Source organism: Hevea brasiliensis, chromosome 3 (assembly GCF_030052815.1).
Source record: "Hevea brasiliensis isolate MT/VB/25A 57/8 chromosome 3, ASM3005281v1, whole genome shotgun sequence".
Classification (NCBI taxonomy): domain Eukaryota; kingdom Viridiplantae; phylum Streptophyta; class Magnoliopsida; order Malpighiales; family Euphorbiaceae; genus Hevea; species Hevea brasiliensis.
In genome coordinates, this window is record NC_079495.1 from 100,700,672 (window position 1) to 100,772,760 (window position 72,089).

At 34.3% G+C, this 72,089-nt stretch overlaps 3 long non-coding RNA genes and 1 other non-coding gene across 4 annotated transcripts; 2 read left to right on the forward strand and 2 right to left on the reverse strand.

The window, feature by feature from the left end:
• Window positions 1-18,123: 18,123 nt before the first annotated feature.
• Window positions 18,124-20,014, reverse strand: LOC110633739 (uncharacterized). Its single transcript, XR_002490882.2, has 3 exons — window positions 19,835-20,014; window positions 19,551-19,595; window positions 18,124-18,576 (listed from the first exon to the last, which is right to left on the reverse strand). It is a non-coding gene; the product is annotated as an uncharacterized LOC110633739 (long non-coding RNA).
• Window positions 20,015-22,533: 2,519 nt separating this feature from the next.
• On the forward strand, window positions 22,534-23,895 carry LOC110633741 (uncharacterized). The gene is made up of 2 exons (XR_002490883.2): window positions 22,534-23,042; window positions 23,391-23,895. It is a non-coding gene; the product is annotated as an uncharacterized LOC110633741 (long non-coding RNA).
• A 20,077-nt stretch (window positions 23,896-43,972) lies between these two features.
• On the forward strand, window positions 43,973-46,448 carry LOC110633711 (uncharacterized). The gene is made up of 2 exons (XR_002490877.2): window positions 43,973-44,634; window positions 45,995-46,448. It is a non-coding gene; the product is annotated as an uncharacterized LOC110633711 (long non-coding RNA).
• Window positions 46,449-55,782: 9,334 nt separating this feature from the next.
• LOC131178902 (small nucleolar RNA R71) lies at window positions 55,783-55,890 on the reverse strand. Its single transcript, XR_009147910.1, has one exon. It is a non-coding gene; the product is annotated as a small nucleolar RNA R71 (small nucleolar RNA).
• Window positions 55,891-72,089: the final 16,199 nt, after the last annotated feature.

Genomic DNA, 72,089 nt, shown 5'->3' on the forward strand with positions numbered 1-72,089 from the left:
CAAATTACTGAGCAAAGTTGGATCACTGAATCTACAGACTACAGATTTATCATATGAATAGTAAAGTTTCAATGGCTATAACTCTCTCTAGAAAACTTCGATTTAGGTGATTCTTGAACTGATGGAAACCTAAGGCATAGTAGAACATTTCATATGAAGAAAATTAGATCAAATTATGGACCTAACTTGATCAAATTGCTGAACAAAATTGGAATCAATAATCTGCCAGAACAAAATTCTGCAGCATGAACAGTAAACGTAATTTGCATATAACTTGAGCTACAAAACTCCAATAGGAGTGATTCAAAAAGGAGAATAAACTTAAGACAATAAGGAACATTTTCTATGAAGGAAGTTTTGCCAAATTCTAACAGTAAGATGACCAATGGAATAGTGCAACTTAAACACCAAAAACTGAAAATTGACAATTTTGCCTAAAAGACTTAAGTGTTGAGAAAATGACCAAAACTAACTTAGTGACCAAAATGTGGTATGTGGGTGAAGTTGGAATTCCCATACCTATTAAGCCTTAGAAAGTAAAAAATTTAACTTGAATAGTGTAGTGAATAGTAACCCAAAACACAAAAATTTCAAGAACGTCGAGTTTAGCGTATTAGAGCTAGGTAAAAGTGAAATTAAATTTATTTTTGGATTTATGCTAAGTTATGGTACTGAAACACTGTGAAACTGTGTGTTTCAGCTGAAAAAGACTTGGAAGCTCTGAGAGACTGAGTCAAGGCCTAGAGGTGACTCACGTCAGGTCTGTGCATAGTAATTTTTATTTAAATATATGATTCTTGAAAATTTGATTTTTTTTGAGTTAATTATGAATTGTGTTGCCATTTATGATTATGAATATGACTTTGAAAATTGACCAGATTTCTCATAAATTATTTGAATAAATTGTTTTGAATTGATTTTGTGTTTACACTTAGCATGACAGTATCACATTATTCCTCCTTCATTTATGGGTTGAGATCGTTCATTTTCCTCCCTCTCTGGTTTACTAGTTGAGGTTGTAGATCGGATGAGTACTCATTAGCTAGCTAGCCATCTCCCTCATTGATTTCGATTAGTGGGGTTGTAGATTGCTTTGTCGTGATGTACAACACGGTATTGATCGGAAATTTTGTGTCATGGCTTAAGTTGTGTATGAATTGGCAACACTGTGTTTCTTAAATTATTTGACTAAATTGTGTTATTATGAGCTTTGATAATTTGTGAAATGTGATTGAGAAATATTTAAACTATGTTTTGATAATGAATGATTTATGTATTGTATTTTAAATTTTTATTGTGCACCACTGAGTATTTCTATACTCAGCAATAACTTATTTTGCTGTCGCAGATAAGAGCAAGGAGAAAGCAGCAGAGTGAGCTGCTATCGATATTGAAGACTTCATTGACCCTTTTTGTACGGGTATTGTTTTATACCCTTGTAATTATTTTGATGTAAATACTTTAATATCATAAGTATCAATGTATAGTGAGCAGTTGTATAATAAATTGTAATAATATTATTTTTGGATTTTATATCTGTAAATTTAATTTATGCATACAATGTTGATGGAATTATTTGAAATGGTTTGTTTTCAAAATTTTGAGTTGACTTAAAATTATTTGGTGGTTGGGAGTTGTGTAAAATTATTGGAAGTGTTTTTCACAGGTATTTGAAGAACTGTTTTCTCAAAATACAAACAGAACTCTGTCAAAATTTTTATAAAATTTGCGGTAGAATTAAAATGGATAAAAGTTTTTACTAGTTTATAAGCTTTGAATAAATGATTTTAATTCCTATCAAAATGCTCACCACTTTCAAAATGCAAGAAAATAGTTTTAAAATCCCTTGTAGTGTACTTAATGAATTATTGGTAGGTGAAGTTCGGTAGTTCATTAGGTATTCTACGGGATCATGTTATGCTTTACAGAGGGGTAAGGTGTGACACATAAGCCACAATAGTTTGCATTCATACTTTTAGAACATAAGCATACATCCATTTTCAAAATATAAACACACATCCATTCTCCAAAACAAAAGCACACAAAGCACACATCCATTCTCCCCCTTTTTGTCATCATCCAAAAAGAAAACAGGAGATATTAATCCAAAAAGAATCAAGCACAAACTGAAAAACAGTAAGGTAAACAGTAGCAAACTGAAAAACCATTCAACAATAGTAGTAAACAGATTAGTAAACTAAAAAAGTAGATCATTATCTAAACATTAAGTCTTTTGCTCCTTCGAATAGCTTTGGAAGGCACTATCTTTTTCTTGGAGGGTTTGGTAGCAGGTGGCTGAGAAACTTGGTCAGCAAAAAAATCATGCTCCTATGATTCATCCTCATCAGATGGGCTTTGAAGAGTAGCAGCCAGAGTCTGATATGGATTGGACACTGTAGGCTTAACTCTTTTCTTGCTTTTCTTAGCCTAAGAAGCTTTAGCTGCAGAAGGTTTAGGTGGAGCACTCTCCTGCTGATCCTTTAAATAATCTTCCTTCTTCTGTGTAGACTCAACTACTGGTTCTACAATTTGTTCACTCTCAAGTTCAACAGTAGTCTCAATTATAGGTTCTACAAATTTTTCATTATCATGCTCAACAATAGGTTCAACTGCAGGTTTTGTAACCTGTTCACTTTCATGCTCTACAGCAATAGCAAACTCACCAAGTCCAATACCTCCACACTCAACATTACCATGATCAAATGCACTACCATCATGAGTAGAAGGATCACCTGCATGTGCATCAGTCTCAACTCTGGTTGCAAAATTAGTTCCCTGTGCCTGCTTAAGATCTGCAATCTGTTTCTTTAATTCCTCATTTTGAGTAAGTAAATGACTTACTTTGTAATCAACAATGTCCACAAATTTCCTCAGAAGTTCAATAGACTGATTTGATGAATTGAACTTCTCATTAATAAATGTTTTTAGCCCTTGGAGCTCACTCATAATCTCACTTTTGGAATCTGAATCAACTTTAGCTTTAGAAGATCCACCTTTTTCAAAACGTTTCTTTCTGCCATCAATATCAGAATGAATATCTCTAAGCACAATTAAATCTGCCCTAGAACTCTCCTTAGAGACATTTATATCCAATTCTCTAAACAAGACAGTTAAGAGGTGTGCATAGGGTAATTTACCAATCCTATAAGCTTTACACATATTCTTGAAAATCAGATATGCCAAATTCATTCTCACTTTATTAACAATATGCCACATGATGCACATATCCAAATAACTCAAATATCCATAGCTGCCAGATTTAGGACAAAAGATATAATTGACCATATTGTAAATAATCTTAATGTGCTGAAGGGCTTTAGCGCTAGTGGATTTTTCACTAGTGGCAGTGTTGGCAGAAAAAATTTCACTTTCAAATTCAGTCAAATTAAAACCAGGAACTCTAGCAACATCTCTATGAGCAGAGATTCTATTTCCATCATTCGGTAATTTTAAGGCTTTAACAATCAACTCAACAAAAACCATATATAATTTGTCATTCAAAGAAACCTTAAATCTGTCTTCTTCATTGATAACTTTTAAAGTTCTATAAAATTCTTGGACTAGTCTAGGATAATAAACATTAGTGCATTCACACACAGTCAGCCATTCTTGAAATTCAAAGAGTTCCTTAAATTGAAAATCAACCTGATCAAAATTGTCCCATTTTATGAACTTACAGTCTAGAAGCGCTTTGTCAACAAGAGAGCCCAATGATTTTGAAGCACTCTTTTCACGTTGAAAGTCAATCCCATGCACTTTCCTTCCCTTTTTCTTTTCTGGTGCCATCACCGCAGGTTCGACTTCCTTAGATGGATCAAAGGATACACTATGGACTCAGTTACTGGTGTTTTCCTCTTTTCTTTCAATTAATTCTTTAAGGCAGCAACAGAGAGTTCTTCAAATGAAGAAGAGCATGGTGAGGTTATAGTTGGGGCTTTTCTTTTGGTGTGAGCCATGAATGTCGAATTAGAAACAGTGAGGTATCAGGAAAGATGGGTTCCAACGCAATGAGAAATGAGTGAGGAACTAGAGAGTGAGAGAGGCGCTCGAAGTAGATGGGTCGGTATAATGAAGGAAAATTTGATAAAAAAATGGGTAAGATTAGTACCGAGAACCGATAAGAAGGTGAGAGAGGAGTCGGGTATGGCGAGAGAAAGAAAAAAAAAAAGAAACTGAAGGGCTGAGGTTTCGTGTAGCAGTGGATGAAAAATTGATTTTTTTTTTTAGTCCCGCACTTTCCCTCTTCTAGTGTAATTTATTTAAATTTTATTTTTATTTTAATGTATATATATATATAGCAAAAAAAAATGTAAATGAGTAAGTACACTGATTGGCACGCAGAAAGTTCAAAGCACAGACACTTTTTGGCTTAAAATTTGAACAGTACATGGTACAGCAAACTAATTTTAGGCACGCAACAGTAGCATACAACTTAGTAAACTAATTTTTACGAATACAAAAATAAGTTAGCTACTGTTATATAGAGTTTTCTTAGAAATTAATATTACATTAAATTACTCACACATTAGATAATATACAAATATATTGAATCTACATGAATTGAATTTTAAGTAAGTGGTTCACTCATGCCAATTTCCCTTCTAATTTTACAAAAAGTTTCCTCATTGAGTGGTTTTGTAAAAATATCTGCAAGTTGATTTTCAGAAGCAACAAATTCAATTTTGATATCTCCATTTTGAACATAATCTCTAATAAAATGATGTCTGATATCAATATGTTTTATTCTTGAATGTTGGACTGGATTTTTGATCAAGTTTATGGCACTTGCGTTGTCACACCTAATTGTAACAAGATTATATTTTAAATCAAAATCTTCTAATTTTTGTTTCATCCATAAAATTTGAGCAATACAACTACCAGCAGCTATATATTCAGCCTTAGCTGTAGACAGAGCTACTGAACTTTGTTTCTTATTGTGCCAAGAAACTAGTGCAAAACCAAGAAATTGACAAGTACCTGAAGTACTTTTTCTATCCAATCTACTTCCAGCAAAATCTGAATCACTATAACCAACAAGATCGAATGATTCACATTTTGGATACCATAAACCAATTGAGTGTGTGCCAATGAGGTATTTGAAGATTCTTTTAACTGCACTTAGATGGGATTCTTTTGGACATGATTGAAATCTTGCACACAAGCAAACACTAAAATGTATGTCTGGTCTAGATGCAGTAAGATACAAAAGAGAGCCAATCATACCTCTATAAAGCTTTGTATCCACTCCTTTACCTTTTTCATCATTGTCCATTTTAATTGTTGAACTCATAGGAGTGCCCATGCTCTTCAAATCTTCTATTTAAATTTCTTCAACATATCCTTGATGTACTTTGATTGATTTATGAAGATGACATCTTTCATTTGCTTAATTTGAAGTCCAAGGAAGAATGTGAGCTCCCCCATCATGCTTATCTCAAATTCATTCTGCATAATCTTAGAAAATTTCTTGCAAAGAGATTCTTTAGTAACCCTAAAAATTATATCATCAACATATATTTGTACAATAAGCATATCATGATAATGCTTTTGACAAAAAGTGTTGTGTCCACTTTGCCTCTTTGGAAATCATTTTGTAAAAGGAATTTACTAAGTCTCTCATACCATGCTCTAGGAGCTTGTTTTAAACCATATAAAGTTTTAGTAAGTTTATAAACATGATTTGGATGCTCATGATTTTCAAAACCCAGAGGTTGTGCAACATACACTTTCTCATCAATATAACCATTTAAAAATGCACTTTTGACATCTATTTTATAAAGCATAAAATCCTTGTAACATGCAAAGGCATACAGCATTCTAATAGCTTCAATTCTAGCAACCGAAGCAAAGGTTTCATCAAAATTAATACCTTCGTCTTGGTTGTAGCCTTGAGCCACTAGTCTAGCTTTGTTTCTAACAATATTGCCTTTTTCATCTATTTTGTTTCTGAAAAGTACCAATAATTGAATGATTTTTTAGTTTAGGCACCAAATTTCAAACTTTGTTTCTCTCAAATTGATTGAGTTCTTCTTGCATGGAAAGAATCCAACTTTCATCATCTTGAGCTTCTTCAAAACATTTAGGTTCAATTTGTGAAACAAAGGCAGCATTACCAAAATATTTTCTCAATTGTGCTCTAGTCATCATCCTTTGAGATGGATCATCAATGATGTCTTATTGGGGGTGATTTCTATGGAATCTCCATTCTTTAGGTAAATCTTCATGTTGGGATTCATTCACTTGTAATTCTTCCAAATTTGGCATTTCTTCATTGATTTGATCATTATTGGTATTATGGACATCTATTATGGTATCTCCTTGAGTTTCTTCATCTTTGTCATCAATTTGTTCCATTTCCTGACTTGATTTTACATTTTCTTTTCCAAACACCTGCTTATTATTATCATCAAAAACATCTTTCCTTCTAATAGAAGGGTTAGCCTCGTCAAACAAAACATGAATAGTTTCCTCCATAACTAATGTTCTTCTATTAAACACCCTATATGCTTTACTCTTTGTTGAATACCCAAGAAATATTCCTTCATCGGATTTAGCATCAAATTTCTTCAAGTTATCCTTATTGTTGTTTAAGATATAACACTTACATCCAAATGCTCTGAAATATGAAATATTTGGTTTTCTTCATTTCCAAAGCTCATAGGGTGTCTTTTTCAAAATTGATCTAATCAAAATTCTATTCAACACATAGCAAGAAGTATTAATAGCTTCAGCCCAAAAATACTTTGGCAAATTATTTTCATTTAACATGATTCTAGTCATTTCTTATGAAGTCCTATTTTTCCTTTCTACAACCCCATTTTGTTGTGGAGTTCTAGGAGCTGAAAAATTATGGTTGATTCCATGTTTATCACAATATTTCTCAAATAAATGATTTTCAAATTCAGTTCCATGATCACTCCTTATAGATGTGATGCAAAAGCCTTTTTCATTTTGAACCATTTTACTAAAATAGGTAAATTTCTCAAAAGTTTCATCTTTGTGAGCAAGAAAGAATGTCCATGTATATCTTGAATAATTATCAACAACAACTAAAGCATATGTCTTCCACCAAGACAAGCAGGAGACACGAGTCCAAACAAATCAAGATGAAGCAATTCTAATGGCCTAGTAGTAGAAACAATATTTTTTTATTTAAAAGATGCTCTAGTATGCTTTCCTAGTGCACATGCCCTATATTGAAATTCATTTTCATAGCTAATCTTAGGAAGACCTTTAACAAGTTCTTTCTTAGACAATTTTGAGAGTGTATGCATGCTTGCATGTCCTAATCTTCTATGCCATAAATAACTAAAATTATCAAAAGATACTAGACATGTACCATGATTAGTTTCAAAATTATTCATTTCAAGCAAGTAAACATTATTAGATCTATTAGCAATGAACAATGTGTCATTATCTAAGTTATTGATTGTACAATGAGAAGAAGTGAACTTTACCTCAAAACCTTAGCACAAAGTTGGCTTACACTTAGCTAGTTGTATTTCAACCCTTCAACAAGTGACACATATTCAATGTAAGGTTTGGTTCCAATTGTGCCATTTTCAATTATTTTTCCTTTTCCTTTATCTCCAAATTTCACATGTCCTCCATCTACCATTGTGATTTTTGAAAACTTGTCCTTTTCACCAGTTATGTGTTTTGAACAACCACTATCTATATACCATTTTTCACTTTCCTTCATTCCTTTGAAACAAACCTGAAATTTAATCATTTAGCTTTAGGTACCCAAGCAACTTTGCGTCCTTGGGGGTTAGTGACTTTAGGTAAGGTTTTCTTTGGCACCCATACCTTCTTTACCTTAAGGAAACCCTTCCTAAGTATACAAGAACTAATCATATGACCTCTTTGATTGCAATAATAACATTTGACATTAGGCAAGAAGGATGTAGATACTTTAATGAAATGATCCTTGTATTTACCATAGTTCATGAGACCGTCAAAACCAATTCCATATTTTTCATTTGAAATTCTTTGGTTTCCAAGAAGTACATCTAGAGTTTCTCAATGAGCTTTTCACAAGTTTCTTTTGAGTTTTTCAACTCCAAATCTAGCTCTTTAAACAAAGCAATTTGTCCTTTGTAAAATTCATTTTCTTTATATACATTGGACATTGCAATATTTTGTGATCTCAATGATTCAATTTCTAAATTCATTTTAGTGCACTTTCTTTTATAGTTTTTATACTCATCATATACTTTAGCAAATGCAAGTTCAAGTTCCTCTACATTAGGAGGTTCAAGAGAGTTTAACTCATTATCACTTTCTTCTTCCTTTCGTGAACTTTCGACTTTCTCTTCAAATGCCATCATACAAAGATGAGCAGTGTCGCAATGGGATTTTGCGGTCGCCTGGACGATCACTCACCGAAGTGGGAAAGAGTGAGGAGTCGCCACCTTAGTTTTGAGGGAAACTAAAGAAAACCATTTGGGGAAATAAATTAAAAATGAAACCACTTCAAGACAGAGATTCTTGGTTCGGGGTCCGTAAACGGGTGGGGAAGGTGTTAGGCACCTCACCTCGTCCCTTAACAAGGGTAAGTAGATTTAATTTTACACTTTCAAATTTGATAGTTAGGAAGGCTCGAATGAATATGTTACCCTTCTGATATAGGGGAATATTTGTGATGCATGCATTTTAGATCATCATTTAGGTGTTATTTTTGCACATAATTTACCCTTACTCATAGCTATTATTTTAGATATTAATATATATTTAGTCAATTTTACAATTTTCACATTTCTTAGTTTAATTTTTGGAATTTATTTGTTTTGTAGGTTAAATCTGGAGAAATTTGATGTATTTTGATCAGAGTAGCCATTTGGAGGAGATTAAAATCGAATTGCAAAAATTTTGAAGTTGAGTTAAAAATGGCCGAGAGCGACACAACCTGCAGCACAACCAAATTAGCTTATGTCGAAGGTTGTGTCGATCGTCAGATATTCACACCGAGAACGACACAACCCGCGACACAACCGACTTACTTATGTCGCTTTTATCGAAAATTGTTGACGTGGCATTTCCGCACTCTACCTTTTACCTCACCTTTTCTGGATCCTTCCCCCTTTTACCCATTCTAGAACAGTCCCTTAGCCTATATAAAGACCCATTTTATCACTTTCTTTCAAAATAGAGAGCAAGGGAGGCATTTTTTGGCAAGATTAGAAAGAGAGAAGGGAGCACTTTCTGCATTTCTTCTTCCAGCAGCAGCAAGGATCAAGTTTCTGCACTTTTCTGCAGAGATCCTGCTGCAGATTTGCTGGGTTTTTCTACCCCTTTTAGCTTACATTTCCATTATTTCTTCATTTCTTCATTTGGGTTTGTCTTTAAACAATGATTTGTGAGTAGTTTATTAAGATTCTAGAGATGGGTTTGTAAATATTGATTTGTTTTGTGGTTTTGAACTGATTTAGCCATTTAAATGAAGATTGTTATATTTTGATTTATTGCTTGTGTGCTTATTTCCTTGCTTGATGAATGGGCCCTCATTAAGTTAAGTTTTAATCCTTAATAGATGGACTGAAAAGTGAATATTGGGGATGGATAATCTTGCAATAAACTTTATTTTCTTGGTGTTAGAAATAAGCTAAGAAGATTAAGGGGAACTTTCCAAAAATCAATTAGAGCATTAATTGGGTTTTTGTTAGATTTGAAATACCGTGAAAACAGGGTTTGATTTAATGAAAACCAATTTTGAGATGCTTGAAAAAGGTTTCAAAAATTTAAGAATTGATTTCCCTCAAAATTGCAATTCTCATGTGTTTGGCTAAATTAGGGAAAAATCACATGCAAACAATATTGAAAATCCAATCTCTAGAATCAATTTATTTTTCATTGAAATTAGATATAAATTCTCCAAACCTCATAAATAGCAATTTCAATTTAAATCCAATTTAAATTTAATTCCAATTTAAATCCAATTTCTATAATCACTTTATTTTTATTTTTATTGAATTTAGATTTAATTCCTCTCAATTTCAATTTGCTTTCTCACCATTTGGATTACCCAGATACATAAGTAAATGAGACAACCTTAGTGAGTTGAGGTTGAGTTATGTCTTTTGTTTGCGGGATTATTCTGCATATTTATTAAAATTTGATTTGGAGATCGGATAAGAACTCTCCTCCGATCTCTTTTGAATATTTATTGGAGTTTTGAATTGGAGACCGGATAAGAACTCTTCTCCGATCCCTTTAAATATGTATTAAAAATTTTGGATCGGAGATCGGATAAGAACTCTCCTCCGATCTCCTTTAATGGTTCATTAAAATTTTGGATTGGAAACCGGATAAGAACCCTCCTCCGATCTCCTTTAAGAGTATTGAGATTTTTGGATTGGAGACCGGATAAGAACTCTCCTCCGATCTTCTTTTATTGGGATTTCGGGTTGGAGACCAGATAAGAACTCTCCTCTGATCTCCTTTAACTGTTGATTTAAAACTTTTAGGCAAGGATAGGATAGGGACTCTTCCGACCTCTTCCATTTTGACGGGACTCAGACAAAGACTTTTCCGACCTTTAAAAATTTAACCACAGCTACGGGTCCTAAGAACCTAAAACTAAGAATTCTGGCATTCAAAAATGCTGGGGATAAGGTTTCTGTATACCACCGTGGTCGAACAGGAACACTAGACTTGATTCACTGACCTTTTCATGTAGTCATTTTACCAATATCTATTAACATCCGATCTATTCTGTTTTGTTTACTTTGGTTCTATTTCGCTTTATGACATCTTGCCGAATTGCTATTTACGTCAGCCTAATAGTTTGGCTATCTTCCTGACGTGTTATTCATGTTTTTTTAAAAAAGAGACCTCTAAGTTGCAGTTACCTACGTTTACCCAATCATTTACATACTACTAGGAGTTAGAAAACTTGCTTTCAGAAATGATAAAGATTAATAAAAATGAACTGATCACTAAAGAGATGATTTGGGAGTGTCATTCTTTAGGGATCGTTTGTGCAAAAGTAAACTTGAAGAAAGTCACAGATGTAAGAAGAACAAAGCAAATGCGGAAAGTAAATATAGGCACTTAATAAAACTGAGCTCTTACCTGTAAGGAGCCAATTTTATTGAAATAACTATGGGGTGTCGAATGGTGATAAGGCAACGGATTGATTGGCCTGAGGGTGGTGTTCTTCGTGAACTGGAGGGTACTTAGCTAAAATGCGATCAGATCAAGATAGAAAAAACCGAGTGATATGAAGTTGAGCTTGACAAAGGAAAACAGAGATGATAAAAGGCAGAAAGTGAGAGTATGACCAGATAATGAACAAACTGGAAATGTAGAGTTCCAGTATTCAGAATCTCTTCAAGAAAACACTTCAGAAAACTAGTTTCAAAAGTCTTTTTAATCGACACTTCTAAGTAGCAGAGTAACAAACTAAATGAACTTTCAGAGTTCCTCTGCTATAATAACAACCTCTTGTCTATTTTTCCGTCCGTCGAACAGTTTTTATGCAGGTATTTATAGGAATCGGGTGCTCTTCGTGAAGGGTCAGGATTTATTTGAGGGAGATGGAGGGTCAAGATTTCGAAGGACATGATCGGAGGTTCAGGAATTAAAGAGAATCAAAATGAATGGTTGAGATCACTCTTCATAATATTTGTCCTTTTCTTCTTTCCATCTGACGGTCCCAAATTTCCTTGTCCTAACGATTCGAGGGCTAAGAGCGAAAGACGCCGGTATTGTCGTCTTCTCTCTTGATCTAAGGGTTCCGGTTTGTCCTTACAAGTGGGATCAACGGTGGAGATTGGGATGTACAGACTGTCATGACATACCGCACTGCAAGATTAAGTGGCGATTCTTAGGCGTGCGGTGGAGATCTCGCTCAACGCCTTAACTACCTCGGCTCGATTCTCGACGGCGATTATTGGAATTTGTCTTATTCTTTTGCCTACCGATCCTCCTCTTCTCGATCTCTTTCACATGTTCTTTCCGACCTTTCATGCTGGTCTCCCACCTTCCGATCTACTATTCCGATCTTTTCCCTTCTTCAGTCCGGCCCGTCAAAGTATTAATTGTCCTCGATTCCCGCGTTGCCGTTTTACGCTTCGACAATAAATGCTCATTTTCCCTATATATACCCACGTCGCAGACATTTCCTTCATCCGATTTTCCTCTCTTCCTTTCTTACTTTCCTGTTTCTAGCCGCCCGTGGAAGTTCGCTATAATCGTGGCTTTGATCTTTTCCGATGGACTTCTTTACTCACCGATCGAAAATTTACGATCCGGTGATCGAATGACCTTAATCGACGATGGTGAGAGGACCGGATTTGACCGACCAGATTATGCGGACCTTGGTTGTACCGATCTCGAGTCGCTCAACTGAGTTCATTCGGTTTCTCATCACATTGAGTGTTCCGACAGCGGCTTTTCTCCACATTGGGTGTTCCGAAAGCGGGTCGGTTTCGAGTGGTAACATCGGTGACGATGTCTCTCATCTTCATGGGAGTCATAGTCACCCCATCTGAGCTGTACATCTATCCGATGTCAATAGCCGGTCTCCTGATCAAACACCTCTTTTGATTCAGCCACGAGACTAGGCTTTGACATAGGTCCTTTAGATAGGATGTTCCACCGGTCTCTAGAGATCGCCCAAATGATGTAATCCTTCAATGTAATCAGATCTCTAGAGATCACAGAAATGATGTGATCCAATTTTAGTGTAATCCGATCCCTAGAGATCGCCCAAATGATGTAATCCGAACTTTTGGAAATAAAAATCTTGTTTCTCCAATTATTATCTTATTTGATTATTTTCTGATCTCTGATATATTTGTCCGATCTGGATTCTAACAAAATGACTCTTAACTGATCCTTTATTCAAAATATTCAACTTATTATGCCGACCTCTACTTTACCGATCTCCTTGGGATGTTCGAGACGTGTCGAATGTGGCGACTCACGTTAACCGATGCACTGCCTGGAATCTCGTGAGCATTAAATGCTCGGACTAGTATAAATAGGGGTGAGGGACTAGCCAGTTGTTCTCTCATTCCATTTTCAGTCTCTTGCTCACAACTTCGAAGTTCTCTCATTTTCTCCAATTCTTCCGACACCGATCAGACTCCGGTAAGGGCTTTGATCCTCTTTTTAGTTTAAGTTCTTTGTTTCTTTTTGAAAATGAGTGGTGCCAAAGGTCAGAGAGCGGCGAGTCCTCCTTCCATTCAGTTCTCGTGGTCATCGTCTGATGAAGAAGAGGCAGTCGGGCCAAGCATTCAACAAGAACCTCCTGTGGCTTCCGCCTGTGCCTGGGGCGGGTCATACCATCAAGGCGTGCACCTGTTTCAGGGAGGGAGACTCTCCCTATAGATGAGCTACCGTCGGTTCTTCGAGTATCCGATCTGCAATCATTTAGCCAAGAATACAACATTCGGCCTGATTCGTACGAGCTAATCAAGTGCCATGGCGATCTTCGTGTCGATCACTCCTTTGAAGGGAATGACATGGTTATGGTGTATGAGGAACAGTTAAAGGCCGGTCTTCGGTTCCCTCTAGATGACTTCTATAAGGAGGTCCTAAAACTTCACCGAACGTGTATTGCTCAAATTCACCCTAACTCGTGGCGGATCTTGGTAGCCTTCCGAGGTCTATGCCGAGCTAAGGGAATCAGGCCCATGGCTACGGTTTTCGCCGAGCCGCATGCACTAACTCACAAAGGATGACGAACACTGGTTCTTTCAAGCGAAGCCTCATTGCGGGCTCTTTTCCGATCTGCCCTCATCCCTTAAGAATTGGAAGAACCGTTTCTTCATTCTGAGGAGCAAAGATCCGAGCTGCTTTGAGGACTTCCCCCGTAGCTGGTGGTACCAGGGGCCCTTGCTTCCGAAGCACATTACCCTGAGTCAGGAGGAAAGCTTAATAGTGATGGATCTGAAGAGTCAGGCCGCCACTCAAAAGTATTCTTGTTTGGATGCGGTGACTGCCGAGCTGCACCATTGGACTATTCAATTGCTCACCGGCCAAGACCGCGAACTTCCGCTCTCTGACCTCGGCATTGGTATTTTCTATATCTCAGTTCTCACGACCTTAGCGATCTCACTAACCTTTTCTTTGTGCAGGTATGGCGGGTGGTGAGGGTTCTAGGAAGCGGAAGAAGGAAAGAGAGATCTCCCGGAAAGTAAAGGAGATGAAGCGTTCGGAAATGCTTCGAACACCTGGTCGTGAACCTGGGGTAGTACAAGGAGACCCGCCTCCACCTTCGGATCTGCCGACCACTGAAGCCGTCCGATCTCCTCCTAGATCGGAAGAGCAGCCTCCGACTCTTTCAGTTGTTCCAAGCACGGAAAGGGGGCCTTCTCAATCTTCTGGGAGGACCTCCTCTCGTGGCGCCCAAAAGTTAATGGAGTCTCTGAAGAATAACCGGACTGTTCGGGAGAACCCCGGTTTTGCCCAAGTCTTGGGGTCTTCCATCTTTCTTCGGGAGGATCGGGACAGGCTATCCTCGAGCAGCCTTGATGATATCTTGACTCACTCCATGAGTCTGAATGTGGAGTGCCTGGTGAATCAGACCATGGTTTGGGAAAAGGTCCAGCGTCTGGGTAAGGAGATCGGGAAGAAAAATCAGGAATTGGCTTCCCTCCGATCCCAACTCTCATTCGCTCGGGATTATATATCTCAAGTTGAGGGACGGGCGAAGTACTATGAAGACAAGCTGGCCGAACAGTCTCATGTCCTGGCTGAAAGGGATCGGGCTCTCGGAGAAGTCCAGGCGCTTCAGGCCAACGGTTGCCGCCAGTCGCCCAACTCATCGAGGAGCTTAAGGAGAAAGACGATGAGCTTAAGGCGAAGGATGAGGAGCTTAAGGAGAAAGACGAAGAGATGGTGACAGGGATAGCCGGAGCCTATGTGAATGCTCACAAGGACCTCTTGGCCGAACTCCAGAAGCGCTACCCTGAAGAGGACTTCTCCTGGATGGCCGACCTGGCTCCTGAGGGCGACGATGAGGACAGTGAGGAGGAAGCCGAGGGTGAGAGAGAGAGTGAGCAGAATGTAAATCAGGCTGGGGGTGATCCCCCAGCCGAATAACTTGTACAAATTATGAAATGAAATGGAATGCCTCTTTATTCAATGAATGGTTGTGATCGGAAAATTTTAAACCATTGTTTGTCTGAGTATTTGATTGTATGAGCATAGCGAAACAAGAACTAAATGCAATTATTAATCTAAGTATAAGAGATCGGAAAGCACAATAAGCATGAGATCGGTGGGGAAGAAATGCTGAACGGGACTTGATTAAAATTGAAAGTTTAACTTGAAAACTTAAGATCGGAACCCTCGTTAAACCGAACCAAAACCTTAGCTCTTAATCTTCCGAAAAGGAGATCGACAATAAAACTGGTAAGAAAAGATCTAATGCTAGTTCATTTCATTTATCAACAGAGATCAGGGATATACCCGACGGGTCCGGAAAATCGACAGTGGGTTTGAGAGATCGGTAAATGATTTGAGAGATCGGCAGGGCTTTAACGAATGTCAGGACTTAGCATTGATTCAATTCCTTTTAAGGAGAGTTCGGAAATATGGTCATCTGGTAAAGAAAGATAAAGAGAAATCTGAAATGTCATTGGCTGGCCCAAGGAGACCTAGTGCTGGGGATCGGTTTCAAAGTCTTGTTGATTTTGGGGATCGGCCAAAATATGGTGTCGACAAGCAGTCTCCTTGTCACTTGATTCATCATTTGAAGATTCTTCACTGTTACTCCATACTACTTTCATAGCTTTCTTGCTCCTGTCTTCTTTTCCTTTCTTCTTTTTGAGCAATGGACATTTGGGCTTGATATGTCCTGGTTTGTGACACTCATAACATATAATTTCTTCTTTTGAATCCTTGAAACGTTTATCCTTGGGAGTATACTTTTTCAAGAATTTCTTGTATTTACTTCCTCCCTTCCTGAAAGCTCTTTTGAATTTCCTTGCAAGCATAGCCATTTCATCATAATCATCACTTGAAGCACTTGAGTTGTCAATTGAGTCAACTTTAAGTACAACTCCTTTCTTCTTATCTTCATCCTTATTTGACTTGAGAGAAATGCTTTTCTTCTTCTTTTGCTCCTTTTCTTCTTCTTTTGCTCATTTTCAACTTCATCTTTCTTCTATACCATCTCATGTGCAATGAGAGATCCAATGAGTTCATCATAGGTGAATGTTTTAAAATCCTTGGTATCCTGCATAACTGTAGTCTTTGCTTCCTAAGATTTTGGAAGTGATCTAAGAATTTTCTTCAAAAGTTCGGCTTCCTCAAATCTTTTACCAAGTGCTTTGAGAAGATTGACAAGATCGGTAAACCTTGTATTCATATCCGCAATTGATTCTCCTGGCTTCATTTCAAATAGCTCATAATCTCGGATAAGGAGGTTTGCTTTAGATTCCTTGATGACATCTGTTCCTTCATAAGTGACCTCAAGCTCATCCCAAATTTCCTTAGCAGTTTGACATCTTGAAACACGATTGTATTCATTAAGGTCAAGTGAGCAATGCAAAATATTAATAGCTTTAGCATTTACAGAAATTTTCTTCTAATCATTGTCATCATATTCATCTTCATTTTTAGGAACTTTAGTATTTCTTTGACCATTCTTTTGAGGAACATATGGACCATTTTTAATAATTCTCCATGCATCAATATCTACAGATTGTATGAAATTTCTCATTCTAACTTTCCAAAATGAGTAATTAGTGCCATTGAAGAGTGGTGGTCTAGTAATTGAGTAGCCTTCAGCTAGTGGTGCGGGTATACCGGCAGTGTTGCTAGATGAACTAGCCATTTGGGGATCACTCTAAGGTTGTGACACCTTAAGCAAGAGAGACAGACTCTGACACCAATTTGTTGTCCCAAAATAATCCAAGAGGGGGTTGAATTGGACTTAACCAATTTTTCAGCCCTTGCTTGTAGCCTAATGAAAAATTATGGCTTTGTTCAATTTGGTGCTCCTATATACATATAGTGAAAGTGATGTGTTTCAAGAATGTGTCTCTAAATTGCAATTCGAGCCTCAATCAATATTTATAGCAATTTTTAACATAACATGCATAGAATTTAAATTATACAAAAGTAAAGAGATTAAGGTAAGAGAAATCAAACACAATAATTTTTATAGTGGTTCGGCTTAACTAACCTATATCCACTCTCTCAAAGAACCCTCTTTGAGTCTTCTCTCCACTATTTGCTCTTTTAAAGACGAGAGACCAAAATCCCTTTACAACTTTTTCAACACCAAGCTTTTACCAAGGTAGCTTGAACCCTTAGACAAGTGCTATCTCAAGCACTCACACTCTCAAGCTTTAATAGGTGCTTGTACAACCTCTCTTAAATGCAATTTAATGTTTTAACACTCACTCTCACTCAATACAAAGCAAACTATAAAGAAGAGATGAGTTAATTTGCCAATAGTAGCTCAAATACTTTAAAGCTCTTGAATAAAAGCAATAAATGAAAAATCAAGATTAGAGTGCAATTGTAAGCTTTCATCAAGTGTAAAATGAAGTAAAGAAGGTGTATTTATAGTTCTAAATCATTTTAAACTGTTTAAAACCTTTTTAGAACGCTATACACTCTGTTCTAGGCAAAATAACCATTATTTTGTCTTTTTGTACGAAGTAGAGCAACTCTAATCATTTAGCAAACTAATGAAATTTTTGGAGATAATAGTAAACTAGTTAGCAAACTATAATTTTAGCAAATATATTAGCAAACTAATATTTTAGCAAACAAGTTAGCAAACTAATTTACCAAATACCTGTTTCAAATTGTAATCTTTAAAAATCTAATTTAGACCTTAAGAAAAATATATATTCCAATAGCAATATCCAAGGTCATGATGAGAGAAAATTTTATAAAGTAATTGAAAGAAAAATTAATTTTGAGCTTAATTTAACTAAAATTTTCATCTATTCTTTTTACACAAGTTCTAAGACTCAATTCCTAACTCTATGACTTTCATACCTTTACTTCGAGTTTCAGCTTTCATAATCTTGTTCTTTTTCAACTTGGATTCATCTTGAAATGCCTTTGACTGCTCTTCCTCCTTAGATGCAACCTCAAAGATTCTTCATGAATAAGAGCAATAATTTACACATCACTTAAAATTGAGTTAGATAGTTGTTTCTAGTTAAATTTTATTATCATCAAAATTAATGCTCATTTTGAGCTACACGTGATCAATATTACTGAATAAATATATAACAGAGGAAGCACAGAGCAGTTGAAGTAACTGCTTCCTTCCTATAACAGAAAATGTACGCGTAGATAGAACTAGCTAATTTTGGCACCTTTACTATGATCTTTTTTTTTTTTGCCAGAACTTTTACTATGATCTAATACTTGGAACAAAGATTCGACAGTTGGAAACACGCTAAGAAAAGCCCATTTCTGCTTTAGGGAAATGAGCACAATTCACCTACTCTGCCAAGTTGAGATGAAGAGAACTGCGCAACTTTCTGCTTTTACCAACAGAGGAGCTTGCTTCTTGATTTTCAAAGTAATCAGCAGCTGTTCCAAATATATAATAGCCTTCTCAATGTTTTGCTCAAGCTCATGCAACTCACCAATTTCCTAAATGAGGAAAAAGTAATTCAACAACAATCATAATTAATTACCCTTTAATTTCACCAACTTCTATTACAGTAACAAATAGTTCTTTTTACATACATATCAAAGCAAAATATGTATTATCAAAAAGAGGGGGCTGGATCTGACCTACAAAATGCGAAAGACAATTATCACTCCGTTTGGGTTGGTGGAAAATGAGGAAAGAAAGAAAAATCAAAATAGAAAATAAAAGAATTTTCCAACCCTTGTAAACAAGAAAGAAAACATAAAGGGAAAAATAAAATAGGCCAGTAAAATATTATGTGGACCTATGTGAATGGAAAATGAATAGAAATTATATTTCTACTCTTTTAATCATTTATTTTAATTACAAATAAAAAGACAAAATAAATTTTTACTCCCAAAAAATATATTATGAGCTGAGTATTCGAATAATCGAACTACGTGATTTGGGCATAGTTCGACCTATTACATATTGCTCGGACATAGTTCGATCTACCCTGTTTAACTCTATCCTATGTAACTCAGACATCTAGTCATGTCAAGATAAGGATACCTATGCTACTTGACTCCAAATCCAATCTCAATATACTCTCCCATTCCATTAGAGTTTGGGCCCATGCCTATATAAGAGACTCTCAGGTACGTTTATCATTTAAGCATGGAGAAGTTGTCTAAATCATTTCACCCGATGTCTCTCTGTCACTTAATCATGGAGTTCCATAAATAGCATCAACTATTTAAAAGCTACTTTTTTTTTTCTTCTTAACATCCAAATAAGGAAAATAATTTTTCATTCACTCATATTTTCTCTCTATCTTCCCCCCTACCCCTTTAAAAAATTTCAAACTTAGCCTAAGATTGCAGAAGGAGACAAAAGAGTAAATAAAATTTAGAGGGCAACTATCTTTTGTCATTCTCATAATCATTATATCAAACAGCTGGTACGCAAACAATAACATTATTACGATTTGCACCTTGCAATGCTTTGCAGCCATGCTAATGCTATACCTGCCATCCAACTGCATACAAAAAACACCCACCAAATAAAATTATAAAAATCCCAAAAAAGAATTATACAAGAAAATTGAATATAGTGCATATTGAAAATATGTAAATGCAGCAAACGAATTAACAATGCTTGATGCATATAGTCACTGCCTTAAGACTATTTCTGTCTCAATCACAATCAGAAACATTGTTATTTAAGATATAACAAACTTTTATTTTTATCAAAACATAGCAAAATTGTGTGACTCACATTCGATTAAACGTTTTTCACATCTTCTGGCATAATTGCCATAGACCTTGGTCCATTTCACGCGTAAGTGTCATGTCATGTCATGGCATGGCCTTGGCTTTATCTTCATCTAAACCCACATTATAAGGCTAATGAATTTCTCTTCTCTAAGCAATGTGAGACATCAACCTTTGTAATATCTCTTTGCATCTGAAAAGTTTTGTTAAAAATTATATAAACTAAAATTTTTATTTTTTAATTTAAAATTGCTTTTTTTTTTAAATTATATAATTAAATTTCAAAATAATTACAAAAATACTTATTAATAATTTAACAATAAAAAACACAATATATTAATGACACCCAATCTACCTCTATACAAAATAATAATTGCAATAATAAATAAATGTATAAAAAGATCAAATCTTGATGTGAGCAACTGAAAATCCTTTGGTGGGTTTCTTTCACCATCTTCAACTCTCTATTTTGTTGGTATTACCCTACACTCCTATACATATATATAAAGTTAGCTCAATTATTTGAAATATTAGAAGAATAATGATTTAACTAAGGTTTTGGTTATTATTTTAATCCAATAGTCATTTGTAGCTGTAATTGAAAGAAATAGCTAGTTCAGCATTCGAGGCATAATTTTGAAATTTGGACTAATGTGATTACTTCAATTAAAAAATTTGAGAATTAAATTTATGTTGATCTGAGTTATCTTTAAAAAATTAAAAATGATAAAGTCTGATTGACTCAGCCATGGTTACCTAGCTCAATGGGATTTCTTTTTTTTTTTTTAATAATTTTTTCTATAAAACTATGTTGTTTTATACATACAATAATCATTGTATAATCGTTGTTCATAAACATGTGGTAACCCTTTGCATGATAAAAAATATAAAAATGACCATTTTTTTTAACCTCCTAAATGCAACAATGATATCTGTTTTTTTTTTTTTTTAAATAACTCTAAAATATTGTTATAGATTTATTATCCTGGTTTTTTATATTTAATTTTAGAAAATGACTATCCACTAAAAATTAAGTAATATTAATTAAAATTTAAGGGTAAATTATACAAATTAATGAAATATATATATATATATATTAAAATTAATTTGTGAAAAATTATTGTTATGTTTATTGAATAGTATTTAATATAAATTTAATATATTAATATTAAAAATTAATATGCTAATATTAATGTATAAAAATTTTAATTATATAATATAAATTTAATATTAATTAAACAGTATTTAGAACTGACAGCATATAGGTTTGATCTCAATCTAATTTGGACTGAACTTTTCTTGACTCATTGCTTTTATGGATTTTAAATCAGACTAAATTTAAAAACGATGTGATTTTTTGTTTTTTTTTTTAAATTTTTTTTAATGGGGTGATGTGAGTTTATGCACATAGAATTTGCTATATTTGGCTTGTAAAAAAAAAAAAAAGGATTTGATAATATTTCTTTTTTTTTTAAAAAAAAAATCTCAAAAGCCTAACTCGATTTGACTTTAAAAAATTTTATTTTACTTTTATTTTAATAAAAGTATAATAATTTTTATTTAGGTAAGCCTAATCCAAAAACAAAAAGATTGAATCAAATTAATTAAAAATTATAATGGAGCACATGTATTAATTATCACTTATTAATTCTTCACATAGTGTTTACCGCATTTTTTTTTTTTAAATTAATTATGGATAATGTTAACTCATCTCGTGAAGTTAGATAAGAACAGCCTCCTGCTTTTGTGGATTAATATGGACTAACTCTTTGTCGTGGCTTTGAGGATAATGTTCATAATTTTCATTAAAAATACACATATAATATTTACAATATAATTATTTTCTAAATTTAAATAATAACTTGAAGACATAATTTCAAATTAATTTGATTTATTAATTAAATATTTAATTTCATTATAAAAATATTTGGCAATACTATATTTTTATAATTTATAAAAAAATTTAAATTTAAATTTAAAATTTCATAATAGTAAAAAAGAATATTAAATTAAAATCTATTTATCATTATATATATTCATCATTTAATTTCATGATAATTGATTGATGCCAAATAGACTCTAAAGGGGATGAACTCCTACAAGAATTTTATATATATATAGAAGCTTTTGTTAAATTGTCTTTCCTTGAGTCTATCCTTAATCCAAGTAGATAACCCTATCTTAGTATTAATTTATGCTTATAAATTAACTTAGAATATAAAGAGCTGCATTATAGATCAAACAGATACATCACCAATCAACGTAGCACACATTAAGTTTTTCTTGGTTTATCCTAATAAATATCATGCTTAAAAAAAAAAAAAAAAGATACATGAAATCTAAAGGCTCTATTCAAATAACAAAGCAAACATGAAGATAGAAGACTCGAGTAAGAGAATGAGTTACACTATTTACTTATCTTGGTATCCAACTATCAGAAAATGTCAAATATACATTTGTGTTATTTAATTTTTATTTATCACACACTATAATTAAATATTTTTTCTAATAAATACCTAAATTAAAAAAAAAATTAACATTTTAGCACAATTGCACAGTCAATAATAAGTGTGATATATGTGCGATGATATGTACAAAGGCTGCCAAATGACTAAAACATGCTCTGAGTGGCACTCAAGCTTCGAGAATATAAGTATAAAGCAATGAATTTAATGAATGCGTAATGTTTAATCCCCAAATCAATTTGGCGTTCAAATTTCATTCTCAAAAAGTTGTAGAGACAAGAACATAATCTAAGATTTAGTCGAAACTCTTTGAACCAAATTGGCTGGAACACATTCTTATCGTAGACGGGTTCCATGGTTTTTGCACCGAAGATTTGAAAAAGTGCTGCTAAATATATATATATATAAGTTTATTTTGTTGATTTTTGAAAGTTTGTGTCTTTGCATGTTTGGTTAACTTTGATTCTTAACTGATTGAAATAGGAAGATAGATTTTTTCGGCTATTATAGTCGAAGATATGGGTATTTTTGTGTGGGTTTGTTTTATTGTTTTTCTTGTTTTTGTTGACAGTAGTCCAAGCCTTTGAAAATGAGTGTTTGCAATTGTTTTTTTTTTTTTGCTTTAATGTCATGAAGCTACCAGTGTTATGGTGAATGAATGAAGGTGCTTAGGTGAACGAAGGTGTAGCAACAGGTGGTTCATCATCAACATCAAGAGGTAGAGGCCAACAAAGGGGAATTATAAAGGTACTGTGGGTAGAGGAACCACAAGTGTCATTATTACTAATCTTGGGTCAATTAGAAAAAATGAGAGGGACATTGATAAATTGCCATGTAAAAAAGGTGGATCCACATCATGGGGAACCTCAAGGTCTAGCACACATAGTGCATATGGGAACAAGAGAAGTGTTGGTGAATTGAATCAAGTATAAGCCAATAATAGAAGAAAGGCATATTTTTTGGGTTTTGATATTATATTCAATGATAATAGAGGTTTCTCAATTCAAAATGTTAGTATTTATCTTGAATATATGCTTTTAATAATACTCTTAAAAGTGTTTACTCTTATTAATACTTTTCATTTTGGTTGTGTAGCATGGATTACCATTCAGTAAGTCTGTCAACTATCAAACCAATAATCCAAGTAAAAAGAGCAGTTGAGATTACCGGTGACCGTGGATTCAAGACAACAAGTTTCAAATGGAAAGGCAAGCAAGCTATTACTATAGCACAGTTGCTGCGTGAGAGGTTTGGGAAGATTATGACAAGGGGAAGTAGCCAACAATCACACAACATCTGTGCATCTAAGAATGCCACGAGACTAGGAGGGAAGAAAGCCGGCAATCACAAGGCAATGTTTTCACATAATGACGAAATTGTGTCATGTTAGGATTTAGTCAATTTATATCTTTTTCGATGGAGAATTGTGTTTGTAGATTTTGGATAAGTTATGACTTTTTCTGTCATATTAGATTGTGTAAGTTGGCTTTTGAATAAATTATGTCATTTTACTTATGTAAATCGAATTAAGTTTGCAATAATATGTAAGTGCTTTTAGGTTTATAAATTGACTACATTTATATGTGGTTATTGGACAAAATTATGAGTTATACTGTGTTATTGTCACAAATTATATATATATTTAATGAAATAAATGAAATTCAGCGGACACGAACAATCACACACACAATCACACACACACTTATACATAGACATGTGTGTGTGTATATATATATATAATTTACTCTATTTTTTTTTAACAATTTTATATATTGTTATAACATAAGATGGGCTTCGCTCATGCGCTTACTAATCTCAATTTCGGTAACACACTCCAAAAATAATTCTATACCTCGTCTAAACGTTACTCCTATCATTTTATGAGCTTCCAATCTCTTCAAACCACTTAGAGGATTAATTGGGTCTTGTATATAATATATATATATAAAAGTAATTCTTCGCATAGTGTATCTAGTATGATTTAATCTAATGATTAAATACTTATTACTTATTTAATAGACTCATATTTGAATTTCAATTCTTTAATTTTATACTTAAATAAAAAAAATCTTCACATAGTGTTTACAGCATTTCTTCTAATCGGTTATGGATAATATTAACACATGATCACATGAAGTTAGATAACAATGGTCTCCTGCTTTTGTATTGATTAGACAAAACAAAAGGCGGTGGACTAACTCTTTGTCTTGGCTTTGAGGATAATGTTTATAAGTTTCAATAAGAATACAAATATAATGTTACAATATAATTATTTCTAAATTTAAATAATAACATTAAATTATTTTTTCATTATAATCTCAGGTTAGTTCAATTTATAAATTAAATATTTAATTTCATTATAAAAATTATTTGATTTATAAAAAATTATATTTTAAAATTTGATAATCATTAGAAGAATGCACTATTAAATTAAAATTTATTGATAATTTTATCTATTCACTTAATATCATTATAATTGATTAATGACAAATAGTTTCTGATGGGGTTGAAGGCATAAATTAATAATAAGATAGGGTTATCCACTTAGATATAAGGATAGACACATGGATAACCATATCTTATTATTAATTATATATATATATATATATATATATATATATATATATATATATATATGAAAGATGTTGCTTCCTGTACGTCTACATTTAATATATTGTTAATTTAAAATAATTAAATCTCTCAAATTTTATTTTGTTAAAAAAAATTCTTAATTCAAACTTTATTTTAAGTAATTTTTATTTTTAAATATAAATTTTAAAATAATTAAAATTAATTCATATACAGTTAAAAAATTATACAATATAAATAATTATATAATTAAAATATATAATCATTTAAATATAAAAAAATAAATATAAATAATTAAAAATAATATGTTTTCTAAATTAATTTTTTTTAATTATGTCAATTATATCAATTTCCCTTATTCTATGTCAACTATGTTAATTATATTAATCAACTATAATTAATCAAAGATATTTTCCTTAAATAGTTTAATTAAATTATTTTAGTACTTAAATATAACTTATTATATATTTATGAATATAAAAATTAATTTATTTAAGATTTTAAAAATTAAAAGTTACAAACATACATACCTGAATTATTTAAAAAAAATAACTGAATTATTAATTAATTTGAATATGTGAAATTGTTTATGAATCACAACGAATTGAGTTATTTGGATAACCAATCTCATCGAATTCTATTAAAATGAATTTGAATAATATATAATTGATTTTAAGGCTAATTAGTTTTTTTAACAATTTGTTAATTAGTTTTATTTTTAATGGATCAATTTTGATCCTATTTATTGTTGCCCTAAATTGATTTGAGATAAGATACTTGAATTAAAATTATAAGATTTGGCCAAACCTCCTCCCTGTGAGCTAGCTTTTAAGGTTAAATTAGATCTGATCTATTTTCTCTATATGGTATTAAAGTCTATTATGTTTCAATATTAAATCAATTATAAATTTATTAACTTACAAATTTTACGCTTTAACTATTTATAATTAAGTTATTTATAATTAAGTGTAGGAGATTTATTATCTTACATTAATTTAAGATAAGATATTTAAATTAAATATAACATTTAACAAACTCTCTTCCTCTTAAATTAATTTTTAAAATTGAGTTAGCGAAATCTTTTGCTAAAATTTTCATAACTAATCAGTAATCTTCCCAATTAAGATGGAAGGGTTATTAAGTAGATTTTATGACCTACACATTGCGGTACCATGACGATGGCAAACTGTATCTATACTTATTTAGAGAATGATAATGTAAACTACTTCCCAGCTATGGCAGAGCAGATTTTACGAATTCTGTCTCCAATAACTTTAGTCAATCAATCAGATCGACCGTCAATTAGATTGAGCATAATCACAATTATTAATTAAAATTTCACGGACACCAGAGCTGAAATGGAACAAGACAAAGCTCCAATGTCATATCAAAGATAAAGCTCGTAATATTTTAGCTGTAAAGGAAAGTAACAAGTAGGGAAAGATTAAGTACATGATTAGGATCTTAATCATTGAATTTTAACACTGTAATAGTCAACAATTGACGAAAAATTAGGTCAACTTGTCAACAACTGAGATGAGACAAATAAAAATGCACAACTCTGTGATTTGAATGATTGTGTAGGCCACAAAAGCCATTAAAATCCCAAATTAAATTAAACTAAGTTAAACACCCATAATTATCTACCTAATCAGTGTTAGATTATTGTGGTTAATTATGAGTGATATCTCCATAATCACTCTTCACACCTTTACCTACTTCCATGCTTGTTTGCCCCTTTTCTTCTCAAATTATAAATTTAGAGAGCACTAGTACCCCCATGAACCACTACCCTTTTCGTAGAAAATATATTTTTTTTCAGTGTGATGTCAAGTATATATTGTAAATTGACATGTCTAAAATAAATATAATTTTCAATCACAAAGAACCAATTTTAAATGCTTAGCTCCTTAGTCATATCCTTATCAGTGTTTTGAGCATAGTGGAATGCCACAAATCCAGCCAGCCATAAAGTGGGAAGATGTGGGTGCTCCACAATAATAATAATAATAATAATAATAATAATAATAATAGTGATATTGAAATCGTCAGTTTGGATCATAATTCGGACGGTGCTTCTGCAATTTTCTTTCAGAGGGTGAGGATGGTTTTGGCAAATGCTTGAAATATTTAATTACCCTTTGGGGCATTTGTTTTTATCCCTGGACCTCACGTTGCTTGGATTAGGTACTGGTGCTGATTGTTGTCTTATAGGCCACTCAAGATTTGCGCAATCCCAGTGAAGAGAACATGGATGTCTACTCATTGTGCTTTCAATCTCTTTGGACCAAACAGAAATGTCATGACCTCATAAATAAATTGGAAAGTGATCGATCTTGTGCTCACATTTATATTAGCCATTGAATCATCTTTCACATATTTCAGATTTATCAAATCATATTTGGTAATAAATATTGATTAAACAGCTTTTGATAGTGAAATTGTACCTGTCTAAAGTAGCTTTACGTGTATGCAATGAGAGTGAATGAAAATTATGCAAATTTGGGTCAAGAAAGATTTTACATTCACACACTTTATCCATGCATTCAATTATTATGCATTTTAAAGGTTGCCACATGATAATTTAAGTCTTAAATTTTTGGAAGATTTACAATTTGGTCCTTGAATTTTTTCTTATATTATACTTTCATCCCTAAATTTTGAAAAATTAATTATTTAGTCTTTAAATTTTACGCTATATTACACTTAGTCCCTAAATTTTGAGAAATTAATTATTTAGTCTCTTTAATTTTAATATATAAAATAATTTAATCCCCATAATTCTAAAGTTTATAACAATTTTATACATTAACAAAATGATTAAATTGTTCTGTATATTAATATTAAAAAGACTAAAGTATAATATAATGAAAAATTAAGGGACTAAATAATTAATTTATCAAAATTCAAGGATTAAAGTAAAATATAAAGCAAAACGCAGGAACTAAATAATTAATTTTTTAAAATTTAGAGACTAAGTATAATATAAAGTAAAATTTTTAAGGATCAAATTGTAAATTTTTTAAAATTTTTATTTAAATTTAATTTGTTACAAATTAAATATGTAAAACTTACATATAAAATAAGTTAATCGCATTATATATATTTTTTTTATCTTGATTATGGTGGATTGAGTGATATATTATTCTCCTCAGATGCATACAAAGTTACAAACTGGTAAAAGATTTTCAACCGCTGAAAGTAAACAGAAGAAAAAGAAATATCCAAATCTTAATTGGGACATGAGAATCGTCTGTGATTTCGTTGATGTAAAGGAGGTGGATTTGGAAAGAGACAAGGAGTCCACTGAGGGCAGTGGGTCAGTAAAAACGACAATGAGTGCAATCAGGTCAGGAGTCCCTCAGCAGTAGCTGTCTTATACATTTTGAGTTCTACGTACCAACCAATCTCCACTTTTTTTAACGGCCTCTGGTGATTGCTGGAGCAAAATCATTTTTTTGTTCCATAACCCATTTGCTTCATTTTTCCAAATCTCATAGAGTTTCTCTCTTAACCATTCTCTTGCCTCCAAATTTTTTTCTCCAAAATTTCCTTTAACCAATAATCTAACTTAGTTGTATAAGTAGCGCTAGCAGTATTCCACAAGAGGTCATTCGTTTATTTTCTCCTAAAACTTCCTCAAATTTTGTGTAGAGATGTCTAACACAAAATCTAGGCTGATGATTGGGGAATAAGTCATGAACAAACCAAATGCCAACACAACACTGAAATTTACAAACACGATACAATTACGAGAGATAGGTAGCAAGCATGCAAAAATAACTAAATAAAATTGTGAAGAAAATAACTTTAATAAGAAAAATACACCTATATGTAAAATAAATCTGAATAGATCATAATAATCATAAACATAATGTGAATAATAAATATAAGATTCAATCATCACCTAATAATGGATCTTGAATAAATAAATTCTCACAGATCTAGAAAGCGTACCTGATGTGGAGTTTAATTGAGCCATGCTAATAATTGAGAGAGATATTTGATTTAATAAATTGATTTCTCCCTCTTGACCCTTCTTGATTTACACACAAGACTTTAGCGATAAAAGACTTTCTTGAGATGACCTTATTATCTCTGACTTTATGAAAGAAAATGTGCATAACCTTATGAGTAGAGAGAGTACCAGCTTATATATATATATATATATATATAAGATTTAATTTGGTACGTCCATCAAGTATCCTTATACAATTAGAATTAGGATTTACTTCAATGAAAGTAATTCTTGTACAATTAGGATTTTTTTTAATTAAAGTAACTATCAATTAATATTGGGCCACATTAAAAGAATTAATTTTAGCCCATATGGTAATATTAATTATCGGATAAAATCTTATATTCTCCCACTTGGCACAATAATTAAGTGATATAAACTTTAATAACATAAATATTAGGCGCGCATGTAATAAACAAATCCTTTCCATAATATGCTTCGTAATTACCTTCCTATAATAAATTACTAAGTATGGGTTATGACAGTTGTACATTGTTTAATCACATAACCCCTTCCATATACCACAACACTAGCAACTTACCATAGTAGGTGTATATATATATATATATATATATATATATATATATATATATATATATATATATATATATATCACATCATGGTCCACTATAATGTCTTGAAAAGAGTTTTCCTGTTATCATTCACTCAAGATATTATGTGTACACAATTATGAGAAAACAGAAAATCCATTAATATATGTCAGAAAACATATCAATGAGTTCAGAGTGTCAAGGCAAATATATCATTAATTAATACAACTAAGACCCATTCAAAGCACGTGTTCTTTAAATGTCTTAGGTTGTAAACCTTTATTCAACGAATCTGCAATAATGAGATCAGTATCAATGTGCTCAATAAACACTCTTCGTTTCTGAACTTCGTCCTTAATGGCAAAATACTTTATTTTCATATGTTTCGCACCCTTCGAATATTTTTCGTTCTTGGAGAAAAATACTGCTGCGGAATTATCACAATAAATTCTCAGCAGCTTGCTAATGGTGTCGATTACCCAAAGTCCTGAGATAAAGTTCCGCATCCATAATGCATGAATTGTGGCTTCAAAACATGACATAAATTCTGCTTCCATAGTGGATGAAGCAATAATAGACTGTTTGGTACTTTTCCATGATATTGCCCCTTCAGCTAATAGGAACAGGTAGCCAAAAGTAGACTTTGTACTGTCAACACATCCAGCAAAATCTGAATCTAAGTATTCAACCACTTCTAAATAATTAGATCTCCTATAAGTGAGCATGTGATCCTTAGTTCCTTGCAGGTATCGTAAAACTTTCTTTGCAGCTTTCCAGTGATGGATTTCATGATTGCTTTGATATCTACCAAGCATTCCAACGGCAAAGCTAATGTCGAGTCTTATGCAGGTTTGAGCATACATCAAACTGCCCACAACTGAAGCATAAGGAATTGATTCTATTTCTTTACGTTCTACATCATTCTTTGGACAATGATTGAGACTGAATTTATCCCCTTTTTGTATGGGAACAATTTCTGCTGAATATTTATGCATATTAAATCTCTCTAGAATTCTATCAATATAGGCTTTCTGAGATAATCCCAACAGTCCTTGTGATCTATTATGGAATATTTCTATTCCAATCACAAAGGAAGCCTCTCCCATATCTTTCATTTCAAAATTCATTGAGAGAAAATCTTTAGTCTCACGTAATATGCTCAAATCATTTGCAACAAGCAAGATATCATCAACATACAGAATTAAGAAAATAAACTTACTCCCACTGATCTTTTGATATATACATTGATCAACAACATTTTCCTTAAAATTAAAAGACTTTATGGTATCATTGAACTTAATATACCATTGGCAGGAAGTTTGCTTAAGTCCGTATATTGATTTCTTAAGTTTACACACCATATGGCCTTTTCCTTCAACTGAGAAACCTTCAGGTTGGTCCATATAAACTTTCTCTTCAAGTTCTCCATTTAGAAAGGTTGTTTTCACATCCATTTGGTGCAACTCTAAGTCATAATGAGCCACCAATGCCATGATAATTCTTAATGAGTCTTTCTTTGAGACTGGTGAAAATGTTTCTTTATAGTCAATGCCATCCTTCTGAGTATAACCTTTGGCAACAAGTCTTGCTTTATATCATTCAATTTTGCCATTCGAGGCACGCTTGGTCTTAAAGACCCATTTACACCCAACTCATTTAGATTCTTTAAGCAATTCGATGAGATCCCACACTTTGTTTTGTTCCATAGATTTTAACTCATCTTTCATGGCATCTAACCACTTATCAGACTCATTACTTTCTATAGCTTGTGAAAAGGAAATTAGATCTTTATTAATTCTTATATCAAAATTTGACTCTTACAAGTAAACGACGTAATCATCAGCAATGTTGATCTCCTTTCTCTTTGAGATCTTTTTAATGGCATTTCTTGTGGTTCACCTTCATTAGCTCTTTGTGGGTTAGCTTCTTCAAAATGTGTTTCATCATTATGTTGTGTAGCATTATTAGGTCCTTCAACAATTGTTGGAACAACATGTAGAGTTGGAGTGGATGTTGGAACTTTAATAGGCACATGAAAATCAACTTCATTTTCTTATATATCCACATCCTGTCTCTCAATACTCCTACTAACTTCACCATTTTCAAGAAATCTTGCATTACAAGTTTCCACAATTCTTGGACTATGGTTTGGAATATAAAACCTATATCCTTTAGAGTTCTCTGGATAACCAATAAAGTATCCACTTATCATTCGAGAATCTAATTTCTTTTCATATGGATTATAAATTCTTGCTTCCGCTTGGCAACCCCAAACATGCAGGTGCCTTAAACTAGGTTTTCTTCCAATCCACAATTCATAAGGTGTCTTTGAGACTGCTTTGCTAGGAACCCTATTTAACAAGTATACGACGGTTTTAAGTGCATACATCCACAAAGATATAGGTAAAGAAGAGTTGCTCATCATACTCCTAATCATATCCATTAAAGTCCGATTTCGCCTTTCTGCCACTCCATTTTGTTGAGGAGTACCCGACATAGTATACTGTGCACATATGCCATGACTTTCTAAGAATTTTGCAAATGGACCAGGACATTGTCCCATTTCAGTGTGTTTTTCATAGTATTCACCACCTCTATATGACCTTACTATTTTCACTTTTCTATCTAATTGCCTCTCAACCTCATTTATGTACACTTCAAGTGCATTTATTGATTGAGATTTTTCATTAAGCAAATAAATATATCCATAACATGAAAAATCATCAATAAAGGTAATAAAGTACTTTTCTCCATCAAAAAATGGTGTATCAAAAGGCCCACATATATCAGTGTGTATAATTTCAAGAAGCTAACTGCTTCTTGTGGCTCCTTTTTTATTGTGTTTGGTTTGCTTTCCTTTAATGCAATCCACACACACATCAAGATCAGTAAAATCTAGATTCGGTAGGATCTCATTGTTTACTAACCTCTCTAATCTTTCTTTGGATATGTGACCTAAACGTTTATGCCACAAAAAAGCAGAATCTTCATTCAGTCTACTACGCTTAATCCCAATATTGTTATAAGTGACAAGCAAAGATTCAGCAAAATTATCATCAAGTTTCAGCCTATATAAACCATCAATAAGAATTCCAGAGCCAATAACAGAATTATTATTATTATTAAATAAACTTAAACATCCATGTCCAAACTTAACATTAAACTCAGATTCATCAAGTTTTGAAATAGAAATAACATTCCTAGAAACTGAAGGTAGATAGAGAGTTTGTAAAAGATCTAAGTGATAACCATTGTCCAAGATCAAACGGTAAGTCTCTATGCCTTCAATTGGGGCCTTCATCCGGCTCCCCATAAATAGAAAGTCTTTAGTTGGGTTTGTGGTTTGGATTGTAAGAAATCCTTGTATCAAATTGGATACATGAGTAGTAGCACCAGAATCAAACCACCAAGTATTATTAGGAACTTCAATTAAGTTTGATTCAAAATATACATAAGCATAAGGATTACCTTTCTTTTCGAACCAAGCTTTACGTTTCAGGCAATCTTTCTGATAGTGTCCTACTTTCTTATAGAAGCGACACTTATCTGCCATTTATTCCCTTTTTGCAGTTTGAGAAGCATTTGGAGATCCTTTCTTTTTCTTCTTAAACTTGTTGGCTTTTGGTTTAAGTCCTTTACTAGCTCCTTGGCCTATAATGTTGATAGAATGAATCCCTTGATTCTTTAATCTCATTTCCTCCTAAATTAGCTTACTGGCCAATTCATTAACATTCCACTTATCCTTAATAGTGTTGTAATTGATTTGAAATGGCCCATATTCAGGAGGTAGTGAGTTTAGAATGAACTGCACTAAGAAGGAATCATCCACCGCCATCCCTAAGGTCTTTAGCCTTGCTGCAATATCACTCATCTCTATAATGTGCTCCTGCATACTCTTCAACCCATTATACTTCACGGTCGTGAGTTGTGCCATTAGAGTACCAGCGAGTGACTTGTCTGCAGAACGAAATCGTTCTTCCACAAAATTAAGGTATTTTTTTGCATTTTTAGTTTGTGGGATTATTGTCTTAATGTTGTTGGCAATAGTCATTCGCAGAAACATAAAGTTTAATCTGTTTGACCGTTCCCATTGCTTATGGTACAACTTTTCTTCTTCACTGCTTGTATCTGTAATGGCAGTGGGTTTGTCTTCCAATAATGCTAAGTGAAGTTCCAAGACACCTAAATGGAACTTGACTTGCTCACACCATTCAGAGAAGTTTAGCCCACTGAATACAATAACAGATGAAGCTTGCGAATGAAGAGTAATAGCTGCAAATATTATACACATACTCAAATTAAAATAGGTTCAGATAATTCAAACAATTAGAGTATACTATAGTTCTCCTTTGGGTAGATACTATAATATACTTTCCTAAATTAAATGCCTTTAAACTTAATTGGACAATAATTAATTTATATCAAATATACATGTTGTCTTTGGACATCCAATATATATTTGATAAAATATTATTATTTTCATAATTCTTACTATCATAGAATAATTGATTTACCTTTGAGTAAAATCCTTAAATTTTGATGACTAGTGGATATCAATTAATCATTTTTCATCATAGGCATTTATTAGTATGAATAATTGATAATTTTTATATACATGCAAATATTATTCATAGTTCGACCACTTTGGTGACTAACAAACTAAAACAAATATCATAAGGCATGCATATAAATTATATATCTTAATAAATCTAATATTTATTCATTCATTAGGTTTAATTACAATTCTTAACTAAATTGAGTAAATAACATAATTTAAGGCATAAAATCTTAATTGGGTATTGCAACCCTCATTATCATTTTTTTATTTTCATTATGATTATTTAATGTTTTTCGGTGGAACTTGTCCCCGATTTGAACTTTCAATGGCCATCTAAAGAAAAATTCGGCCAAGTTAATTTCTTTCTAAACGAGGAATTAAGTTTCCAATATGTTTCATCGTACTGTGCTTGGCCAAATTAAATTTTGCCAAAACATTTTTTTTTAATTCTTTTCGGGAACACTCGTTCTCAATTCCATTTAATTTGTAAACATGTTTTTCAACATGTTGACCCTCCATGGCCGAATCCAATGAGTCTTGGCCAAACTTAATTTAATTTTTTTTAATTATTAAACATTAATTTTTAATCCTTAAATCTTTAGAATGATACTTTAGTTCTACTTAAATCTAATATCAAGAATATCAATATTATGTTCATCATAAATTTAATGGAGAAATTTAATTGTTCAAAACCTAGTGCTCCGATACTACATGTAAAATAAATATGAATAGATCATAATAATCATAAACATAATGTGAATCATAAACATAAGATTCAATCATCACTCTAATAATGGATCTTGAACAAATAAATTCTCACAGATCTAGAAAGCGTACCTGATGTGGAGTTTAATTGAGTCATGCTAATAATTGAGAGAGACCCTTTAATTTAATAAACTGATTTCTCTCTCTTGATCCTTCTTGATTCACACACAAGACTTTAGCGATGGAAGACTTTCTTGAGATGACCCTATTATCTCTGACTTTATGAAAGAGAATGTGCGTGACCTTATGGGTAGAGAGAGCACCAACTTATATATATATATATATATATATATATATATATATATATATATATATATATATATATATATATATATATATATATGCAAGACTTAATCTGGTACGTCCATCAAGTATCCTTATACAATTAGAATTAGGATTTACTTCAATTAAAGTAATTCTCATACAATTAGGATTTATTTTAATTAAAGAAAATATCAATTAATATTGGGCCACATTAAAAGAATTAATTTTGGCCCATATGGTAATATTAATTACCGAACAAAATCTTACACTATATCGATTTGGGTAGGTTCTAAGAGACATAAATGTCCAAGTGAAGCTGTTATGCATCTGCATGTCATCCTTCAGTAGCTCAAAAAACCACTTCCAAGATTTGGCACATTTTGTTTTCACCACAGCATATGCAAAGGGGAATATGCAATCATTAGGGATGGCCACAGCAGACAACAACCGACTTCTATAAGTCCTTTTCCACCAACAATAATTTAAACTTATCAAATTTTTACACCATTCATTGAATGGATTCTTCACAGTTCTAAACAAAATGTAAACACCTTCAAATTACCATTTCTCGGTTAAAAATTCTACATTACTACCTAGATTTGTCCTCAGTAGCTCCATCTATACTTGTACAATCTTTCATGCTACCCACTAATTTTCTTACGTGCTCGGTCCTAACTCTTCAAGCTTTCATCCTATATGTGGTGAAGCTCCAATCATCTTTTACCCTATTAATTAAAGAGCCCGTTCAAAATCCAATCAAGTTCACCTCCAAAATTATCTAAATACTTTTAGGCTGTCCACTAGGCTGTTGCATGGAATTTTTAGACACTTCTCCACAAAGTGTGGGTGAAATCCCCTGACTTTATTTGCGTGGTTGGATCATTTGAATCCTTAGGTTATTCTTACTAGCATACATTTTTCACCCATAATTTCTATAGCACTTTGCTTGCACTCTTCAGATGTCATTCCTTGGTAAATGTATCTGAAACCCATGTTTAATTCAAGTTTTGTATGCCTCTTATATCCTTCTCTGTTCTTGAAAAGCATTTATACTTTGAAAGTAAGATCATCACTCGTATCTCTATCTACATTGAAATCTAGAAACCTCTTTGCACATTCATCATCAAAATATGTTTCAGTAAGTAGCTCATTAAAAGGGATATCATTATCACTAACATGCACATTTACATCTTCATCCAACCCCTGAACGTGCACTCCCAGGCCACTACCTCTAGATCTGCCACAAAGATTACTCTATCCACCCATAAGTTGTAACACCCCAAAATTTTAAATTTTATGAGCATTTTTGGTATTTTAATTTTATTTAAATTATAGGAATTTTTTTTGAGATTTTTCGGATTTTAAAAATCGGGTTCGATTTTTCGAAAATATAAACTTTGATGATTTTTAAAAATTAATTTAAAGACCACGTGGCAAAACTGAAAATTTATTTGGAGTCTACATATTTTTCTGAGTTTTCTGGAATTTTTTTCTGAATTTTTGGACCTCGTTTTCGGTCCCGAGGTAGAGTTAAATTCAAAATTTTGTATCTTGAATCGGACCGGCCGAATCGAACCGGACCGGATCGGACCGGTCGAATCGGACCGGCCTTTTCCTTTTTCTTCTTTCCTTCCCCGCGCGCGTCGACCTCTCTTCCTTCTCTCTCTCTTTTCTCTCCTCCCGCCTCGCCGCCACCACCTCCCCGCCACCCCACCGGCGCGCCACCCACCTCCCACCGGTGGGAAACGCGCAAACTCCCTCCTCATGCATTTCGACTTCTCCGGCCAAAATCCGGCCGATCCGGCCACCAATCGGACCGGGTCTTGTGTATAAAATCATCTAGTCGACGAGAGCTTTCCATAGACACCAAGAACACCGAAATCCATCGAGCGGGTTGTTCGATTTTTGCTCGGGAAGATTTTAGCCCATTTCGACTTTTGGGCTAGATTTCTCGAAAACCGTGAATCCCACGAGAAAACCGAGGGTACCAGCACGCTTCACTTGTCGAGAGCTTCGCGGCGACATAAATTTCAAATTTTTCCGACACCGTTTTTCGATGGGTCCCAAGGAACTTCGCAGTGTTTTTCCGAGCATTTAATGAGCTTAGAAAATTCTAAAAAATTTATGTACTAACCCCCGTGTTATGGGCTTCGTGTAGGTATCCTCAATTCGCGGAAATTCGACAGTTGACCGGATCTGTGAATTTTCGGCCAGACAGACTCGTTACCGGAAAAGTCTCCGAATTGGATCGAGGTTTTGGCTATCCCCCTATTGTCAGACGTCCCGAGCACGTTCCCGAAGTCGGAATCGGCAAAGGTAAACCCGAACCTTGCTTTTTCATAATTTTCTAGTGCTTAAATAGGATTAAAAATCCATAAAATATTCGTGGTAGCTTAGAAAATTATGATTCTTTTTGCAATAGCCTAGTAATATTGCTAGAGACCGCGGGACAAAGTTTTAGAATTTTTAGAGCTTGTTTGGGTAATTTTTGCAAAAATGATCAATTATAAGGACTAAATTGAAATGTTACATATTGTGATGGATGATTGATTTGATGGGCCCAGGAGGGGCTGTGTGATATGATTGAGCTATGGATATATGGATTGTAAATATAGAAGTGTGTTTTGAGCCATTTTGCAGGTTGAGTAGGTCTTAGATATAGGGGAGACTCTGTCGGATTTTCGGCACGACTTAGGACGTATTGGTCTTTTTCTTTGTTTGTATTGAGTCAGATTTATTAAATGATTGTAATAAAATTGTCAGGTGAGCCTGACCTTCTTCCTCCGCCACCGCCACAAAGGACCATTGTCCTGAGTAAAATATTAATTTTAATTGTAATTTCACTATTATTATATGTTCAAGCATGCCCATGCATCACTTATATGCATATATTTATGTAGTTAAACTCTAGGAACGAATTATGTTGCATTGATAACTGTTAAAGTGCCATGATGTTGTTGTGGTAATTTGAGCAAGCAGCGTGCGTTGGTGTGCGTGTGATGTGGTGTGGACTATGGATGGGATCGTAGTCACGCTTGAGTTCTTCATTGGACCCGATCCTTCTGAGGGTAGTCACGCTTGAGTTCTTCACTGGGACCCCGATTTGGTTTATTAAGCGAAAGTCCGGCTTGAGTTCTTCACTGCACCAAGTTGGATTTAAGAGAGTCAGATAGGATCACCCCATATATTACGATTGATGCTACAGGGTGCGTGAGTGCTCCAAATTACCTTTTTGATGTTATGATGTGAAAATGTTGTTGATGTTGCATTTCACTCTACAGGGTGCATTAGTTTTAGATAGTTATAGAGATTATGGTTAAAATTGATATTTTACTCTCTGAGTCGAACGATCACTCCTGTTCAAAAATTTTTCCAGGCCATAGGAGAATGTTTTTGAGGTTAACCTGTTTTCTCCCTCGCAGGTCGATTACTAATGTTTGTATAAACTTGTTAAATCTTAGAATTTTCGCATGTGTTAGAAATGTTTATTTGATTTGGGTCTGTAAACTAAATTATTATTTTGGACCTGTAAACTTAATATTCTATGCATGTTTGATGGATTGGATGAGGGAGCTGAGCTCCCATTTATTTTTATGCTGATGAGTATGTGGAGGGTGAGCTGAGCTCCCCAATTGAGTATTTATTGTGTTTACAGGTCGGGTGAGTCGAAAACTCCCCGTTGGAAAGTCCATTTTATGGCCGGACTCTGTCCGTTTGATTTCTTGAATTTGGGCCCAAATGGGCCTTAGAGTTGGGTTAATGAACAGTTAGGCTTACTAAGGGCCTCGGGGGCTTTAGGCTGGCCCAGGTCCTATTGCCGGTCCAGCCCATAGGTTGGGTCGTGACATAAGTTAAAAATTATATGTTTGAAGCATTAACTATTTTTTTTTGGATATTACATTATCTGGCGATTAAAACTAATTCTGTTTGCTTTGAGTTGACCCACTAAGAGATAAAGCGCTCCTAATTAGTATATTCTTTATTCACGAGGATCAAATACTAACTCACTTAAGGGAAACTATTTAAATATTCACTAGTTACATAAAACCTAATATGTTGACTTTTTTTATAAGCCAAAAATATTATTAAATATGTTTGACTTAATAAACACATAAACAATTCTATTTGATACCAAACACTAACTAAAAGACAATATAACACTAAACCCCTAACAAATAGAGTCACATTTCATCAAAAGAATAATTTTTCACTAAAACCTTAACTTTACAGTCAAACATCACTATTCCACACAATTAATTAAAATACAATATGGATGTTATGGTGGCTTACTTGGAAAATGGTTGTGGTCCACCTCACTTCTCTTACTAGATTCGAAAGATTTTATGGTCCCTCAATTCCCTCCATCTTTTATTGTCAATGTGGGTAGACGGTGGACCATTAATTGATTATGAGTTTCCTTTCGAAAAGAATTGAGGCAAACAAATTTTTTAAGGAATGAATTATTTTACTGAAAGATAGAAAGGGTGGATTTTTCTTAGCCACAAGAAAAGGATGGTTTTTTTTCCTAAGTCGCGAGAAAGGAAGGAAGAGTGCATATGAAAATCGTAGATGAGAAAAGTTTTTACAAAAAGAAATCAAAAGAAAGTGGTTAGATGGAGGGAGAAACAAGGAAAGGGTGAACTGTTATGCACAGATAAGAGTGTGACGCAGCATGTAGCGTGGAAAATGTTTTATATATACTATAAGATCTAATCCAAGACTTAATCTAAAGTCTAAAAATAAATTTTTAAAAATATAATTTTATGAAAAACAAAATTTTATTGAATAAATCTAAAAGACTTGTACAATTTATGTAATAAGAATAGAAGGGCATTTATAAAGTTATAATCTTAACCTAGATATGAATAAATTAAAAAGTCATAATCTAAATAGGAAAATATTTGGAGACTTAAATTAAATAAAAATAATATTTTAAAATTTTAAATAAATTAAAAATAAATAAATAAATTTTATTTAGAAAAATTAAAAAAACTCAACTAAAATTATCAATCCTTATGAAAATAGGAAAAAAAAACGTCTTAGCCCTCGTTAATAAAGTTGACCACTTTGGATCTTTTCATTATTATGGTTCCCTTAGAGTGCAGGCGCTTAATAAGAGTGGAGGAGAGGAGAGAAAGAAGTCTCTTTGCCACGCTGAGTATGCCATGCAACTTGCAAATTTGGTATTAAAAATAATAAGCCTTTTAGTGTTTGACAATTACTTTTAATTAATATTACGAAGAGTTGTTGTTATAATAGATGCATAAATTTAAGGTATATATATAAATTGTATAATCATACAGTATAAATAGAGAAAAAGAATAATAGAGGATTTAATGTTGTTCAACCATAAGGTCTGCGTTCATGGACAAATAAGAGAACAAGTTCTACAATAATGAAAAAGAGCAAGATACAATCACTTAAAACTCTCAAACGTTAATCCCAATATGTGTTTCCCAAATATTTCACAGTGTTAATCCCAATGTGTGTTTCCCAAATATCTCACAGCTCTACCGCAAATAGCGAAATATTATAATATTTATACTGGTTTATACCGTGAAAATGTTGCCCCTGCACCCTTAAAGAGATCAATAGTGGGTTTCGGCCCCGACCAATCAGTCTGTGCCCTCAGCTACTATAGACCTCACTTTTTATCTTAAATGGGTAACAGCACAAAACTTTCCTGTCGAGTCACAATTCGAATCATGAAGACATATTCAAAATTCAAGTGATAACAATTTTATATTATAAATTAAAATTTAAAAACAACACTATTACAACATCTAAAATTTAGAGATAACAAAGAGAATTTACTCTTGTTATTTTTGTGGCTTCAATTTTGGATATATTTTTTCATAAACCCGAATTATGACCCGATCCGAAAGTTTTCGCGCTGCAACCCGACTGTGATAAAAAGTGAGATATGTAGTGGTAGCGGAGGGCACGGGCCAATAGGCTCGGGCCCATAGCCCAACACTGATCTTTTTGGGAGGTGCGGGGGCAATGCCCCCGTAGTATGGACCAGTATAAATATTGTAATATTCTACCTTTGTGATAAAGTTATGAGATATTCGAAAAACACAATGGGGTTAGAGTTTGATACTTTTTTCATCATTGTGGAACTTTTTTTCTGTCTTGTCCGTGGACGTAGACTTTACGGTTGAATTACATTAAATCCTGTATTACTCTTCTTCTCTTTTCAATACTACGTGATTGTACGATTTGTGTGTGCCTTAAATTTATGTGCTTGTTATAACAACTCTTATCAGAGAAATTTAAACTTCGGTTCTCTAAACTAAAAATCACCTAGAATTTTAGAGTTATTTTTTTATACGAATCTCTGTTTTTAATAGAATATGGTCCAAACACCCCCTCCTCCTCTTCTTCTTCTGCGGTAAAAAACTTTTCAAAATCAACTGTGTTGCAGAGCCTGAGACAGCTACATCTCAGATTAGATTAGGACACAACAACAAAATGCATGTTCCGTGGCGCGTAGCCGTTCAGGAATATGGTGATGATAAAAACAAGTTTCTTGATCATGTCGTGGCAAAGTCCATGACAGAAGCTAGCCAGATTTTTATTCTTAACTTGTCCAAATGGATCTTCGATCTGTGGTTCAGATATTTATATTATCTTGATATTTTTCCTTCAAATTTCCATTATTTTTCAGACCAATTCGCAAAAAAAGAACATAGCTCATGATTCAAAATCTTGAATCACATGTGGCAATAAGAAGCTTCCCAGAAAATCTCAAGCTTTATGACCCCTATTTGAAGACAAAGAAAATGAAATATCATAATAAGCACAGACCAGCATCTTGGGTTCTTAACCCTGGTTTCGATCGTTGTGGAAGAAGATTTGTTTTTTTTTTTTTTAAAATGAAGTTAGGAGGTAATTTTTGAATGCATAAACCATCGCAAAAAACATATCCTCAAATTCAACTAAAAAAGTAGGCTAATTGAGATATAATAAATGGACTGATCAATACATGAAACATTTTACAGAAGATTGAAGTACACAGTTTTAATTCTGCTTTGTAAAAAAATTATTTTTATAACTCAAATTCGTAAATTACACATGAAATAACTTTAATCGATTTAAACACCTGAATTTTGCTAGTCATGTGGGAGATGAATAGATGATATGGTGGTACAGCGCAGATCTCCGATCTGACTTTTGGGTTTATTAGTTTTTATTTGTAAGAGCATCAAGTAATGTATAGTGGGGCTGCTGGGACTGAAGCAGACCTTCAGCAGTTAATTGGAGAAGAAGGGGGTGATATTTACTAATATTTCGAAAAGAAGATATGGTCATTATGCGAGGCAGATTGTCCATGGCATTGGAAGGTCCAATAAATGTGGCAGTTATGGGCATTAAACAAGCCATATTTTAAATGTATAGTAGCTACCATTCCTTCACGTATTAACAATGATGATAATGACAACTTTTTCTATTTCCTTTAATTTAAGTTTTGAATTAGTGGAGAATGAAGTAGAAATCTATAAATCATTGTTAATTTAGTTCAAGGAATCAAGTCGACATTCTCTTTTTCTTTTTTCTTTTTTTTTAAGGGATGGGGTGTGAAATTTAAATTTGGTATATTAGCATTTGACATATAATGACAAGCCAATAATTAATTGGTACATAACTAATTTTAATTACTTATTTAAAAATTAAAAAACTGTTAATTAGTAATTTTTTTTATGGGACTCACTATTAGGTTGTTATTATATTATGGGATCCACTTATGTGTATGTGTCTATATTCTATTAGTTTATCATTTCATGTAAATTATTTTATATAGAATAGCAGAAATAGTATATAATTTCTACTATAAAGTGAGCGATATGTCTTCAATAATTTGACTAAATCAGACTAGGTAAGTTGACATTTACTTATAGTGGAATATTATAAATTTTTAAAAATGAAATATGTTATGTTATAGTTAATTAATTGTAAAATTTCAAACAAAAATTAGAATTGTAAATAGCTACAAATAATATGAAATAAATATTTCACATTTAAAATCTATACCAACACCATTCATATTATATTTCATACTTCTTTATAAATTAAATGTAACTAAAATTAATATAGAAATTTATTTACATATATTTAATAGCCGTGCCTAATACTAATCATTATTTTTAATATAATCAAACACCACAATTTTGTCACTAGATAGCCAAAAGAATGGAAAAAGCAAGCTTACCAATGGCATTCAATTTCAACAATAAAATGATAATTTCTTAAATGTGAATTTTTCAAATATTTCAGCTAGCGTTGATCACCTACTTTAGATTAGATGAATTTTATTTTAATTAATACTTGTGATTTAGGATACCATTAATTATATTATTTTACTAAGAATCACTAATTAATGAGAATTTATACAATAAATATATTCTTATTGTTGATTATGATAAAATCTATTATTTTATTTTAAAATTTTTTATTTTTTTTAATTAAGAATCATATTCATGGATGTATCCTCCTAATTTCAGCCATATAATGATGATTTGATGGGGAGGGTGAGGTGTGCTTAAATTTATTTATTTCCGTATCACACTCATGATCCTGGGAATATATCAATGATTGTGACAATTTTAACCCAAAATTCAACCTCTTTACTATATATTTTGCTAAGACAATTATGGCATTGAATAAAACTAATACTGAAAAGATGTAAATCGCTTTGGTTTATATAATTATAAAAGACAACCAAACATAACAATAAGAAGGAGAGAAAAATATTACATATATATATAAGAATTAGGTTTGTTTAATAATTGCCTTTTCTTGAATAAATAAATAATTAAATAATTATGAAATGGCATAATTTAGAACAAGCCTTTGGTGTGCATTTTTTATGCCAACAAAAACGTGAGATTCCATTTTCTGGTTAAAAGAAAATGGTAGATAGAATTAATTAATTTGCTTATACTAATGGGAGTGGTCCTCTATTGCTAGTTGCGAGTTGTGAAAAGCTGTTTAGGGCAATTGGGTAACAAATGCAAATATATGCTATGCAAACCCACGGGACTCATATGGTCCCACGCCCAACTCAGCCTTTCATTTCCTGCCCCATATCCCCATCCCTTTTAAATTAACGCACCTCTTTTGCTTCTTTTGCATTTTATATGAGTGGTCTCTGATTTCACAAAATTTGTAGATGCCTCTTCTCCCCATTTCACCATTTTAGGACCTCACCTTCTCTCTCTCTCTCTCTCTCTCTCTCTCTCTCTCTCTCTCTTGTATCTAGCTAGCTTTTCAGAATTGTTGTTGAGAAGGGGGGTGTGTGGGCAAGATGGAGAAGCAGGGCACGTGCATTACTAACTCATGCACACACAGTCACACATTTTCTTGGCTGCAGTCACCTGGTTGAAGGGTTTTTTTTTTTTTTTGCTTTAGCTCCAGTGACAGTGAGTTAGTTCTTCATGTGCCCCTCTTCCCCATCATGACCACTACTCCTGGATATAATTATTTAGCACTGCAATTGGAAATCTAATACAAAGAAGATAAGTTTCTACCATTTGTCTGTCTCGTCAAGATCTCAACAAAACAATTCAAATCGGTGAAAAAGCTCCATATCAGGTCAGTCATGCATTAATCTCCAAAACCCACTTCTCAGAAAACTTGTGTCTGCCAAATATTGTCTTTTTTCTATGTGGGCGCATGTGGTTTATTAATTAGTGCCTAAATTCTCCATGGTTTTTCTACTGACATATTGTCTGAATTCTATAATACAAAAACGAAAGCATAGCTATCAAGAAAAAGAATTTAAAAATTAAACAAAAAAAAATGTTTAATTTATGATAGTACTATTGGGATAAAGATCAAGAAATTAAAGATGTCCATGCCGTATGTAGTTTGCAAACCAGTGAGTGTTAAATTTCAACTATATATTGTGATGAGGAACGAGGATAAAGATAAAACTTTGACTGAATTATTAGCTTGCTAGCTTAGTGTCATTATCAGAAAACGCGAGTTTCCTTGACTACATATATGGGGCAGCTGCAAAATTCTTACCTTCTCTCTCTCTAGCTTATTATACATATAAGAGTTTTGACGCATTAGAAACTAAATAAAATGCCAAATTTATGATCTGATTGGAATCGCATATTCTCTATGTTCTGTAAGACAGGTCCTCAAAATTTCAGTATCATTGATTAAGAAATTAAATGAGCTGTTCTAACTTCTATCTGTCTGCTTATAGATATTGACAATAATAAAAGCTGTTAATTACTTGAATGATTCTTTATTTAACAAGTGTTAGACAACCTACGAAGTACATCATGCTCACCATAGCTTGTTGTGCTTTAGCAACATTTTTTAAGCACAACATGTCTATTCAATAACAAGGCACAGCCAACCAAAGAAGCCTTGTTTTGAATTCTAGCTAGCTAGCTAGCTAGGCAGGCAGGTATCCAAGGTTCAAACAACCATCAGGAATTCAAGACAATTATTGGTGTGGTCATTAATTTGTTTTTCGGTATTTGGGAGTTTTTCTATTGCACTCGTTAAAATTTATTAAATATATTTATTTATTATTAATTTTATATCGATAACATAAAAATATATTGATAATTCCTACTGGAAAATTACTAATAAATAAACATATTTAAAGAGCGCATGTTTCACTTATTAAAAGAACCGTTTAGGAAAATATAACCACTAAAATCTAAGCCTTGACTTTCTACATTATGAGATCACTCAATCATTGGGCCGGTCAACTCCACAAATGCAATGTTCTCTCCGCTGAAATTGAAAATGGAAGAACAAGAAAAGTGCATGAAATTCTCGTCTATATTTATCATTTTCCCATTAAATTTGGGTGGGTGTATCATGTAATAAGATTTATAGTTGCTCTCATTGTTTTCCAAGAATATATGGTTGTCAGTTGAGCTAGGCAAGAAGTATAGGTAAACAAGCTGTGTTTGGTATGATTTTCCAGGAAAAAAGAAAACAAGAAGAGAAAGAGATGGCTTATTATCAAGAATAGGGGCATATGGTACCATCACCAAGGAGACAATACAAGACAACAACCATATGTCTCTATTCTCGCCCTTTCACTTCATCCACGTCTGAATGACAATGAAAACCCATTCACAATATCTTTTCTTCTAATCCAATATATATGTCTATTTTGTTTCTACCCACACAAATTTTTGCTGAGATGTGATTGCAGCCAACTTCACATATATTCAAGTGTGAATTATCTTTCCATTCTTTCTTTCTTGTTATTTTCAAGGTACATGGTTTGATTCTAGGGCATGCTCATATACATATAAAAGACATACAGAAAGAAATCTTGCTTATACTTTTGAGGTTATTTTAATTTGTGATTTTTCATGTGTGGATTGTCTATTTGATATAAATATTACTAATTTGAAGTTATTTTTATACTACTCAAATGTTTAATCATTTCCATTTTTTACTATAAAGTTGAATTATTTTAGAATATATAGATGAAGATATTCAACTCGAGATCACTCCACTTTCTGGACCTTTAAAGTCAAGAAAGACTAAATACTTTGGATTGTTATTGTAATTTTTTTTGGGTCCAATTGAATGTGTATGAGAATTTAAAATGAATAATTTGTGCTTGAGCTTGATATTATCATATGCTCAAAAAGAAAAATGTTATGATAATTTTTTAAAAATATAAATTCAAATATATTTTCTTTGTTAGAATGAAATTCAAATATATTTTTGATGTCCCTACTAATGGAATACAAAAGGGAATTAATTGGACTATTTTAGATTTTTTTGACTCTAGCATAAAGCTTATAAAAAATTCTGGCTAGCTCTGGATCTGTGTATTAATGAAGCAAATATATACAGCAAGAAAGCACAATAACTAATTCTATTATGTGCAGCCCCAAACAAGTAAAGTACACTCTGTTTGGAGACACCAAAACAAGGCAAAACAGAGGGTATATATACTAAACTCAAAAGACAGCTTATCAACTCCATTCATGCAATAATTATGCACGAGTAGAGACAGCATACGTAAGGGTGTCCATGAAAAACCAACTTATTTAAATTCCAACTCGATTATTATTATTATTACTTAAATTTATTAAATTTAATTAAAATTTATTCAAATTAAATTATGAATTCAACTCAATTATTATTATTACTCAAATAATACTTAAACTCATTTAATTTTATATATTTTAATTAATAATCTACATAAAACATATTTTTCATTAATTGCATGTTGAAGTTTAATAATTCTATAAAATATTTAAATTTTATTTATTTAAAATATAACATATAAAATTTTAAAAATATTATTATAAAAAATATATATTTTATATATAATTAATTATTTATATAAATAAATTTAAATAATATAAACCAAATATATAAAATCCAAACCTAATACAGATATTACTTTTTAAATCTAATTATACACTATTTAAATTCGTCCAATATGATTCAATCGGATTGGGTACATGAGATTACTCAACCCATTGCCATCCTATGCATGAAAACCCTTCAAAGGCACCAAGAAAATATCAAGTAAGTAAGTTGGTGCATATATATCAATATGAATAAGTTAAAGTGTTGATTTTAAAAAAAAAAAAAAAAAAAAAAGGAAAATCAAACACAATGATAGTGATTCGGCACATGAAGCCTACGTATGCTCCTCAAAAATCTCTTTTGAGAGTTCTTCTCCACAAGTAATAATTAAGCTTATTACAAGCTTATATTTAGTGATTTCCTAACCAATTAGAAGTATTTTTCACACTAACTTTCCCTAAGTTTCATTAGATACTTGACAACTTTTTCATCAACTTTTATTTTAGTACTCGCGAATCAAAATACAAATTTTTTTCTTTATTTAAGTATCTCTCAAACTCTCTCATTGAAAATTCTAATAAAAATAAAAAAGAGAATTTATCAAAAAAAAGTACAAATTAAGGTTTTTTTTTTTCTTTATCGAGGATGAAAGTTCTTAATTGTAACACCCCTAATTTTTAAATTTATTATTTTGTGGAAAAATATTAATATTTTATTTTATTTAAATTTTAGGAAATTATTTGAAAATTTTCGGATTTTAGAAATCAGGTTCGATTTTTCGAAATTATAAAACTTTGATGATTTTTAAAAATTAATTTAAAGACTACGTGGCAAAACTAAAAATATATTTGGACTCTACGAATTTTTTTGAATTTTTTAGAATTTTTTCGAAATTTTTGGGCCTTATTTTTGATCCCAAAGCAGAGTAAAAATTCAAAATTTTGTATCTTAAATCGGACCGGCCGAATCGAATCCCATCGGATCAGCCGAATCGAATCGGACAAGCTCGGACCAATCGAATCGGACCGGCCTTCTTCTCCTTCTTCTTCTCCCCCGCACGTTCCCGTCGCCCTTTCTCTCTCTCTCTCTCGTTTTCTCTCTCCTCCCTCCTCCCCAGGCCACGCCACCACCTCCCCACCTCACCAGCGCGCTGCCCAAGCCCTGCCCCGCCACCGGCCGACACTCCAGGCGGCTGGAAACACGCACAAAGCTCCCCCTGTGCGAGCACGCCGTTTCGATTTCTCAGCCAAAATTCGGCCAATCCGCCCACCGTTTGGGCCGACCCTTGTGTCTAAACTCATCTCCACTCGTCGAGAGCTTCGCGGAAATATAAATTTCAAAATTTTCCAACATCATTTTTCGGTGGGTCCCATGAAACTTCGCAGTGTTTTTTTGAGTATTAAATGAGTTTAGAAAATTTTGTAAAAATTATATACTAACCCCCGTGTTGTGGGCTTCGTGTAGGTACCTTCAATTCGCGAAAATTCGATAATTGCCCGGGTCTGTGAATTTTTGGCCAAACACACAGGCTACCGAAAAAGTCTCGGAATTGGGTCGAGATTTTAGCTACCCTACCATTGTCAGACGTCTTGAGTGGGTTCCGGAGGTTGGAATCGGTATAGGTAAACCCGAACCTTACTTTTTCTTAATTGTCTAGTGCTTGAATTGGATTATAAATCTATAAAATATTCATGATAGCTCAGAAAATTATGACTCCTTTTGCATTAGCTTAGTAATATTGCTAAGGACCGCGGGGCAGAGGTTTAGAATTTTTAGAGCTCATTTGGGTAGTTTTTGCAAAATGGTCAATTATGAGGACTAAACTGTAATTTTACATGTTGTAATTGATGAATGTTTGAATGGGCCCAGGAGGGGCTGTGTGATGTGATTGAGTTGTGGGTGTATAGTTTGTGGATATAGAAGTGCGTTTTATGCCCTTTTGCCGATTGGTTAGGTCCTAGGTATAGGGGAGACTCTGTTGGATTTTCAACACGACTTAGGACATCTTTGGTCTTTTCTTAGTTTGTATTGAGTCAAATATATTAAATAATTATAATAAAATTATCAGATGAGCTGGGATAGCCTTCCTCCTCCGCCCAGCTGCCACAGTGACTTCAGTTGAGTCTGTGAGTAAAATATTAATTTTAATTGTAATTTCGATATTATTATATGTTCAAGCATGCCCATGCATCACTTATATGTATATATCTATGTAGTTAAACTCTAGGCACGTTTTATGTTGTATTCACAACTGTTAAAGTGCCATGGATGTTGTTTATGGTAATTTGGAGCAATGTGCGTGCGTTGGTGTGCGTGTGGTGTGGTGTTAGATATGGACAAGACAGGTAGACACGGCTTGAGATCTTCGTTGGGACCCGGTCCTTCGGGGTAGATACTGTAACACCCCTAATTTTTAAATTTATTATTTTTGGGTAAATATTGGTATTTTAATTTTATTTAAATTTTAGAAAATTATTTGAAATTTTTCGAATTTTAGAAATCGGGTTTGATTTCCCGAAAATATAAAACTTTGATGATTTTTAAAAATTAATTTCAAGACCACGTGACAAAACTAAAAATATATTTTGAGTCTATAAATTTTTCTGAGTTTTGTAGAATTTTTTTGAAATTTTTGGGCCTCGTTTTCGATCCCAAGGCAGAGTAAAAATTCAAAATTTTATATTCTGAATCAAACCGGTCGGATCGGACCGGCCCTTTTCTTTTTCTTCCTTCTTCTCCCTCGCGCGCTCGACCTCCCCTCCTTCCCTTCCTATTTTCTCTCTCTTCCCTCACCCTCAGGCCGCGCCGCCGCCTCCCCAGCCACCCCACCTCGCCAACGCACTGCCCCACCACCTCCCCACGGCTAGCCGACGCTCCAGGCGGCCGGAAAATGAGCGTGAAGACCACCCGATGCGCGCACGCAGTTTCGACTTTCCGGCCGAAATCCGGCGGATCCGGCCACCGATTGGGCTGGGTCTTGTGTCAAACAACATTTACACCTCGAGAGCTTTCCATAGACACCAAGAATACCAAAATTTATCGAGCGGTTTGTCCAATTTTTGTCCGGGAAGTTTTAGCCCATTTTGAATTTTGGGCTAGATTTCTCGCAAACTGTGAACCCCATGAGAAAACCGAGAGTACTAGAGCACTCCACTCGTCGAGAGCTTCGCGGCAATATAAATTTCAAAATTTTCCGACACTATTTTTCGGTGCGTCCCACGGAACTTCGTAGTATTTTTCCAAGCATTAAATGAGCTTAGAAAATTTCGTAAAAATTTTATACTAACCCCCGTGTTGTGGGCTTCGTGTAGGTACCTTCAATTCACGAAAATTCGACAGTTGTCCAGGTCTATAAATTTTCGGCTAGATAGATAAGCTACCGAAAAAGTCTCTAAATTGGATCGAGATTTTGGCTACCCCACCATTATTAGACATCCCAAGCACGTCCCCGGAGTCGGAATCGGCATAGGTAAACCCAAAACTTACTTTTTCATAATTTTCTAGTGCTTAAATGGGATTAAAAATCCATAAAATATTCGTGGTAGCTCAGAAAATTATGATTCTTTTTGCAATAGCCTAATAATATTGCTAAGGACTGCGAGGCAAAGTTATAGAATTTTTAGAGTTTATTTGGGTAGTTTTTGCAAAAAGGGTCAATTATAAGGACTAAACTGTAATTTTCATCATGTGATTGATGGACTGGATGAGGGAGCTGAGCTCCCATTTATTTTTATGACATTGAGTATGTGGAGAGTGAGCTGAGCTCCCCAATTGATTATATATTGTGTTTACAGGTCGGGTGAGTAAAAAACTCCCCGTTGAAAGGTCCACTTTATGGCCGGACTCTGTCCGGTTGAATTCTTGAAATTAGGCCCAAATGGGCCTCAGAGTTGGGTTAAGGAATAATTAGGCTTACTACGGGCCTCGGGGGCTTTAGGCTGACCCAGGTCCTAGTGCCAGTCCGGCCCATAGGTTGGGTCGTGATAAATGTGGTATCAGAGCTTAGGCTCCAGATTCATAGGGAATAATTGTCTAAAGTGTTGGGAAGAGTCTACTAGGAGTCACATGTGGAAATTAGGGTTCACATTTGTCTTGCATTGTCATCTTTGCTTTTAATTTCTGCTTCATATAATTATGTATAAATATGAGTCTATAGAGCTGTGTAACATGCTGTTTTGAATTTTGTGGGCTAATGCTGCTGAATTTCAGAAAAATGCGTAGAAGCAGGAGAGCTGCCACTGCACTAGAACTAGATGTGCTTGGCGAGGTGTCAGCACAGGATGAGGCGCCTGCCCCGAAGAGGCGGGGTAGGAGGCCTAGAGCTGCTTAAGTAGAAGAGCAGCTGCCACCAGTTCAGGATCAGTCTTTTATGGCATAGGGTCCCACGGACCCAATGGCAGCTACTCTAGCTAGGTTGCAGAGAACCATCGATATGATGGCACAGTATATGGTCCACCCTCCACAGCAGCAGCAATCCACCGCACCAAGAGGGGAACCTTACAAACAGATAATCAATTTTAAGAAGTTGGTACCTAGTAATTATGATGTGTCAGACGATGTATATCGGTTTTTGGATTCTTGCAGACAGGCAGGAACAGAGTTGCAGTTGACTAATAGAAGACTTATAGAGTGTATACAGCATGTTATGGGGCCTATGCCTAGACAATGAATGAATGATTACATATTACCTCGCATGGAGGGTTTGTCGTGGACTCAGTTTGTGGAACTGTTCATCAACCGGTTTGTACCAGAAAGTTTCAGAGATCAAAAGCAGTGGGCCTTAAGGTAGAATGGCAGGTCTGTAGATGAATATGCTACAAAATTTTTAGAACTGAGCAGGTATGCCCCTACAACAGTAGCTATAGAAACTATGAAGGTGAAGAGTGTCATACCTTACCCCTCTGTAAGGCATAACATGATCCCGTAGAATACCTAATGAACTACCGAACTTCACCTACCGATAACTCATTAAGTACCCTACAAGGGATTTTAAAACAATTTTCTTATTTTTGATAAGTGGTGAGCATTTTCTAATAAGTATTTAAAACATTTAGTTAAAATTAAACTAGTTAATATTTTTGGTCCATTTTATTTTTCCGCAAATTTTATAAAAATTTTGATAGAGTTCCCTCTGTATTTTGAGAAAACAGTTCTTCAAATACCTGTAAAAAGCACTTCTAAAAATTTTTCTCAACAACTGCTTCAATATCATACTCAATCTCAATCAATTTCTCAACACATTTATCAACTTTCAAATTTCAAATCCACTATCCAATGATCATCAAAATATTAGCAATCCATTTCATTCAATTTAAATAAAATAGTTCCATTCATATTTCATTAGAGACAAAACAATTTAGATACATCATTACAAAATTTACATTAAGAGAATTTCAAACTACAATATATATTACAACTTTATACAAATTTTATACAAACTGCTCAAGACCCATTTTTACATGTCCATACATTTATGTGCAATATATACATAAAAAAAATATTTACAGTTAGGGTATAAATTATACCCGATGACTTTAAACTGATAGCTCCTCACACCTCAGCAGCTCAGTCTGCTGCTCCTCTAGTCTCTGTATCTGCGACAGCAATAGAAGCCATCACTGAGTACTAGGACTCAGTGGTGCACAACATACTAAAATAATCTTTATGCAAAATATAAATCACATTTATTCAAAAATTTGACTAAACATGAGCATTAAACACAAAACATGAATTATGAGATTTTAATGCAAACCAAGTTCATTTCGAAGAATCAAAACACATTTCATAAAATCCACAGTTAGATCATGCCATTCAAAACAAATAGAATCTCAATAGCCAGAGGCTAAAGAGAAATCACATCACAAGGCTAGCTAGCTCAAATATATGGATATCCATTCACATCATTTTCTACTGGCACACCTCAACACTTCTCCAGAGAAGGAATCAAAATTTGAAAGTAATTATCCCCACTAGTCGTGCTAGTGAGGTGTTCAAATATATGGTCATGACACTGTGGTTTCAAAACTTATCTTAACAATTTGCTAAACATTGTCATTTCAAATATACACAGTAACTTTCACAATTTAAATCAAACATCATAAGAATGTCATAATCTAATATTTCACATTATTCAAAATAGTATGTAAAAGATGATTATAAAAAGTATACGTTGTGCAAAAACCTCAAGCGAGTCGCCTCTTGGCCTTGACTCGGTTTCTCGGATTCTTTCTCGGTATTCCTTTCAACTGAAATACACAATTTTACAGTGTTTCAGTACCATAATTTAACATAAATCCAAAAATAAATTTAACTTCACTTTTACCTAGCTCTAACGTGCTAAATTCGACGTTCTTCAAATTTTGTGTTTCGGGTTACTATTCACTATACTATTCAAGTCAAATTATTGACTTTCTAAGGCTTAATAGGTATGGGAATTCCAACTTCACTCACATACCACATTTTGGTCACTAAACTTGTTGGTTTTGGTCATTTTCTCAAAACTTAGGCCTTTTAGGCAAAATTGCCAAATTTTCAATTTTGGTGTCCCTAATTGTACTGTTTCATTGTGATGCATACATTTTGCATAGTCATTTAGGTCTAATTTTATAACCATTTTTATTTGATTATTAATCATTTTTAGCTAATTTCATTAGTTAATTAGTTAGTTTTTCATAGTTGTCAATTTTGCATTAATTTGTGATTTTTACTTTGTTTTGTAGGAAAAATGGTGTTTTTGAAGGACCAAAGAGAATTTTTCCATTGAGGAGTGTCTTCTACAGCCAAAGATGTCAAAAACAAGTTTTCAAGCTGAAATATGCATTGACCAAACTGTGCATAACTTGCCGCATAAGCTAAGCAGATCTGCATAAGGAGAAAAATCAGCATTCGAGAACCAGTAGAAATGTGCATAAGGAGACTGCATAGCTTATGCACATTCACGCCTCCCTTATGCACTTTCACGGAATTGTGCATAACCTATGCACCAAGTCATGCAGTTTCACATAAGTGACCGAAGCTTGAAAGCGCATAAGGGACTAAATGACTTATGCAGTCCACTTATGCAGTCCTATAAAGAGTTCATTAATGAGCTGGCAGAAGATTCCCTCAGATAATTCCTCCTAGAACATACCATTTTAGGGCTCCATGTCAGAAAAATGCTATATATAGTCTCATTTTCCCATTTTAGAGGGAGCACAAGGAGCAGAAAAGGAAAGGAGAAGAGTGGCAGAATTTGAGGAGTTACTTTCACCTTCCACACCATTTTCAACCAAGATTTGCAGATTTCTTTCTTCCCTTACATTTTTCTACATTTCTAGTGTTTAATTTCTTATTTCTTAGCTTAGATTAAAGCTTTATTTCCTTATAAACTCATAATATCTTGTAAGCATTATGGATAGTGAGTAGTTTACCTTTGATTCTGGAGTAAGGGTTGTAATATTTGAGATATTTTGTGGATTATGATTGGGTAATCCATATTTTGTGGTCTTAATGAGTTTTATTCATTTCTTGTGTGCTTAATGACATGCTTAGTGTAGGATCCCATTAAGTAATGTTCTTAATCCATGGTTGAAGCACTGAAAGGAGAAGGCCTTGTGATAGATAATCAAGAAATTGGACTTAATTAACTTAGACCTAGAAATAGGCTAAGGATTAAGAGGATTCACAGATTAATTAAAGAACTTAATGGGTCTTAATTAACTCTAAGTCCACGAAAGTAGGATTAGATTGATTAAGGCACTCTTTGTCTCACTCAAAAGGGAATTCAAAGGATTTAAGAATTAATCTCCTTAAAACCCATTAGTTTCACAAGATTGGATAACCAATTTAAAATCCCAAAATAGCTCGAATATGAAATCCCGAACTCCGGAATCACCTTTTTACCATTGCTAATTTTCAATTGAATTTAATTGCTTGCCATTTTAAAATCTTGCCATATTTCAACTTGCTTCTTTCAATTTGATGCAATTTTAGTTTAATTAACACATTGTTGGATAGATTATTAATTTTGATCATATAGATTTCATACTCAAATACCCATCAATTTGTTACCTTAATTTCAAGAATAGTTCAATTTAGTCAACTTTTTATATCAAAAATTCAATCATTAACACAACTCCTCGTGGGAACGATATCTTTACTGTATTACTTGTACGACCCGATGGATTTTGGTGTCCTTCAAATGATTCAGAATTCTCAATTTGGAGGGCATCCTTCTGAAAATCCACATACTCATCTGAAGAAGTTTGCTATGATTTGTGACATGCAAAAACAACCTGGAGTGTCAGATGATGCAGCAAGATTGAAGTTATTCCCGTTCTCTTTGAAAGATAGAGCATTGGATTGGCTTGACTCTTTACCTCACAACTCCATTACAAATTGGGAGCAACTCACTGATGCATTTCTTGCACAATATTTTCCACCTGGAAAAACTCAAGAGTTGAGGAATCAAATGACAGCTTTCAGACCAAGAGAAGATGAAACTTTATATGAGTCATGGATGAGATGGAAGGAATTAGAGAGATTATGCCCACATCATGCCATTCCAAAATGGATGATAAATCAGAATTTTTACACAAATGTCACTCCTGCAATCAGAGGGATTATTGATGCTCAAACAGGAGGGGAATTTATTATGAAGCATGAAGATGAAGCTTATGAGCTATTGGAGAAAATTGCAAAGAATACTCATCTTTGGAGTAGTCCAAGAGGACCAGCTCCAACTCAAAAAAGGCAAGCTGCTGGAATGTATGATCTTGATCCATTCAACATGATTAATGCAAAGTTTGATGCACTTACAAATGTCCTTGCTAAGAAGATGGAAGATCTGAGTATGTTGGTTAGTTCATCATCATCAGCTGGAACTTCACAACAAGTGGCTTATACAGAGGAAACTACTAGCTGTGGAGTAGATTATGGAGAATAAGCAGCATATGTTGGTAATTATGGAAACAAACAAATGGGGAATTCTTATTCTCAAACTTACAATACAAATTGGAGGAATCATCCCAACTTTTCATGGGGAAATCAGCAAAATCAAGTTCAAAATCAGAATTTTCAACCACATCAGCAACAAGGAGTTCCATATCAGCAAAATAGGCAACCATTGCCTAATTTTCAGCAGAAAAATATGAACCCTCCACCAAAACAGCAAGAACGAAATTCCACCACTGAAGCTTTATTACAACAGATTCTTGCTAACCAAAATAAGCATGATGAGGAGATGAGAGAGATGAAAGCAAGGCTGGAACAGATGCAAACACATAATAGAATGCTGGAAAACCAGATTGCACAACAATCATCTTCCTCAGGTGCTAAATCTTTTGGAAAACTTCCAAGTCAACCAGAAAACCCAAGAGAGCAGTGTTAAGCTATTACTTTAAGAAGTGGGAAAGTTATAAATGATGAGAATAGTGAAAACAGTGAGAAGAGAGAAAATGAAAAAGAAACTGATGAGAGTGAAAAACAAGAGAGTGCAGAAAAATGTAAAGAGAAAATTGAAGAGAAGGAAGAGAAGTATATACCTCCTGAGCCCTACAAGCCACAACTTCCCTTTCCACAAAGATTTCAAAAAGCTAAGCTTGATAAGCAATTTGGGAAGTTCTTAGAGGTTTTGAAGAAACTTTACATAAATGTGCCTTTTGTTGATGCTCTTTCACAAATGCCCTCTTATGCAAAATTCTTGAAAGAAATTCTCTCAAACAAGAGGAAACTTGAAGATGATGAAACTGTAGCTTTGTGAGGAAGAATGTAGTGCTATCCTTCAAAGGAAACTTCCCCCAAAGCTCAAGGATCCAGGGAGTTTTTCAATTCCATGCCACATAGGGGAATCATGTTCTACAAAAGCTTTATGTGATTTAGGGGCTAGTGTTAGCCTTATGCCCCTTTCCATTTATGAGAAGCTCAATATGGGAGATCTTAAACCAACCCACATTTCTCTTCAGTTAGCTGACAGGTCAATTAAGTATCCTGAAGGGATTTTGGAGAATGTGCCCCTGAAGGTTGGGAAGTTCTACATACCTGTTGACTTTGTCATCTTGGACATGGAGGAAGATTTTAATATTCCAATTATCTTGGGAAGGCCTTTCCTGGCTACAGCTGGTGCTTTGATTGATGTTAAGGGAGAAAAGCTGACTCTTAGGGTTGGTGAAGAGCAATTGGTTTTCAATATTAATAACACTATGAAAAAGCATCATTCTGAAGCTGATACTTGCTTGAGAGTTGATATTATTAATGAGCTGGTTGAAGAACACTTCAGAAAGAAATATCCAGAAGATCCACTTGAAAATTGTTTGGTTCATGGAGGAGGCATAGACTATGACAACCCTCATGTAGCTGCATATGCTCAACACTTAGAGGGAAGTCCACCATTCATTTCTGCTCCAGTTTTTCAACTCACACAAAAGGAAAAAGTAGAATCTAAACAACCATCATTCAAGGAAGAAGATGCACCTAAGGTAGAACTTAAGCAACTTCCTTCTCAGCTCAGGTATGAATTTCTTGACACCAATAACACTTATCCAGTAATTGTAAATGCAAATTTGAGTACTTTAGAGGCTGATAAGTTGTTAAGAGTGTTGAGGCAATTTAGGAAAGTTTTGGGATACACCATAGATGACATTAAAGGAATAAGCCCACACTTTTGCATGCATAGAATCATTTTGGAAGAAAATTGTAAGCCATCTATTGAACATCAGAGGAGGTTGAACCCAAATATGAAAGAAGTTGTTAAAAAGGAAATTTTGAAGTTGCTTGATGCAAGGATCATATATCCCATCTCAGACAGTACTTGCGTGAGCCCAGTACATGTTGTCCCAAAAAAGGGTGGAATGACAGTGATCAAAAATGAAAATAATGAATTAATTCCCACCAGAACAGTGACTAGTTGGCGAATGTGCATAGATTACAGAAAATTAAATGTTGCTACTAGAAAAGATCATTTTCCACTTCCCTTCATTGATCAAATGTTGGAAAGACTAGCTAGGCATTCTTACTTTTGCTATCTAGATGGATATTCAGGTTTTTTTCAAATCCCTATCCATCCAAATGATCAAGAGAAAACCACTTTTACTTGTCCATATGGAACCTTTGCTTATAGGAGGATGCCATTTGGGTTGTGTAATGCACCAGCCACTTTTCAAAGGTGCATGATGGCAATCTTCTCAGATTTCATTGAAGACATAATGGAGGTTTTTATGGACGATTTTTCTGTTTATGGATCTTCATTTGACATATGCTTGGCTAACCTTTCTAAAGTTTTGCAGCGATTTGCAGATACTGACCTTGTGTTAAATTGGGAAAAGTGTCATTTCATGGTCCAGGAAGGGATAGTGCTTAGACATTTGGTGTCTAACAGAGGAATAGACGTTGATAAAGCCAAGGTTGAAGTGATAGAGAAGATGGCTCCTCCTACCAATGTCAAAGGAATTCGAAGTTTCCTAGGACATGCCGGGTTCTACAGACGCTTTATCAAGGATTTTTCTAAAATAGCCAAACCTTTGTCTAATTTGTTAAGTAATGACACACCATTTGTATTTGACCAAGAGTGTTTGGATGCCTTTTGCAGGTTGAAGCAAGCTCTTATCACTGCACCAATCATGCAACCACCTGATTGGAGCCTACCTTTTGAAATTATGTGTGATGCTAGCAATTATGCAATTGGGGCTGTTCTTGGTCAAAGAAAGGACAAAAAGGCTTATGCTATTTATTATGCTAGTAGAACACTGGATGAGGCTCAAACAAATTATGCAACAACTGAAAAGGAATTTTTAGCAATTGTCTTTGCATTGGAAAAGTTCAGACCTTACATTATTGACTCAAAGGTGGTTATATTTTCAGATCATGCAGCCATCAGGTATTTGCTCCGTAAAAAGGAGGCTAAACCTAGGCTCATTAGGTGGATTCTGATGCTACAAGAGTTTGATTTGGAGATTAGAGATAAGAAGGGAGCTGAAAATGTAGTTGCTGATAATCTTAGTAGGTTGAAATATGATGATGAAGAATTGGATGAAATCCCTATTGATGAGTTTTTCTTGGATGAACAACTTTTCTCTCTTGTTGCTAAACTACCTTGGTATGCAGACTTTGTGAATTATCTATCTTGTGGAGTTTTACCTCTAGGTATGACATGGCAACAAAAGAAAAAGTTTTTGCATGAGGTGAAGTTTTATAGATGGGACGATCCTTTACTCTTCAGGAGATGTTGTGATGGTTTAATAAGGAGGTGTATTCCTGATGAGGAGACACAGAGTATTATGCATCATTGCCATGCTTCTGATTATGGAGGACATTTTGGAATCTCTAAGACAGCTAGTAAAATTTTGCAAGCTGGTTTCTTTTGGCCAAATCTTTTTAAGGATGTGAGGAAATTTGTGTTGGATTGTGATAAATGTCAAAGGAGTGGAAATTTGTCAAAAAGAGATCAAATGCCCCTAAATAATATTCTTGAAGTGGAATTATTTGATGTTTGGGGAATAGATTTTATGGGGCCATTCCCTCCTTCATATGGTAATAGATACATCTTAGTTGGAGTTGACTATGTGTCAAAGTGGGTGGAAGCTATTGCAACTCCAACTAATGATGCTAGAGTGGTAGTGAAATTCTTGAAGAAATTTGTCTTGAGTAGATTTGGAGCTCCTAGGGCTGTAATTAGTGATGGGGGTTCCCATTTTTGCAATAAGCAATTTGAGAGCTTAATGAGGAAGTATGGTGTAGTGCACAAGATAGCTACCCATACCACCCTCAAACTTCAGGACAAGTTGAAATTTCTAACAGAGAGCTCAAGCATATTTTGGAGAAAACAGTGAACTATTCTCGGAAAGATTGGTCTATCAAACTAGATGATGCTTTATGGGCATATAGGACTGCCTACAAAACCCCTATAGGAACTACTCCCTTTAGGTTGGTGTATGGTAAGTCTTGTCATTTACCTGTGGAGCTAGAACATAGAGCATATTGGGCCATTCAGACCTTGAATTTTGATCTTAAGCAAGCTGGTGAGAAAAGGTTATTACAACTTAATGAGCTTGAAGAACTGAGGATGGATGCTTATGAAAGTGCCCGTATTTACAAAGAAAGAACTAAAGTTTGGCATGATAAGCATCTTAGGAAAAAGGAATTTAAAGAAGGTGATTCAGTTTTGTTGTTCAACTCAAGATTGAAATTGTTCCCTGGAAAACTCAAGTCAAGGTGGACTGGTCCATATAGAGTTTCTAAGGTTTTCCCTTATGGAGCAATTGAAATTTGGAGTGAAAAATCTGGGAATTTTAAGGTCAATGGGCATAGATTGAAGCATTACATAACTGGAGACCCAATAAAGGGAGCAAGCTGTTACAAGCTCTCCAATCCCTCACCTCTTTTCAGTGAAATTCATGAAGAGTCCAGCCAAGGACTATAAATTAGCCCTCTTGGGAGGCATCCCAAGTCCTTTTATTTTGCTTTTGCTAATTTACTTTTATTTTCATTGCTTTAGTTTTTATCTTAAATCTCCCCAAATTCAATTTTTGACGTTGTTAAATCTTGTCCCTTGTAGATGTATTTCAATGAAGAAAGGCTGGTGAACTATTGGGGGAGTGACCCTTAACTTGAAAATTTTGTCCTTCAAACTCTCCCAAAAACTGATAAGTTTTTGCTGCATAATCTGTGCAGAAGCTGCAATCTGGTTTATGCAGAGAGGAAAAATGAAATCTGCAGCAAAAAGTGAAATCTGCAGCACATGGCTTGTGTTTTTGGTGAGGTGGGGTGTGTGACTTTTAAGTATATGTGCTTTTAATGCTAATATGGTGGTAAGTTGGTCATTTTTGTAGTTTTGAGATTATTTGGGTTGTGGAATTCAAGGTGGACAATATTGCATTCTCTTGGCATAACTTGGAGAGTTCATCATTTGTGAATAGATGCAACTTTATGCAGATTTTATTGAGTTTTAATGTGCTAAATGTTGATTTGCTCAATTTGAGTCAAAATGGCATAGTTCTCAAAGGTCTTTTATGTAGGATCCATATCTACATGCTTGTGTGATGCATTTTTGATGAACTTTGTATATATTGATGTGTTTTTGGTGAAAATTCTCATGGTTTATGCTTCATAGAATTATATTTCCTCATTCTAGGGTATTTTTCACAGTTGCAATTCATGTTCCATTGCAATCTTAATCTTGTTGAATTGTGCATAAGCAACTGCATAGCTTATGCAATCCTGCATAACCACAATTCTTGCCATTTTTCACCTTTATTGCAAGTGCATAAGGAGAGTGCAAAGCTTATGCAACTCTGCATAGCCTAATTTTGTCAAATTTCACATCTTTAGAACTTGCATAAGCAGAGTGCATGACCTATGCACATTTGCATAACTTCAAATTCTTCATTTTCTCTCTACACCGAAGTTTGCATAAGGGGAGTGCATAACTTATGCACTCCCGCATGACCAAAAACTCTGAATCTCCAAACCTGCCAAGGGGTGCATAAGCAGAGTGCATGACTTATGCACTTCTGCATAACCAAAAACCCAAAAATTCCAAACTGAGGGTGCATAAGCAGAGTGCATGACTTATGCACTTCTGCATGACCAGAAATCCAAAAATTCCATACTTGCCGAGAGGTGCATAAGCAGAGTGCATAGCTTATGCACTTCTGCATGACCTCACACTCTGAATCTCAAAACCCACCAAAGAGTGCATAAGCAGAGTGCATAGCTTATGCACAACTGCATAACCACCAACCCCAAACACCAAAAGCTACCGAGACCTGCATAAGCAGAGTGCATAACCTATGCACTACTGCATAACCGAAAATTCCAAATTTTAAAAGCTGCCGAGAGGTGTATAAGGGAGTGCATGACTTATGCACTCCCGCATAACTTCACTCCCCAAATTTCAAAAGTTGCCGAGACCTGCATAAGCAGCGTGCATGGCCTATGCACTTCTGCATGACATATTTTTCTGAACTTCAAAACAGGGCAACACTTGCATAAGCTGGTGCATAAGCTATGCACATGCACTTTCCCCTTATGCAGTCTTTTACAAAACCCGCTTAAATCAAAATTTTTTTTTCCTTTCGGCAAAAATTTTTCTTTCCCACCTTCACCCCGATAAACCACATTCCTTTGTCCTTCTTCTCTCACAATCCTCATTCCCACATAATTCCTCCTCACATCTTCTTCTCCATTTCGATTCTCACTACATTTGCCCTAATTCTCATTCTTCTTCAATTTTCTTCTTTTCCCTCATCTCCTCCATCCTCACCATCGACAATGGAGTCGCCTCCCCATTCCCGTCCAGCTTCTCCTCTCGAAGTCTCGCCATTGTCAACGATACCCCCCACTCCCGATTCTCCTCCACAAGCGACACCCCCACCACCTCCCCCAACCACGTACAAACGAAAAATCCGGTCAAAATCTGTGCGACCCATGTCCTCTGCCCCTCCTCTATCCAAACGCAAAGAACCACCCACCCCATTGTCGGAACCACCACCCAAAAAGCCAAAAGCTCCAGCCTCTACACCCTCTTCCAGCAAAAAGACAATTTCGGTAGCTTCACATGTATCAAAGCTACCTTAGCCTCTTCCTGATACAATTCAAAAGGCAGCTTTTGAGCGACTCAAGGATAGGAGGGTACAACCCACTAGGTATATATATCTGCTGATTCTCTACAATCTCTTGGTTTATTTGACAATGTAGTTACATATCTTGATGGTATGGGTTGGATGGAATTTGTGCATAAGCAGGAGATAGTTTATCCAACTCTAGTTTTGGAGTTTATTTCTTCATTCTCTGCTACCCTCAAATTGCATGATGTAGACCATAAGCCACTTATGAAATTTAGATGCTTGGGGCAAAATAGAGAGCTGTCATTGGACCAATTTCATAGCATTTTTGGTTTTGCAATTGATGGGTTGTTTCGAGTGCCACATACTGGAGTAGAGGTAGCCAACAAGGGTATTTGGAATGCTGCCTAATTTTGGAGAATCATCACAAACCAACCTCAAACTTTCTCTGCTGGAAGATCAAAAACCTCCCAAATACTTGACCCTGCACTTAGGTTTATTCATAGGCTGATTGCTAGCACCATATTGGGCAGAGGGACTAGTTCTGGTGCTGTGGGGAAATCTGAACTATTTATGTTATGGTGTGCATTTCACAAAGTTAAGGTTTCTCCTGGTTATTTCTTTTGTGAGCATGTGCTGCATATTGCCACCAAATCCATAGGTGACATTGTTTTGGGTGGGCTCATAACTGTCATAGCCAAGCATTTTGGTTTTAATCCTGCAGAGCACTCAATACCAGCACTTGTGGACACTTTATATTTTGATACTGCACACTTAACCAAAACAGGGTTCAATTTGTCATATTTTGATACTGCCCAACCTGCAGCAGACACTGAGCCCAATGCACAACCAGAAACCCAACCTTTCCCATCAGTCCCACAGCACCCTACTACACCTACCCCACCCCCTCAGCCTGCACAGGACACCCCAGCAGCCTCTGCTCAGCCCATACCTCCTACAGCTGAACCTTCCTCATCCACAGCCCCTCCTACATTCAAACCTAAAGCCTTATTCACCTATCTTGACAGGCTTAGTGATGATATATACTTTGTGGATAGGAAGCTTGACACTGGTCTTGATACACTCAAGGATCGTAATGATCACCTATTTGACCTTGTCATGGAAACCAGGGACAAGCAGAAAGAATTGAAGGAAATGGTGAAGCAACTCATGATCTTTCTGGGCATGCCACCCCCACCTCCATCACCTCCTCCAAAGACCATCATTTCGACAATGCGAAGCCACCAGCCCCTTAGCAACATCTTTGGACAAGGGCAAAACAATAGAACTAGATTAGCTTCTGTTTTACTTTTGTTCAATCTTGTAGGACCTTTTCTTTGTAAATATGTTCATACATTTATAGTTTGCTTTGAATTATGTTTCTTTTGAATTAGTTTGTTTTAAATTCTGTTTTTCTTGAAGTTTTATTGGATAGCTATTACATTAGTCTTCTTTGATTTTCATTGCACTTATTACCCTTTTGTACATATTTGCCCATACTCTGTATATATTTTAATGCTTCTACTGCTGGTTGTACATTTCCCCTTGCCAATCCTCATGCAGCAACTTTTGTATACACTGCACAGGCTATGAATTTCCTTATGCAAATATTTTGCATAGCCTGTGCAACCCTTTCTGCTACTTATGCAGAACTGCACAGGTTGTATTCCCCTTATGCAACTGTCCTGCATAGCCTATGCAACCCATATTGTCACTCATGCAGAACCATACGGCTTATGCACCCTACTTATGCACTTGATCTGGACAGTACTTTACTCTGCATAACCTATGCAGCTTCTTATGCATCCCTTTATATCTTGAATTCTCCTCTGCTCCATACCAGGTAACTCTTTCTTTTTGCTCTTAATTTTTACAATTCCTGGTCAATGTTATTTGCTTTGAGTTTTGGTTATCTACTACTTGAGACATTGAGGACAATGTCCAATTTTGAGTTTGGGGGTGCACATTTTGATTCTTGGCTTTATTTTTCACATTTTGAGTATAGGAGCATCTCATCCCATTCCATTTACATATATTGTAAATATTTTACATATACATACATACATACACACACATTACACATTTACATACACATTATACATCACATTGCACACAAACATACACAAATAGACAAATAGACTTCCTCCATTTAGTTAATGCATTACTCATTTTAGAAATCATGCACCATGCATTAAAATCTTTTGCCAAATCCCTTGAGTATTGAAAATGTGCCTATGAGAGTGATTTGACTCACCTTTTAGTTGGGTTTGTAGATTGAAAGTTTCCTAAAAGGTGCAAGGTTTTGAAGTGTCTATCCCTTGCCTATATCTTCTTAGCCAAAAAGCCACCCAACTAGTCATTTGGAGATGGAAGTGTTTAGAGGGAGTTATTGGATATAAGGTAGTCAAATGATGTCTCACCAATCCTAGAACAAGTTTTCTAAACCTTTCAAGGCGAAATACTAGCTTGTACTTGAAAAGAGAGATGATTAGGCATTCTTTGATTTAAACCTTCTTATTTTAAACCTTTGGTCCTTTTCCTAATTAAAATTGACCCTTGCAAACCCCTTTGAGCTTTTTTTTTTTATTATTCCTGATTTTCCTTGAAATCCTTATTGTTACCTAGCCAATGAACCAAACACTCCAACCCTTTTCATGAGAATAATACTGAATATTAGGTACACTTTCTAAAAAATAAAAATAAAAATCAAAAAAAGAAAAAAATATATACAATAAAAGGGAGAAGAAGTGCTTGTCATCTTGTAAGAGTGCTAGTATATGTGCTTTTCACTATTGCCATTCAAAATGAAAGAAATCCACCCAAAATATTAAAAGAAATGAGTTTGGGGGTGGCAAAATTTTAGGGACAAGCATCAAAAGAAAATGCAAAATACGAGTCTAAAGTATCAAAATGTCCCTCCATTTTATGTGTTTTGTAAAATATGCTAGCACTTGACAATCCTCATTGTGTATTTCTTTCTCCTATATAAAAAAAAGAGAAAAAGATATAATAAAGTGTACCTTATGTTTCAAAAATTGAAAATATTCTCATGCTTTGAATACTTTTTACCCATCTTTCTTCTTAGCCTCTTTTTGAACCCCATGGCCCCATTACATCCTTAAAAGACCTTTGATCTCTTGATAGTATTTGCTACATTAGTGGAGATAGGAGTAGGGAATTCGCCTATGGGATTGGAAAACTATTCATTCATTCATTCAATTCCATCATTCCATATAGAGACACTTTGCCTATTGATTGTCCTAGAATTCCTTTTGAGCATGACTTTCTCTTTTGATTTGTTGGTTTGGGGATTTTGAATGATAATTGACTTGATGGCTAAGCGGTGAAAGCTTGGATAAGCATTAAATTCTTTGCATTTTGAAGGATGGGTATATGGATTGCTGGTATGGCTGAAGGTGTGTTAAGTTACTTTAATAGGTGATTTTCATAGCTCTTTGGATAAGGCACCCCTAAAAGTTTTGCATCACATTTTAAAGTTTGCTTGAGGACAAGCAAAAGCTTGAGTTTGGGGGTATTTGATTCATACATTTTGCATAGTCATTTAGGTCTAATTTTATAACCATTTTTATTTGATTATTAGTCATTTTTAGCTAATTTCATTAGTTAATTAGTTAGTTTTTCATAGTTGTCAATTTTGCATTAATTTGTGATTTTTACTTTGTTTTGTAGGAAAAATGGTGTTTTTGAAGGACCGAAGAGAATTTTGCCATTGAGGAGTGTCTTCTACAGCCAAAGATGTCAAAAACAAGTTTTCAAGCTGAAATATGCATTGACCAAACTGTGCATAACTTGCCGCATAAGCTATGCAGATCTGCATAAGGAGAAAAATCATCATTCAGAACCAGTTAAATGTGCATAAGGAGACTGCATAGCTTATGCACATTCACGCCTCCCTTATGCACTTTCACGAAATTGTGCATAACCTATGCACCAAGTCATGCAGTTTCGCATAAGTGACCCAGAAACAGCCGAAAACTGCATAAGGGACTGCATGACTTATGCAGTCCACTTATACAGTCCCATAAAGAGTTCATTAATGAGTTGGCAGAAGATTCCCTCAGATAATTCCTCCTAGAACATACCATTTTAGGGCTCCATGTCAGAAAAATGCTATATATAGTCTCATTTTCCCATTTTAGAGGGAGCACAAGGAGCAGAAAAGGAAAGGAGAAGAGTGGCAGAATTTGAGGAGTCACTTTCACCTTCCACACCATTTTCAACCAAGATTTGCAGATTTCTTTCTTCCCTTACATTTTTCTACATTTCTAGTGTTTAATTTCTTATTTCTTAGCTTAGATTAAAGCTTTATTTCCTTATAAACTCATAATATCTTGTAAGCATTATGGATAGTGAGTAGTTTACCTTTGATTCTGGAGTAAGGGTTGTAATATTTGAGATATTTTGTGGATTATGATTGGGTAATCCATATTTTGTGGTCTTAATGAGTTTTATTCATTTCTTGTGTGCTTAATGACATGCTTAGTGTAGGATCCCATTAAGTAATGTTCTTAATCCATGGTTGAAGCACCGAAAGGAGAAGGCCTTGTGATAGATAATCAAGAAATTGGACTTAATTAACTTAGACCTAGAAATAGGCTAAGGATTAAGAGGATTCACAGATTAATTAAAGAACTTAATGGGTCTTAATTAACTCTAAGTCCACGAAAGTAGGATTAGATTGATTAAGGCACTCTTTGTCTCACTCGAAAAGGGAATTCAAAGGATTTAAGAATTAATCTCCTTAAAACCCATTAGTTTCACAAGATTGGATAACCAATTTAAAATCCCAAAATAGCTCGAATATGAAATCCCGAACTCCGGAATCACCTTTTTACCATTGCTAATTTTCAATTGAATTTAATTGCTTGCCATTTTAAAATCTTGCCATATTTCAACTTGCTTCTTTCAATTTGATGCAATTTTAGTTTAATTAACACATTGTTGGATAGATTATTAATTTTGATCATATAGATTTCATACTCAAATACCCATCAATTTGTTACCTTAATTTCAAGAATAGTTCAATTTAGTCAACTTTTTATATCAAAAATTCAATCATTAACATAACTCCTCGTGGGAACGATATCTTTACTGTATTACTTGTACGACCCGTGCACTTGCGGTTGGGCCACATCACATTGGTCAGTTTACTGTTGGAATTTGGCAAAACTTTCTTCATAGAAAATGTTCCTTATTGTCTTAAGTTTATTTTCCTTTTTGAATCACTCCAATTGGAGTTTTGTAGTTCAAGTTATAAGCAAATTACGTTTACTATTCATGCTGCAGAATTTTGTTCTGGCATATTATTAATTCCAATTTTGTTCAGCAATTTGATCAAGTTAGGCCCATAATTTGATCTAACTTTCTTCACATGAAATGTTCTACTATGCCTTAGGTTTCCATCGGTTCAAGAATCACCTAAATCAGAGTTTTCTAGCGAGAGTTATAGCCATTGAAACTTTACTGTTCAAATGGCAAATCTGCAGTCTGCAGATTCAGTGACCCAACTTTGCTCAGTAATTTTATTTGGTTAATGGCATAATTTGGGTTTGTATTCTTCATGAAAGTTTTAGATCTATATCTCATCTAACCACTGGTAAAATTTCAGGTCATTTTGACCTACCTAGCTCAAGTTATGACCAAATGAATAAACACTGTTCATTTGGTCAGGTTGTGCAGAAACAGACTGTGATTTCTCAACTTTGGTCAATTTGTTTACTAGGTTTTAGTCACTTTTTGGGCATGCTTCCTGAATGAAAATTGTGTCATTTAGTGCCTATTTTCATCCCCAATTAGTCTCATATCCATTAGACTTGTAAAATTTCATTTTTGGTCCCTCAAAGGAGATTTTAGTCATGCTGCCAGCACATGACCTTATCCAATCCGAATTGGCTTTTAATTACCACACTTCTAACACACCTCATTTGGTCACAAATGACCATTTTTCACTTCACATTAGGTCAAAGACACCATTTACAAATTTCTCCAAATTTTTGCCTCAAAACCCTAGGTCTCAAACCCTAACTTCCATGTTTAACTCACTTGTTGAATTCTAATTGCATACTTAGAAGTTATACACTCATTCACACTTAACTAATTCATAATTTGTATCAAAATTATCCATCCTCAAACCTAAACCCTAGCTGTCCACATTTCTATTTGGTCCACCATACTTGATTTTATTCACTTATTTGTTGCTTACAAATGTAACTTAGCTACTTAAACATAAATTCAAAGAGAGAATGAAGGAAGAGTACCAACCTTAAGTGAGCAGAATTTTTAGCTCCAATTCTTCAATTTTCCTCCTCTTTTCTTCTTTCTTTCTTGTTAAATTTCTTTCTCAATAGGCTTGCCAAGATCCAAGAACAAGTTTTATTTAGGAAAATTGTGGGATTTATGGGGTTGATTCAAGCTTTAAAAGCTTGAAATTAAGTAGCCATGAAGGATTTAGTGAGAAAAGGGAGAGGGATGAGAAACTACGGGAAAGAGAGAAAAAAAAAGAAGAAGAAGAAGATAAAATTTGGCTTTTCAATTTTTTTTTTATTCTTTACTTTGACTTAGTCAATTAGTTAATTAAATTAAAATTAATTATGAAGTCATAGTTACATCATCATGATGATGTCATCACCTTTTCAACTTTTCTTTTTCTTTTTTTTTTTCTATTAGTTCTTTAATTTAATTCTCAATTTCGAAATTTTCTTTTCTCCGATTTTATTTGACAGTTAGGTCAGGAGTCAGCTCTCGGGGTCAATTGACCAAATTGCCCCTCGCCGGTTCAACCCTGTTTGCAAATAATACTATATTTCTTCCGGCTCCCTGATCTAATTATTTAACTAGCTTAACAGTTCTTTTTTGTGATTTTCTCTTTTCCACCGTGTTTATAAGGGTCCTAAGGACCGCGACATCACATTTTATGGTTCGAAATTTGAGTTTAAAACGACTTCGCAGTCGTTCCCAAGAAGGTCACCCATCGCTGTGACTCTCGGCTCATTTAACTTCTTATGTTCTATTTTTCTTGTTTATACTTAACTAATTGAACATTACTAATTATTTGTATTTATGGCTTCTCTAGTTGTCTTAAGTGTGGTTCTAATCCCCTTAATTGTCCAGACCGACACCGGTCACCGAAACAGTGAAATATACTAGGCTATGCAAATAGGGGTGTTACAATTCTCCCCCCCTTAAAATAAATTTCGTCTCGAAATTTTACCTGGTACTAATCTCTGAATAGCTGTGGGTGTTGTCTCCTCATGTCCTCTTTTCGTTCCCAAGTAGCCTCCTGGCCCGAATGATGGTTCCACAGCACTTTTACCAACGGTATTTGCTTGTTCCGTAGCTGCTTCACCTCATAAGCCAGAATCTCTATGGGTTCTTCTTCATATGTGAGGCCTGGGTTCACTTCAATTTCCTCTACTGGTAGTACATGAGATGGGTCTGATCGATACCTCCTCAACACAGACACATGGAAGACATTATGTATCTTCTCCAACTCTGGATGTAGTACAAACGATATGCTAAAGGACCCACTCTTTCCAGAACCTCATATGGCCCAATGAAACGAGGACTCAGTTTTCCCTTTCTGCCGAATCTCATAATTCTCTTCTAAGGAGAAACCTTGAGGAAAACTTTCTCACCCACTGCATACTCAATATCCCTTCTCTTCAGATCATTGTAGGACTTCTGATGGTCTGATGCAGTCTTAAGTCGATCTCGGATCACCCTGATCTTCTCCTCAGTTTGTTGAACAATTTCGGGTCTAATCATTTTTCTTTCACCCACGTCATCCCAACACAATGGGGTTCTACATTTTCTGCCATACAAAGCTTCATATGGAGGCATCCCAATGCTTGATTGGTAGCTGTTGTTGTAAGCAAACTCAATCAAAGGCAAGTGTGTATCCCAACTGCCCTCAAACTCAATCACACAAGCCCGTAGCATGTCCTCCAAGATCTGAATTATCCTCTCAGACTGGCCATCTGTCTGTAGATGGAATGCAGTACTGAAGTTCAATCTAGTTCCTAGGGCTCTCTGAAGACTACCCCAGAATCTAGAAGTGAACCTAGGATCTCTGTCTAACACGATGGATACTGGCACTCCATGCAGTCTCACAATCTCATCGATGTATAACTTGGCCAATCTTTCTAAACTGTAGTCCATCCGAATCGCGTAAATCGAGCAGATTTAGTCAGTCTATCAATAATGACCCAAACTGCATCATGACTCTTCTGTGTCCTCGGAAGTCCCATCACAAAATCCATCGTTATTCTCTCACATTTCCACTCTGGTACTGGTAGTGGATGTAACAACCCAGCGGGTACTTGATGCTCTGCCTTTACTTGCTGACAAGTTAGGCATTTAGAAATAAACTCTACCATATCTCTTTTCATACCCATCCACCAGTAATGCTCCTTTAGCCCTCTATACATTTTTGTGCCACCAGGGTGCATGGCAAAAGGAGACTCATGTGCTTCCTTCAAAATGATCTTTCTCAATTCAAAATTATTAGGAACACATATTCTGCCCTGGTGTAGCCGTATACCATCATCTCTGATTGAGAATTCTGGTTTCTTGCCTTGCCGGACTTCTTCCAACAGCTTCTAATCACTACAAGAATTGTTACTTTTAACGACCAATTTTAACAACCGAATTATTATTTCCTCGTTAATAATATATGAATAACGACCAATACTATAATTGGTTGTAATTATGTAAAATTTTAACAACCATTATAAAATTCCCTCGTTAAATAATAAAATTTAGTCGTTATATATAGACTTTTTTTATTGATTTATTTTCTCAATTTTTGAAAGTCTTTTACGAGGAAAAATATTGCCCTTGTTGATTAATTATATATTTTCCTTTTAGGATTTGATTTCCCTCCAGCGGGATTTTTCTTTTGTCTCTAAGGTTTCCTAATTCCTTCCAATTAGTAACTTCCACACAAAACTGATTTCTCCCTAATGTTGCAGCCTTAACATACGTCTTTCATAGGGTTGTATAAGAGTAGAGTTAATCGGTCCTTAGGGTTCCATTCAAAATTGCGTGTTCCAGATTCTCGCAACCTAGATTTGAAAGCTTTCAGCTGTTGCAAAGCATGGATTTGGAAGGATTGTTGTGTGGGTGTGTCTTCAATAGGTATGTTTTACATTTACAATTCCCATTCCAATTGTTGAGTTCCTTTAA